This window comes from Schistosoma mansoni, chromosome 1, assembly GCF_000237925.1.
Source record: "Schistosoma mansoni strain Puerto Rico chromosome 1, complete genome".
NCBI classification, from domain to species: Eukaryota; Metazoa; Platyhelminthes; class Trematoda; order Strigeidida; family Schistosomatidae; genus Schistosoma; species Schistosoma mansoni.
The window spans coordinates 23,621,407-23,693,495 of NC_031495.1; the positions used below are offsets into that span (position 1 = coordinate 23,621,407).

General features: G+C 35.8%; 4 protein-coding genes across 4 annotated transcripts in view; 3 read left to right on the forward strand and 1 right to left on the reverse strand.

Annotated features, from left to right (window-relative positions):
- Window positions 1-10,004: 10,004 nt before the first annotated feature.
- Smp_034000 (ubiquitously transcribed sex (X/Y) chromosome tetratricopeptide repeat protein-related) lies at window positions 10,005-41,381 on the forward strand (the record flags this gene model as incomplete). Its single annotated transcript, XM_018793731.1, has 18 exons — window positions 10,005-10,075; window positions 12,683-12,749; window positions 12,784-13,133; window positions 13,175-13,350; window positions 13,387-13,521; window positions 15,423-15,642; window positions 17,818-18,013; window positions 19,268-19,640; window positions 24,665-24,798; window positions 31,105-31,413; window positions 32,399-32,657; window positions 33,309-33,375; window positions 33,997-34,255; window positions 36,318-36,461; window positions 37,279-37,601; window positions 38,398-38,524; window positions 40,085-40,252; window positions 40,873-41,381. 18 exons carry the CDS (start codon window positions 10,005-10,007, stop codon window positions 40,906-40,908), a joined length of 3,414 nt encoding a protein of 1,137 aa, XP_018648214.1. The 3' UTR covers window positions 40,909-41,381.
- Window positions 41,382-49,117: 7,736 nt separating this feature from the next.
- On the reverse strand, window positions 49,118-49,615 carry Smp_140540 (hypothetical protein; the record flags this gene model as incomplete). The annotated part of the gene is made up of 1 exon (XM_018793733.1): window positions 49,118-49,615. One exon carries the CDS (start codon window positions 49,613-49,615, stop codon window positions 49,118-49,120), a length of 498 nt encoding a protein of 165 aa, XP_018648215.1.
- A 14,797-nt stretch (window positions 49,616-64,412) lies between these two features.
- Window positions 64,413-69,466, forward strand: Smp_034010 (the record flags this gene model as incomplete). Its single annotated transcript, XM_018793734.1, has 6 exons — window positions 64,413-64,434; window positions 67,534-67,791; window positions 67,834-68,130; window positions 68,172-68,216; window positions 68,254-68,388; window positions 69,332-69,466. The coding sequence occupies exons 2-6, from the start codon at window positions 67,579-67,581 to the stop codon at window positions 69,464-69,466; spliced, it is 825 nt and encodes a 274-aa protein (XP_018648216.1). The 5' UTR covers window positions 64,413-64,434; window positions 67,534-67,578.
- Window positions 69,467-71,808: 2,342 nt separating this feature from the next.
- The window catches only part of Smp_034020 (putative lipoxygenase), a gene marked incomplete at both ends in the record, with an annotated part of 13,100 nt that continues 12,819 nt past the window's right edge, over window positions 71,809-72,089 (forward strand). Inside the window, one exon of the mRNA XM_018793735.1 lies at window positions 71,809-72,030. Coding sequence (XP_018648217.1) covers window positions 71,809-72,030 — 222 coding nt within the window. The remainder of the gene's footprint in view (window positions 72,031-72,089) is intronic.

A 72,089-nucleotide genomic window follows, 5' to 3' on the forward strand; every position in this document is an offset into this window, starting at 1 on the left:
TGTAAAATACTAATCGGATGTATATATCGAGCTCCGAATACCCCCAGTCTGACTGACACCATTATAAGTGAGTCATTTGCTAAGGCTGCCTCGCTTGACTTCGCCTACAAAATTGTCTGTGGTGATTTCAACCTTCGAACCATCAACTGGAAGACACATTCTGGCCCACCGTGCTACGAAGGAATACTAAGGTCCTTAGACATACACGGTTGGCAGCAACATGTTAACTTGCCTACCCGAAATCACAACATTCTTGACTTAATATTCTGTCACAATGTCACACCAGCATCAATGGTGGTTGGCGAGAAGTTCCATAATAGCGATCATAAAATAGTCTTCTGCACCCTTCCGATTCTTGCCAAGCGCAAAAAATTAAAGACATTAAATGCATGTTTCCAATATAGAGACTATGCAAACGCCGACTGGAGTAACTTTCGGTTTCTTATGAAGCATTCTGACTGGAACACTTTCTTCACCAGTGATAACCTTTTAGAAACACTGGAAATATTCAATACTACCACCAAATCTGCACTAGACACTACCATCCCTTCTAAAATTGCTTTCAAAACAAATGCTCCCTACATCAACCAAAAGGCTAAGTCTAAGCTACGAAAACTAAGAAAGACGTACTTTACATCAAAAGACTTTAGTGCCCTGCACCAGGTATACTCTGTACTTGAAGGAGTGCAAAGTCATCACAACAAAAACAAACAGACAGAAGAACGTACTGCGCTCACAGCTGCATCTAAAGTCCAAAACTTATGTCGGCTCCTTGCAAAACGGATGAGAAAGAACGAAAATCACAACATTCACTCTTTACTGCACGATGGCGTGACGTACTATGACCAAACCGTCATATGCGAACTGCTAAGTGAATGGTTTTCACAAAACGGGAATACATCTAATGCCCCAGATTTTAACATAAAATGCATAAGCAAAAGCCATATTAGCACCATAAACTTTGACATTAGGAGTATACATACCGCCATCAAAACCCTTAAGCCGAATGCGAGCTCTGGTGTCGATGATATACCATCAATTCTCTATAAAATGTCGGGGCCGGATATACATACGTTATTGCTCAAAATATACACATTATCATTAGAGGCGGGTACATATCCTGAAGCCTGGAAGGTAACGTATGTTCTTCCCAAACACAAATCAGGACCGAGAAACCTTGTCGGAAACTACAGACCTATAAATATCACTCCAGTTATTTCGCGCATAATGGAAAAAGTGATACAAAGTCAACTATCAGATCACCTACTTAAGGAAGGACTAATAGACCCAACACAACATGGTTTCATTAGAACAAGATCATGTAGTACATGTCTGATAGACTTCTTTAACGAGGTTACTCGCATACGTGACCAGAAAAAGCTAGTGATTATACTTTATTTCGATATAAAGAAAGCCTTTGACAAAGTACCCCATAATCTTCTAATCAACAGACTCCAGTCAGTTGGAATTATAAACCCCCTATTGCAATGGATTAAGTCTTTCCTCACAAACAGATACCAAATAACCAAGCTTAACTCTACAACATCTACACCTCGACCAATAACCAGTGGTGTTGTGCAGGGTAGTGTCTTGGGCCCATTGCTCTTTATAATTTATATCAACAATATATGCAAGTGCTTTACCACAGGTAAGACCTACCTTTACGCTGATGACTTAAAAGTCATCTATAAAACTGACATTGGTGATGTACGAAGTACTATGCAAACGATCCAACATGAACTCAACAAAGTAGACGACTGGTGCAAACGCTGGGGGCTAGAGCTCAACACAGAGAAATGCGGTTGGCTATGTATTGGTAACACGTCACTTAAACTAAAACTAACACTTAACAAAAACCCACTGCTCAGACTGACATCAGTAACTGACCTTGGGGTACATTACTCCGACAGTCTTAACTTCTCTGAACATATTTCAACTAAAGCATCTCAAATGCGGAGATTGCTCGGCTTCATCCTTCGTAATTTCTTTCAAAAGGAAACTAAAATCATCCTGTATAAAACCTGCGTAAGACCCATCGTCGAATACTGCTCGTTCTTATTTTCCAACCTACGCCTATCTGATATACTTAAGGTGGAAGGAATACAGCGAGACTTCACTCGCAAAATACTTAAGAATGACCAACTCACTGACTACAAATCCAGATGCCATATCTTAGGACTAGAACCCCTCTGGAAAAGAAGGCTTAGGTCTAACTTAATTCTTTATTTCAAACTCCTTAAAAACCTTACTTATTCCACATGTAATATAGCTCTCTACCAAGACTCACATGGATACAGCCTTCGAGACAAAGTATCCACTGTCAAAATTGAAAAACACAGATCAAAAACACGTGAAAACTTCTTCCTTATCAAGTACGCATTGATATGGAACAGTCTGCCTTCTGAAGTACGCATGGCAGACAAATTACATACGTTTACAAGACTCATTAATCAACCCCTCACCTGCATAGATCTGGTGCAAACGAACACATCCACGTCCCACACAGACATCATAGGCTCTCTACATATATAGACTGAATCGCCTTATTTCCCTACCTTGTAGTTGTATTAGATACTTTCCCCTCACTAATTCTTTTCAATTGAAGTAGACAGGCAACTCACTGGATCTATCAATACTCGGTCGCTAAACGACGCTTATAAATACCCTGAAACACCAGAAGAAACGCACAATCGACTGACTACTGCCAGTGGTCGTACAACCACAGAACCTGTCACCCATCAACCGGTTAGCATAGAACAAAACAACCTCAGCGCGAATTTAGTGTGAGTTAATTCTTGTCTATTCTTTATCAGTTTTTACTCATCTGTACACTATGTTGCCTTGCCATTATTATTATTTCACCACTCGTTATCTTACCTTATCTGTAACTAATATAAATCTCCACTTTTCCGCCTACTATGGTAAACAAATATCCTACACTATACCCTTCCTAATGCCTATACTCTGATTTGTAACCTACACTTCACTATATAGTCAATAAAAACATTGCATCGAAGCCTTACCCACAGTCCATAATTTGTAACTGTCTGATAAGCTTGTAACATGGTACTTATAGAAATAGTGTTTTCCAACAGGATGTGAAACACAGAGCATTGTGTGAGGTATGATATGTATCCAAAAAATAAGCGTAAATGAGCCTAACATCACAAAAGGAGGGAGGGTGGAGTTACTGACCAGCAAGCACTGATGGTGTGGGCGATGATTTCAATCCACCCGTGTTTGTGGGGCAGAACATTTTGTTTGTATCAGGCTCTTTATGGATGAGAACGAGTCAATAGATCTGTGATATTGAGATTGTTCACCTACACTCACCATTACGACTCATGTTTCTAATTTTTGTGCTGGATTGACTATTCTACTAAGACAACCTTTAACATGCTAACTCGGACTTTTACATGAACACTGTGTGGTAGGCATCGGATGAGAAAAAAAAAACTGACTGTAAAGGATATGGTTGCTATTTTACTCAACACTCTACTCTCTATATGCAGTCTCTGTTCTTCCTCATTCCAACCTTGACTTCCCTCCTTCATTGGAACCTACTCCACCTTGATAAATATCACAACTCATTGTTCTTTATTACTGCCTTCTCTCTTCTGGAGCCCCTAATCGCAGTTCACTCTTGCAACATGAGCTAGTATCAATTTAATCTAATAATTTATCATACATCCATCTGTTCCACTAATAAATGTTAAGCATTGATTATCGCTCATATCCAAATGCCTTGCTGCTCCTCGGTTTCTCTTTTGTTTTTTCTCTTCAGAATCTTGCTCTGAGGGTGAAGCTATGTAACTTCGGACATCTGGAACAAGCTCGACGAACGCGCCTTCCCAAGGTCATAGCTCGAACCAGGCGCTCCACAAGCCTACTTTATAACAACTATAAACTTAAAAAGCTGCATTACATAAATACTTAGCACTACCGAAACCCTATTACACTTTTTGTCGAGATTGGATCTGGTATATAACGTGGACTCTATGCCCCTTTGGAAACTATTCTTATGAAAACACATTATATCTGAACGAATGAACTGCTATCAACTTTTATAGATTATAATTACTAAACAAGCTTGCTTGGGATGCATACTGTGAACCAGTATATGTTGTAAATTGTAGATCATGCCTGTAAAAATGGCGTGTACCTGCTATTGCAGAAATATATTATTATTATTATTATTATTATTCACTTAGCAGTTCGCATATGACGGTTTGGTCATAGTACGTCACGCCATCGTGCAGTAAAGAGTGAATGTTGTGATTTTCGTTCTTTCTCATCCGTTTTGCAAGGAGCCGACATAAGTTTTGGACTTTAGATGCAGCTGTGAGCGCAGTACGTTCTTCTGTCTGTTTGTTTTTGTTGTGATGACTTTGCACTCCTTCAAGTACAGAGTATACCTGGTGCAGGGCACTAAAGTCTTTTGATGTAAAGTACGTCTTTCTTAGTTTTCGTAGCTTAGACTTAGCCTTTTGGTTGATGTAGGGAGCATTTGTTTTGAAAGCAATTTTAGAAGGGATGGTAGTGTCTAGTGCAGATTTGGTGGTAGTATTGAATATTTCCAGTGTTTCTAAAAGGTTATCACTGGTGAAGAAAGTGTTCCAGTCAGAATGCTTCATAAGAAACCGAAAGTTACTCCAGTCGGCGTTTGCATAGTCTCTATATTGGAAACATGCATTTAATGTCTTTAATTTTTTGCGCTTGGCAAGAATCGGAAGGGTGCAGAAGACTATTTTATGATCGCTATTATGGAACTTCTCGCCAACCACCATTGATGCTGGTGTGACATTGTGACAGAATATTAAGTCAAGAATGTTGTGATTTCGGGTAGGCAAGTTAACATGTTGCTGCCAACCGTGTATGTCTAAGGACCTTAGTATTCCTTCGTAGCACGGTGGGCCAGAATGTGTCTTCCAGTTGATGGTTCGAAGGTTGAAATCACCACAGACAATTTTGTAGGCGAAGTCAAGCGAGGCAGCCTTAGCAAATGACTCACTTATAATGGTGTCAGTCAGACTGGGGGTATTCGGAGCTCGATATATACATCCGATTAGTATTTTACATTCAAGGGTGTGTACAGTAAGCCACATCGAATCTGGTACTTTACTGAGGGTATGATCACTAAAGATTTCCGCCCTCATGTTTTTTGATGCATATATGAGACAACCGCCACCCTTCTTGGTGACTCGGTCACAGCGGAAGAGCTCATACGTGTCTATTTGGAGGTACGTGTCTGTGATATCGGAGGACAACCAACTTTCCGTTATCAAAACAAGTGAGGGGTTGTGTAAAAGTAATAGGGCGCGTAGTTGAGTCATCTTATTCTGAATAGATCGGGCATTAATTAACATTAGTGTCAGGAAGGATGAGTGTTTGTCTAATAAAATGGTGTGCTGTAAACCCTGTGGTTTGTCGCTTCTACTATGAGAAGAGGAAAAAGTGGGAGTATTGGCTCTACGTTCTTGTTTGTTTAGTTTAATACCAGCATAGTTAACGGGAGAAAGGTGGTCGGAGGTTAGTTTGGCGAAAGAAGTATGTTCACGAGTGTTGGGTAGAATCGGGTGAGTTAAATGGATAGGCGGTGTATTCGGGGGGTGATCATGTTCCATCAAGGGGCTTTTAAGACTAGAGACAGTTATCGACGGTGAGAAAGATGTGTCACTCCCCATCAGGTCGGAGTATATAGAAGGTGGTCTCAGAATAGTGGAATTGTCGCCCTCAACATTTGGAGACCCCATAGCAATACTGTTGAGGGGGAGAGAGATAAAAAAGGATGAGGTGGTGTGTGTGCCAAATTAGGGGAGATCAGAGAGTTATAAAGGGCGGTTTGGTTCTGGTAGTATTTAGAATCGATAGGTGGGTCACCAAGCAGGCCAACATTATGGTTGCCTTGTGTGCAGTGGGGTGTTCTACTCCTATTACGGGTAGTTAGGGGAGTTGTATGTTTCAAATAATTATTGCATGATTGTCTGACATTGTTGCCGGGGATGGTGTTCCTGTTGTGTGGGCTGTGCTGATTCCTGTAACCTGCATGTTTCAAGCTATATGGCTTATTGGCATCATGTGTAAGTGTGGTTTTTGTCGGGCGTAACCTTATGCTTGTTGTAATGCATTCGACTACTATGAGTAGGTGCATGTTGTGTATTGAGAGATCTGGAGTACTTATGGGTGTTTAGAGAGAATTTGGTATTATTTCGCATTACAGTGTTTGGGCGGTTATAGCTATTAGAGCGATTGATGTGAGGCTTGGGTTTTGGCTTTTCATTGGAGACACAAGAAGAGTGCTTTGAAACTGTAGATGCATAGGTGGGTGGGCATTTTGTTGTAGTTGAGTGTTTGGGTTTAGGGTGAATGGTTACAGCTGCCTGGTGTTTAGTCTTGTTCTTAGGACTGGTAGCAGTATGCGGCGTGCCTCCGTTTTTGGGAGGGGTGGGGTATGGTGTTTTAGGGATAGCGATATGGCCAACGTTGTAACTGCCGCTACCACGTAGGCTGGGTTGATTGTTTTGCACTTCATTGGAGTTTCGACGTTGGATGGCAGTCTTGTCATGGATGATTCTAACTTTCTTAAAGGTTGGAATGCGCCTCAGTAAAGACTGGCTTTTAAGGAGGTGATTGGCTTCTATGATACTACCAAACTGAAATAGAATGGGACAAGAGGCTTTAGTCTGTGTTTTACGTAATCTTCTTGCTACACACCAAGATTGCGACAGTCCACATTCTTGTAGTAGAGTATTTTTAGCAAGCTTCAGATTCGTACTATCAGGTATATTATACGCAATGACATTGTGCATACACTGAAGTCTTTTCAGCACTTCAGCTGATATGTGGTCAATTATTTTTTCAGTGTTTTTTATAATTTCGAGATCAGGATTTTCCGGAACACTGATTAGGTATTTATACGGTAATAGGTTTTGAATAGTTTGGGTGAGGCTAGATTTTATTTGACTACTTTTAGAACTATCACTGGTGAGATTATTAGAGTTTATATCAACATTATTATGGTCTATTTGGTTGCATAGACATTTGTTGCAACTGTCTACCGGGTGGTCATCTTGTGCGTACTTAGTTGGGGGATAAGGTATATGTTTGGGTGAGTAGTCGAGATCTACATTATTAGGCTGGCTACTGTAGGTGGGCTTATGTGCACTCTGTTGGCCATTACACAGGATGACCGATTGTGGATTTATTGTGTGTATGGGGTCAACCGCACTGTCTAAATACCGCTCACAACGTGTGATGTGTGGGCTGTCAAATGATGTCGGGGTAGGCGGTATGTGATTACTCTTATTTATATCTACAAGCGAGATGCAAGGTAGTGACAGGTCATGTCCAAGTACATGGTGCACGTCTAGTGTAGCTGTAGGAAGATCAGAGTATGATGCAGACTGATCAGTGTGTTTAGAAAGCTTCACATTATCCGCGTGAGTGGTGGATTTAGATCTTTTGCACGTGCTATGAGCATCAGGAGAGATTATGTGTTTTTTAGATGACCTGGACATTATTAGAAGTAATGTAAAAATAAATTTTGTATTGGGTGGGCAGCGACTGCTGTATCTTTACTTACTAGATGTGTAAAGTTTTATGGTAGAGTCAGATCAATATTTGCTAATAGCTAATATATTAACGTTAGTGAAAGAGGAAAGGTGGACAGCGTGTGAGATAGTGAGCTTAATGTACTATGTTGAATCACAGGATGGGGTGTCAAATTAATAGAGCCCTATCAGAAATGAAGCATTTTTTCACTAACAAATGTTGTTAAATTAGAAGGAAACACTAATAATAATAAAAAGTATAACCACGTGAAAAAAAGTTACAACCTTCAAAAGAAGCGCCTTTATGATATTTAGTTTTATCGACATTAGGCAGGGGGAACCAAGTAAACTTGTGCAGCTTGTAACCATCAAGAGGAATATGACAATGTTGCATTGTATTGTTTACAATCCAGCAACCACCAACAGACGATTTTTATCAGACTTGTTAGGTAATATCCAATAAGAAATCTAGTTGAGATCAAACACGAATTGACCAGACGTTAATTTTTACAAATATTTTGTAGTCAGAATAAAATATTTATCGGATACCTCTTCCAAAAAGCATTACTAATTTTTCCGTCCAGTAAATTCTGCAAAAACGTTGAAAATTTTACCTTAATTATGCAGGTATTTAAAGGTGTCACAAATACACAATGTACCCCAATGCTCTTGTACAAATCGCGTTTTTATTTGGGGATCCAAGGACCACTTAAACCATAAGTCGGAAGTGAAGGCATACAAAGAGAGATTTGAAGTGTGGTTGATGCGTTGAGGTATATGTCTTCTAAGATCGTTGTGATTTGAAGAACATGAAATTTACTGAGCCACAGAAAACACTTCTGGGACTCGTTCCTGTCAACAGGCCACGAATCATTGAAGTGTCAATACCTGAAAATCCGTAATATATGTAAAACGACCATAGCCAGAAGCGGCTTCCCTTACAACAGACAGGTGGTACATGATAGCCGTAATTGTTCAAAACCATTTTTTTCGTACGATAGGCCAAAAAATAAACGTAGTGATGGAATTCCTACTTCATTGTATCACAAAAACTTAGATATGCTGGCTGATTCGGACACAGTCAAATCTGGGATTTTATCAGACTATTTGAGGGACGTGTACTCTGCAGGTATGGGTAATGACACTTCTCATAACCACTCCACTGAGATACCGGCTATAATGCCCCTACATATGACTGAGGATGCTGTTCTTCAATTTTCCATCAACCCCAGTCCTAGTAAGACACCGGCTCCTCATAGGTTACATCCACAATTTCTATCATCTCTCGCATTCACTGTTTCAGGGCTACTCACGATGCTGTTCAACATGTCTCTTTCGCACACTCAACTCCCCAGGGATTTCGGCCATCACCGCATAGGCCAGTCCTATATGTACGAATAAATTGCGCGTGCTCGTTGTCCTTGACCTTGAGGGAGATCGATGAATTGTTTGATATTCAGTGACTCAGCTGTCGGATGACTTAGCTAGGGCTCAGTGACATTTCACTGGCCCTTCTGTCAGTTTTACTGAGCATTCAAATGTATTGACGAGGAAATGTTTCGAACTTTATTTTCGAACTATGTAGGACTAAATCCACAGTACTGTATCAAGACAGCCTGTCCATGTCTTAGTAAGAATAATAAATTAGTCAAAAGTATTCAGCTTGTGGGAGCAAAGTTAGAGACGGGTTTTTCCCAACTTATTTATGATGAATGCTCAAAACGCATGAACTTTGTTCTCATTTTGTATTGTATTTCGCGAGCTGATCTTGTGTTAGTACTCTGTATCTTTAACAACAATTCAGGTGTCTATACGTCTTAACTTTTTGCCTCTTTCATAAATAATCATAAATGAGGCTCTAGAAAGAAGGCGAAAAACCTGAGATCTGATAAAGTCAAAATGGGGATCCGTTTTTCTAACGGATTAGTTAGTGACTGGAATACCCTGCCCGAACAAGTGGTATCAGTACCACCAGCAGACATTTTCAAGGAAGAGCTTGGTCTTCTCCAGAAAACAAGCCGCAAGGCTTAACACAGTCACATCGACCTACTACAAGTACTACTAAAGAGTGAAAACTGAGTGAGTGGCACGACGCACTCAATCTTGATCATAAGCGGATGCTTGACTAAAAGCCCTAGGCTAGTGGTGTATCAAGTAAATATAATCGGGTAACGTGAACTTCAGGTACTTATGGAACTATTAACATCTGGGATTTATTGTCCTTTACGTACATGGCGAGTTTACTCTAGGAGTCATTACCTGATCAATACTCCTATTCCTAACGAATTTTCTATACTGCATTTTCAGAAAAAATAAAATAAAAACTATTCAATGAAATGAACAGGAATGCTCTCCTACTATCTAGGGCACATCCGATTGAATAACGTTTTCGGTTTGAAGTTCAAAGTGGATTGAAGGTTGTCTGTGCTTTTGAGCCAAGTTTAAAATCTTTTAATGTCTACGGAATTATGCGACCCTGGTATATTTAGCAATGAGGATTGTGCTTTACTATCTCAATTAGATAGGTATGTGGAACAACTTGTAAAAAAGCTGTTTTAAAATTATACCTATCATAAAACTTTTACGTTGAAGCTGGATATTTACCTGAACATATCAGAAATCTGCTCGAAATACATCTGTCTTTTACGATGCGAAACTGTTCAAAATTTCCCGTTTTCAGTCTGAATCTTTAACTCTAGCTTGGATGTATGTTGCTCGTCCTATTTTTTCACATTTTGTTGGTTAAAAATTATAGTTAAGTACCGATTGGTAGTATAAACCTACATAAATGTTGGAATGTGTTGAGAGTAGTGAATAACTATACTATTACAAGTTTTCACTTGACATGGAAAATGAGTTTAGAGTTCTGGTCTGTTGGTACCTTGGTCCTTTTTCTTCCGTGTAACGGCATGGTCTGGAGAGTACAATGGGGCTAACAAAGTCAACAAAACTACCCATGTTAATCCCTAATAATAGCCTTGCGATTTGTTGCTTTCACCACACAGTGCTGGTGTAAATTAAATGTTCTTCCCACTGAGAAAGCCCGATCGCACAATTCTGGTAGCTAAGTAACGTCAGTGACCTCATGAACTGATGTGTTGCTCAACCCTTAACCCTGTTAGAACCCATCGCTGTACTAACCAACATAGGGCTTTAAAATATTGTGTAGCTAAAAGTATGTGGCGACCGTCCGAAACTTCGGTTGATAAGTCTTCAATTTCATATCCATCTCTACCCAGTACGATACGCTCATTAGTATACTGGCGTATACAGACAATTTTTCAAAGATATCTACGACCAAATGGTCAAATTTTCCCTACTTCTAAATTGTTTTTGATACATAAGTAAATTAAGTCCGATTGTCGTGCCATATAACCGTACAAATATGGTTAAGTCAGCTTAACAGCCACTGTGCAATAAAAGCTCTCTTGGATAGAACAACTGAATATCCAGTCATGAAAGTAAATTCAAGACAGCAGAAAATAGCATTGCTATCAGAGGTACAGCTTGCTAGTCCTTGGAATTAAGGAAATGATCGTTCTGTTCCTTATTTTTCACTGCAGTTTGGAGTTTCTATGAAGTTAATAGACTGTTAACAGACGGTTAGGGTTCTAAATGGTTAGTAGTATAAAGTCAAGCAGTGCAGCTGAATATTAACATCGAATCGCATGTATTTGTATAGTATGTACTCAGCAAATTTGGAATGGAGAGTACTGTGAGACTAGCAGGAGTCTCCAGTAGCACTCGAGTTCATCACGTTCACAACTGAACTTCGTCATTATCCGATATTTATTCTGACAAAAGGAGTATGTACCTGTACCCATACTATGTGACAAACTTTTGAAAGTTATTGAACATTCAATTTTTGGATAGTGTGAGTGTTGGTGGATTGGCAGATTAGTTAATCTAGATGTAGTGGTATTCATAGAGATGTATGCTAATATTTGGCGCCATCGTTATGTGGATGTGATTATTAAATGTTGTGTTCACTGTCAGTGAGAGCAGTTATTTTATATCCTTATGAAACCTGGTTTCTGTGTGACAGCAATGTGCGGTGACTGTGTTCGGTCTTCATGATTTCCAGAGAATTGGCTACATCCAGTGGCATCACCGTGTTACTGATTCCAAGACTTGGAAATGCGTGTTTGTGCTCAGTGACGATTATTTGATTGGTGCCACAATCTTGTGATACTAGCTTTGATGGGTTGAATTCTTCATAATGTCTTTATTTTACGAATCTATTTTTCTGGAATCGTATGTTCGATGTCTTATTTTTTTTATCACCACTTATACTGTTATTACCTCTACTACTCTTGATTCGCCCCTACACTCATCTCGCTGCGTTAACGAGGGGTAATGTAAATTGATCCTGTCCATCAGTCTCCATCAGGGTTTCTCGATTTACTTATTTTTTACTTTTTATCACAAAAGTTTGGAGTATTTCCAAGACAGTGAAACTACTCAATGTTTTAACTTAGACCAATGGGCGTTTTTACCAGGTCCTATGTTGTTCATTAGTATCCCTCAGCAATACGTTATATTACTAGGTCCAATCGATGAAGATTCACCTTGGTTTATTTCCAGATATTTGAGTTAACAGTTCAATTCAAACTATAGTCACAAACTTTGTTTAGAGACGTGTTTAATTAAAATCGTTGCGCTCACTGAAATAACCTTTTAAACATGCGAAATATTCTCGGCCTTGGCCCTCTCTTTCCAGATTTCTTCAACCACCTAAAAATACCGTTTCTAAAATCTAATGGAATACTTGCATGTGGGCCAAGAAAAACATTGATTTTTAGAGCTGAGTACATATTCGAAGAACTTTCATTGCAGTCATACAATCTCATGTTCCTACTCTACACGGTAAACCCGATATTATTCTCAGAGATTTTAATGTCGGATTCCAAACGGAAGAAAATTTCGCTAGGAAATTATATGTTTACAGAAAGGAAACTTGTAATTTCACAAGGTATTCATCAAAAAGGCAAATATTTATTTCAAATACATTTGCTGAATAAAAGAATATCCGCAGCTTCGAAAATTGTTAAAGTTTTGTAGATTTAGGCATGCTAAGATTGACCGTACATGATAGTTTTTTGTCAGCATATTGTTATTATTAATCTTTTCAGCTTGGAATTCGGTGTTTTTAAAGTTGACACTCCCGAGGCACACGAACGTCGCAAACTACTAGAAAAGGTGACTTATGTTATTTAGTTATATTTTTCAATAGGCCGTCGATTACTTTGACAGTATAATCTCCCAGACTGTTCTAGAGATCGAGGAAGAGCGTGCTGTGGAGGAAAGCGAAACTCTTACCAAAGTCGAAGCGGGTATTATAGAGGAAAGTCCGAACTCCGTGCGATACAAAATATATGAAAAATACTCAGGACAGCTCGATAAACTTATTGAACCACAAGTTTATTTACATCTTGGTCATTTTCAGCTTCTTCTCAATCGTTTTGACGATGCCCTGTCTGCGTATCTTAAGTTTGAATCACTTTGTCCCAGCGAATCTTCGACCAACTGCTCCTTCCTGTATGGCTTAGGCCTGTGCTGTTTTCGTTTTAACGTATTCAACAGGTACGCTACTCACTGTTATTTTAGGTGTTTCTTTGTTTTAGGACTATCAGGCTTTTTCAGCAAGTTTTATATTTACAACCGTGGTTTCCAAAGTGTAAGGAAATACATATTCGTCTTGGCTATATATACAAGATACAAAATAACTTCGAAAGAAGTTTGAGACATTTTCGACAAGCCTTGAACGATTCAACACCTGCCACATTTAACCGAATTGAATGTTAGTTTGTCTTTTAATTAGCTAAAATAACTGTAGTACGGTTTCATATCGCTCATCTGTTCGAGGTGTGTGGCAAACCTAAACAGGCGAAGACTGAATACTTTCAATTATTGGATGTCGAGAAAAGCGGTGCTCCATCACACATCCGACATCTTTGTCTTCGACAATTAGGTATGTCATATTTTACTTATTCTTTCTTAACTTTTCCATTTTTAACTACATTGATCACCTAAGTTATATATTATTCATGCTAAATTATTTAAGCTTACATACTTACTAATTACTGGTTTTGCAAAATGGCTTACAGCGTTCGAAGTATGTAAAGCGAATCGACTATATTTTTGTTATGAATGCAAAGTTTAATCAGTGGTAATAAGTCACATTCTGGCTTCTACGAGTTCTTTCAAACGCACGATATGTGTGTGACTCATCGGTTGTAGTCACTTCCTGGTTGTTCGCGGTAAGGGTGCTGCTTGCGAAATTGAGGGAGCGAAAAGCTAATGTCCGGCTCTTAAACTGTGTTGGCGGGTTCGGAAGGTCCACTTAGAAGAGTTGGAAAACCTTGATTGCAAACCAGTAGTGCATATGGGTCCCAAGGTCCTGAGGAGACAGATGGCGTATGAACTTTTTCCTGGTCATTGGCTACCATGGGGTCTCATGTCCCCTAACGTTGTTCCACTGCCTTATGGATTAGACCTCTAGGTTCAATTCTCTGAAGTGACCCCCTAGGAAAAACACCTGCTTCGGTCTGGTCACCCGGGCAGTACCATAGCCCATACAGAAATCAAATGATATCGTACCAAGCACTAGATCTGAGGCATCACTAATCGATTCGATCTCCACTAACAGTCGGTTATGCTCTGTTAGATTAGGAAGCTCTATGAGAATGAGAAATCAGTATGAGAATTGTGGTCTTTTCGTTATCTCTCCCCACACCCCGACAGATTGCGGCCCGGATGCAATTGAGTGTGAGTTTTAGCACCAGTTAAGTGATCTCCAGAAAGTTCGTTCGATAGATATTGTAGTACTACTAGCCATAGATTTGAATAATCAGGTCGGGAGTCTAGAAAGAGCGCCGTTGACCGGATGGCCGACGGGGACTAGTTAGTCTCAGGTCAGATAACGATGACCCTCTGCTACAACTGTATCCAGACTGCAGCCTCTTTCTGACTAGCACTAACTGTCGGCATAGTCATCAATGTGCTACTTGACGTCCTCCTTAAGGATCTTAGGTCAGAACTCAGACTCGTCACATTTCAATCAGCTACTTTTGTCATAATTGTGTACAAGACTGCCGCTCCCTGTGGAGTACTTATCTCGACTCTGACTATGCCTTTTCTTTGCTCTAAACTTACGTTTCAGTGGTCAATAAATTCATCAGTGGATCGATGTCAGCTAATTGGTTGCAGCTTTTGTTACAACTAAATATCGTATCGAGCTAGGTTCAAGACTAACTACCAACCCACCTACAAACATAATTGGACACTGGCTACATTTGCATGACGCCATGAAAATGGCAAGTAAAGCTGCTTGTAGCTTTGCGAAACAATTTTGATAGTTGTAGGTATTAATTTAACGGTTGTAAATAACGGTGGTTCATGTTACTAGAACACAGTGCCCCATTGTTCGTCAGAATTTACCGCTTTTCTTGAACCGTTAAACATATTGTTTACAGTACTTATCAAGAATCGATTTCGTTCAGTATCTTGATGAGTTGAACCTTTGGAACAGACTGTTTCATTAAGAAATATCTGGAAATAAACAGTACAGAGTTTACTCAGTATGTTCGCTACATTCATTTATATTCAACTCTTTTCTTGACTTTTGTGTGTTGGTACTACTACGGGTTGAGTAGTTCTAAGGTTAGACGAAAGGTTTAGTTTATTAAAATAAACCATTTTCTAGATCTAGAAATTTAGTTGGTTGGATTTAAACAGTATTAGTTGTTAGCAATGAATTCCGAGTAGCACCTGACAGACTTAGGAAAAGCAAGTAGTGCATTATTAGGCGTGAGCTTCGCAAAATGAAAGACTAATTTCAAGTAAAAAGTGTGTTCATTTTTTGAATTTTAGCTTGGCTTCATCATACGGGAGCTTTTGGATCAAAACCTGAATCGCCAAACGAAAAAGGCCTAGATGTTCAATGGCTTCAAAGTGCTTTAGAGTTAGATAACACCAATGGCAAAACCTGGTACTTACTAGGTCGTTGTCAAGCTGCTTTAAATCATGTTCAAGAGGCTTTCGCAGCATATAGAAGTTCTATAGACAAAACGGAGGCTAGTGCTGATACCTGGTTTGTTCTTAAAATTTCTTCATAGTTTAGAACTGTACTATTTAAAAAAAGTTCACTCTTTCGAAAATACCATGGCAAATTGTTACTGAAGTAGTAATTTTAAGTAATTATCAGTTAATGTTGCTGTTTTTTAAGTGGTTAGAAAAATATCAGACTGACTAGCATAATTGTATATTATTTCTTCCGATTCAGTCAAACCGTATTCATGCAAAAAAATTCACGAATGTGTAGTACTACTCGGTTCATTTTTAGTTTGGCAACATAAGAGAGGGACCGCAGTATTTATGAAGTATTTTAACGGTTTGGTAGGTCGAACAATATGCTTTGCAGACCTTTAATTCTTTTTTGTCAATTGATCTTTCCTACGTCATCATATTTCAGTAAATACACTTGAGAAAATAAGGGATTTCTTAGTTTTCGGTGTTGAGTCCTCTGAACCAGAGGGTTTAACTGAGGAGCTTTTTTTGTCTTACTAAACGACATCATCGGTGGTCACTTCATGTAATAATGAGTCTTTTAGTCATTTCGTTTTGGCGACATTGCGACTGTTTATTTTCATAAGTATCATTGTCTTCATTTATCATTCTATTCATATTGACTGTCTTGTTCTATTGATTTCTGATCATGTGATTAAATGACCCTTTTTTCGTTTGGATTTATAAATCGGGTACATGCCGATGTATCAATCATTTGCCAATTAATCTGAGCGCTGCACTTCTAGACAATTACTGTGATCCTTAGAATCTCCTTGATCCAGAATGTTAAATTTTTTTCAGTAGAATTCATGTCCATGACTCTGTGTATATTGATGGGAGTGATAACACAAAATGTCGCTTCATTCCTAGTCTATGTGCGTGTGTTAGTAATTAAGGGGAGGAGTCCATTTTGTCCGATGTAATGTTTGTTTTATTTGGTATGATTTGTTTTGTAAATGATAGTACATTTGTCTTCTTCAACTGTTTTGTTATTCTATCTTTATAAGATGGAGTCGAGTTTTTAAACCATACTGATTCTAAAGAGTTTCAAAATCCTCATGTTCATTACTTAGATATTTTTCACGTATCACAGAATTATTCATTTCTCATTCTCTGTGGCTGATTTTATTACGGTGGTTTGATTCTCGTAGGGCTTTTCGATGAAGTTTCTGGGATAACCATTTCTACGAAAAACAGGCAGAGGATGAATTTCCCTAACTTTTCACGTGATGAGAGTGCTTCAGTGGGTTCAGGCTTTCTCCTTGTTTGGCTGTGCTAAGAAAAATGGTCACTGAAAAGTTCTAGTTAATTACATGAAATATAATATTCATCATCAATACGTTCAGTATTGATAAATAAAATCATGTAATCTTGGTTTCCTCTCTCTTAAGGTTTATCGTAGTATGCCAATTTATACTATGCTTATCACTTGAGACTCGTTATTCGGCTCTTATTTCACGAACTACTGTATATGCACGACGACCAGTGTGTAAACCCCGCTGGCGTATTTGTTTTCTCTAGTCTTGTCTTCGTAATCTTATTATGCATTTACAATCATTGAATTTATGTATTGTGAAATTCTTTTTGAAGTATTCAGTTATTCTTAATGCTAATATTTAAGTGTTTTACCTACCCTCAGGAATGCAATTTTTTACCATTCACTTCAAATAGTTTGTGGAGAATATGTAATCCGTTATCTCCTATTTACTAATTTGAAACACTCCAGTAAATTGTCGGAAAAACCACTCAACATAATTCCAGCCCTTAAAAGCATATTTCTGTGGTAGATCGCTTATATTTTTGTGGAGTAATTATGTTTTAGTGATGGGTTTCAGACGTGGAAGTTTCCTAAAAAATGATCCATGAGTTGAATGACATTTAGATATATAGTTTTAAGTCAATGTTAATATAATTATTTTTGACCAATACGCTGATGTAAAGTGTACTGTTAGCATTTCATTTGATCGTCCCTCAAAATTTTACATTTTTTCCGTACAATATTGTGTCTCATTCAGAGGATTGGTAACAAAGATTTTATGGTAAGAATGTAGGATAAGAACCATCCTTTTATTTGTGTTATTTTTTTGTAGGCAGCAATTTTTTGTAAGTAATTCACTATTTTTCTGTGAGTTTACATTCTTGGTTGTCCATTGACATTTATTATCAAGTGTGTTTATGATTTTTCTGTAACTGTTTTTAGGTGCTCCATCGGTGTGCTCTATCAAGAGCAAAGTCAACCGATGGATGCTCTTCAAGCATACTTTTGTGCTGTACAACTGGATAAATGTCATGTTGCAGCTTGGGCCAATCTGGGTACTTTATATGAAAGTATGCAACAATATAAAGAAGCCTTAAAATGTTATAAAAATGCAGTAAACGCTGATAAACACAATGAGGTTAGCGCATGTTCTATTATCTAGTATTTTTAAATCTTATAGTTTCTTTTAAAGATCGAACATACTTTTTCCAGCTTATTTCATCAACATGATTGATTGAGGGCGTACATTTATTAATAATTGATTGACATTTACAGAGTGTCAGCGAAGTTTTCATGTGTGTTGAATTGTAGCTTAATGCTTTTTTTCGTTAATTAACTAAGGGTTAATGTGTATTTTAACGACACCCCAGAATAGCATTTGCAATACGACTTTCAAAATACATAATGAGTGCTTTACTGTTAGATAATTTATTAGAATGGGTTTCGCATCAAGTATCATTTGTTGAGTTTCTTCTCTCCAACTCTTAACAGATTTATTATCGATCTATCTTTAAGGACTATCTTTCCGTTTGGTAAAGTTGCAGAAATAAGTCTTCCTAATTAACAATGATTGTCTTAGAATTTTAACAGTGTATGATTTTTCGTGATGAAGGCTCTCAAAAAATATAATGTTTATTAGGTGCTGCTAATGAGTCTTTCAATTTGCATTTCATACTTTCGAAATACAACGTAGCACTATCATGTAGTTGTGTATTTACAGCAGTTCGAACAACAAATAATGCAACTACTGTCTTTACTTCTTCAATTGTATTCATAAACTGATGTACTAAGATGTGTCAATTATGAGTAAAATTGTTGTACAAATCAAATGTTCTGATCTTTGCCGATTTTTAGTGGTTCGTATGCTACTGTCATACTATCGTAATATGAAGCAGAATTTGTCTATAACCAAAAGTGTTTATTTGATCCATTTAAATCGGATATATTTTATGTTGATTACAGATTATAGCTGTAAGAACCCTATAGATCTTGAATTCAGAAGTCCCTGAGTTATTTTAGTCACATATTCACAGATTTTTTCCACAATATAATGGGATGAATTATATATATTATGACTTGTTAATTTAACTCAGTCGTCAGGTAGAGGTTTATGCGATTGACCTTTAGCCACACGTTTTGTGCTAGATTTAACGATACTATTTTGTCGCCTAAAACCGAAGTAGGTGTAACAGGGTTCAAACCCATATGTCTCTAGTGCAAAAGTACAGGTTTATCATAAATAACTTCTCTTGAATTTTGTCCCTCGTAGAGGCTTAAACTAAATTAAAGGTGAATTTACCACCAGTTACATGATGTTTTTAAAAAACAGCATTTGATAATGCAGTAATTCATTTGTATTGAATCGGCTGATACTCCTCTTTCATTTTTTTAGGTTCGTCCAGAGATTCGTTCTCGTTTAGCTGTGTTACAACAGTTAGTTCCAAAACTATTAGATAAAACAACAGGAAACACATTTAATGGTCCGAACAGCAATAGTGTAACATCAAACCAGGTCGGCAATGGTCCTGGTCCTGGTTGTGGTGGAATAACAAAATTACCCACAGTAGATGAGGCGTGGAGCCTGCCTATACCTGCTGAACTAACCCAGCGTCAACTTCAGTTAATGTTACAAGAGGCAGCTGCCAATGATACCGGGAGCGGTTCGTCTAAGCGTTCCGAAAGACACTTAGCTGGTCTTTTGTTAATTCCAACTCCTCAGTCAGTCCTTAGAAAACGTAGTAGTTGGCGCCAGTCTGGTTTCAACGGTATGATATACTTTATTTTCGATACAATGTTTGATTATAGTCCTCTATCCCATTATAGCTGTAGAAAATGATAGCTTTCCAACTGCACTCTAATAGGTTGCTTTAAACATAGGAATAGAGAAATTAAATATTATTACCTATATGCATGGTTATTGAACTGTTCAATAATATAAGCACTTTTCTGATTCGGTTAATAACTAAGTTATTATATATTTAAGAACAACTAAATGAATATATAGTTTGACTGTATTATGATTACATTTCTGTTAGGATCAAATATTTTTTATCTGGTTTATGAGTTATAAGATTACGTAAATTCCTGTGACGTTTCTATTTAGTTTTTCCCGACCGTTGCTGCTACCTTGACGTGGTGGTTGGGCTCGCCTATCGTGATGAACCAATCGAACTATACTGGCTGGGACAATCGTTCCTCAAGGTCTTACCATGCTAGACAGGTCGGTTGAAGAGAGGTAAGACTAAAAGCAGCAAACCCAAGGTCCGAAGGCGAAGTCGTACTGCTGACTGTACAGAGGTGTGACAGCAGTAAGGTGTTTCCTTCAGACAACCAGCATGACAGCGATGCTGCCTTCCCACAAGGAGGGGTGGGATTAGGAAAGGTCGACCCTAAAAATGCACACCTCGCCTTATCCCACGGATATCCGTCTCCGGTGGTAAGGTCCCAACAAGTACAGAGCTAACACAAAAAGGTCGTGTGTGACCGACCTCCAGCAGTTGTCCCGTGGGCACTGCAGTCACGCTCTCAGGCCACTAAGATCACTTCTAATACAATTTCTTTTTCAGGTATCTCTAGAAGAACCCTTCCACTGTGTGGGCGACCAGGAAGTGATAACTGCCCTCATACCTCTAACAGCGCTCAACATCACTGTATTTATAATCAATCTCCTTCTTCAATTCCTATTATTCCTTCTACCTTGACTTTCAACACTAAACTTCCTCTCTCGGCTTCCTCTTCAAGTATCACCATAACCAACGATTCTAGTGCGCAAAACACTGTCCCAGGTCTACTGAAACCACGGTCCAAACTACGCATTGGGGCCTTCAACGTACGCACCCTATATCGAATCGGCCAACAGGCCACCTTGGATGCAGAAAAACCACATTAAGAAGACCCATTAGAATTGAAATGAGGGACGACAAAGCCAAAAGTGAGTTCCAGGAACAACTGAGTTCACATCCAGGCAGTTCTCTAAACGAGGTTGACCCAGATGTTTCTTGGAAAGATATACGAGCAGCTGTGGAAACAGCAGTAACATCTATTAGTAATTTAAACCAAAGAGTTATAAAAAACCAATGGATTTCTTCCAAGTCTATTGCATTGATGGATTCTCGTAAACTCATCCCATCAGGCTCTGAACATGATGAAGAGCAAAAGCAAATCAAATCTAGGTCAACCAAAAGTCTGCGGGATGATAGTGAGCAGTTTTGGGCAACGAAAGCAAACGAAATGGAAAAGGCAGCGACTGCAGGCACCACCAGAGAGCTCCTCAGAATAACTAAAGAAAGAGGAATTAAGAAGCGAGACAATCTCGGAAAAAGACGGAACCCTTATCTGCTCTCAGCCCAGACGTTTAGAACGATGGGCGGAACACTTTAGGGAACAGTTTAGCTGGCTTTCAGCTACTCTACAATTACCCACCATTCCCGGACAGTCTGAATGGAACATTGAAGTAGGTCCCCCGACTCTAGCCGACATTCGAAGGGCTATAACTAATTTGAAACGAGGAAGAGCAGCTGGTCCAAATAGATTGGGTCCATATGTCTGAGTATGCACTGAGTAATATTCTAGTTAAAATCTGGGAGTTGTACGTAATCCCATCTGACTGGTTACAATCTCTGATTGTCCCAATATATAAGAAAGGGTCAAGATCACCCTGTGATAACCGTAGAGGGATTAGTTTGACTAATGTAGCATCTAAAATACTAGCCTCAATAATTATCAGGCGCCTAATTAAGACTTGTGAACTGCAAACACGAGAAAATCAGGCTGGTTTCAGACCTGGTCGTGGCTGTATCGACCACATATTCACTATTCGTCAGGTTTTAGAACACAGACATGTTTATCGGCGTTCGACAATGATAGTTTTTCTTGACTTGAAAGCAGCATTTGACTCTGTAGACCGAGAGGTTCTGTGGCAGTGTTTGTCATTGAAGGGTGTACCTCAGAAGTACATAAACCTTGTGGAGATTCTTTACTCGAACACTACCAGTCGAGTGAGAGCTTATGGCGAACTGTCATCTGATTTTACAACCTCAAGTGGTGTCAGACAAGGCTGTCCACTACGTCCATTTTTGTTTAACTTCATCATAGACCTACTGTTGGAAATAATGTTCTCGTCGACTGAATTTTCAGGAATTGATCTTCTACCAGGAGGTCCACTTATCGACTTAGAATACGCGGATGACATAGTCTTGTTCGGTGAAGACGCTGACGAAATTCGGAGTCTTCTGTTAGAACTGAGTAACAATGCCAGGATGTTTGGAATGCATTTTCACCCTCTAAATGTAAATTGTTACTTCAGGACTGGCCTGCGTCAACACCTGAACTAAGGATAGGGAGTGAAGTAGTCGAACGCGTCGAGAACTCCACTTATCCCGGAAGTCTGATCGGCCCTAATGGATTGGAATCTAATAAAATCTCAGCACGGATTCAAAAAGCTCGTTCGGCTTTTGCCAACTTACGTCACCTATGACGAAGGCGAGATATCCGTCTATCAATTAAGGGACGAGTATACTGCGCGGTAGTCTGTTCTGTTCTCTTTTGTGGCTGAGAAATGTGGCCATTAAGAGTAGAAGATACTCGTAAGTTACTAGTATTTGACCACAGATGCCTTAGAAATATTGCTCGCATCTGTTTGGATCACCAGTTAAGTATTAGTGAGGTTAGACGTAGGGTATTAGGGAATGATGGTAAAGCGGTTGATGAGGTTGTGAATCTTCATCGACTGAGATGGTTAGACCACGTGTTACGTATGCCTGAACACCGATTACGACGACGCTCAATGCTGGCTAGTATTGGGGTTGGTTGGAAAAGAGTTAGGTGCGGCGAAACCAAAGCGTGGCATCAATGCTTGAAGTCACTATCTTTTAGTCTGAGCCATGTTGATAGATGCAGACTACTTGGTTGGGTTCCGCGTGACTATCGTAACCAGTGGTTGATGATTCTATGTGACATGGCTGAGAATCGATCACAATGGCGTGGGTGTATACACTGTTTGTCTTCATTTAAACCGTAAGATTAAAATTGCTTCATATCTGCCTTTCTTCCTGTTCTATATCATTACATAAAATTTTTCTTTTATATATTACCACCATTAAATTAACTACTCTGAATTTGGTGTTCATCTTGTTGTGCTAATGAGATATGGGAACGTGGATCGATGCATATATGTGCCTGGTCCTACGTTTTAGCTGACTAACTGACTGACTTCTATTTATTTGTTCGTTTTCAAAGAAAGTTTACCTATATTTTGTCATGGTAACAAATCCCGATTACTCGAGGGTACAATAATGACTGAAATTATCATACATTAGTCTATTCAACTAAATTCATTTGACTAAGAAGACATAGGGTGATAAAATAAAACAGTATATGAAGATTAGTGTTCAGAATAACCAAAATTGAGGTTAGTTTTTTTTTAGAAAATTCGGGAGTTATTTGATATATTAACAACGCTCTTATGTAGTTATAAATGTAATTGTCAACTTGTGCTGTATGCTACTTAAGTCGACAGACATAAGTAGTATGTAACACTAATTGGAAGTGGAATGCCTGGTAGCAAAAGGTTGAGAAAATCGAATTGAAGAGAGAAGGGATGTAAACAGAGAGTAATTGTAATAAAAAACAGGAATGAAGGAACGGTGAAGTTTGTGAGAGACACTTGATGGAAGATGTGCAGATGAAGTATTTAATGTATGGTTTTCGTATTTTACGAAGACATTCTGTACTTTGTAGTAACTAATAAATTGGTATCCTCCATTTGACTTCTTAGTCCACTACAAAATTTCTGTTATTACGATAAAATTATAGAAGGGGTTTTGTGGAGATTTAGTATTTATTATAGTTGAAAGCGTGAGTCAATTGAAGCTAGGCCACCATGGAAAACCTGGACGGCCGTTTCATCCTATTATGGGACTCCTCAGCAGTGCGCATCCACGAACCCACTCTCGCGGGCGAGATTCGAACCCAGGACCTACCAGTCTCGAGCCGAAGCCCTTAACCGATAGACCACTGAGCTGGCATCCAACGGTGTTAATGTCTAACTTCAACTAGTGAGAAGCAGTGACCAGTGGAGTTCAAAACCACGTCTGTTGTGAGATAGGAACTCACTGAAGACAATTGGTGAATGGTTGCTCAACTTCGTGGATCAGTTGAAGTTAGACATTAACACGGTTGGATGCCAGCTCAGTGGTCTATCGGTTAAGGGCTTCGGCTCGAGACTGGTAGGTCCTGGGTTCGAATCTCGCTCGCGAGAGTGGGTTCGTGGATGCGCACTGCTGAGGAGTCCCATAATAGGACGAAACGGCCGTCCAGTGTTTCCAGGTTTTCCATGGTGGTCTAGATTCAATTGACTCACGCTTTCAACTATATTACGACAAAAGTTGGAAAATACCCATTTGCTCATCATTTTTCATAGGATGCTGTAATTAGTTTTGAGTTTATCTTTAAATTTGCTGTAATTTTCACTGGAGATATACAAAAAATACAAACTAAACATCAAGTTTTTGGCGCGCTAATGGGGTGGTTTTTTTGTGTCACGTGGTTAACTGATATTCATTGCCTTTTTGGGTAACTAATTCACTTTGTAAACGTTTTTTAAGATATTTATTTTGCCAAATCCATTTAGTATTTCGTTGTATTTGCTTAAAATGCTATCTTAGCGTCCTAAATATACTTATTTCGGTTATAACTTTGATACGTTTTGTTGTGGAATGTATTCCATGGACCATTAATTCATTTTGTTTCCACTTTTCATCCTACATCACCACATTGTTCCATATTTTAGGCCCAAATGAAACTGAAGGAAGTGATGAGTGTGGAGGGTCTATACCCAAAAGATCTCGTCATAGTGATTCATCCTCTTCAACACCTGTGCAACCGTTAAGCAACCAGCAACTTCAACTGTTACATTCCCTGCAGGTAAATTCATATATTGATTTTGAAGTATTTTGGTTTGTCACAAATTTTTTCTCACTACAGTTGTCGTTGGAATATATGCAGAACATTTTCAATCCCTTATTTTAGATGTGTTTTTAGAAAAGCCCATTGATTCAGGGTATTTATGGATATTTATTCCATCGAATAACAATTTACCTTTTTCAGAAATGTTTGGACAGTTCGCATTTCAAAGCTCTAAAAAATAAACATTTATAATTAGTTGGTTTTGTTCTGTATGTGTTATATTTCTCATCTAAACCATAGTTAGCATGTTTAACAATCCCTTGATTGTTCTGCATGCTATTCTGGGTACTTAATACTAGTTTTGGATGGTATAATAGCAAATCGGAATTTATAATTTTTGCAAATGATTAAGCATTCTTCTGAATTCTGGCTGATGTACCACAAAATGAATTTCAGAAAAAAATTGTATTTGTTTTATTTGTGTAACTCAGTAACCAAGTATAGTTTCATGCTTTGATGTAAAGTGGTTTGAAGTAGTCGGTAGGAAGCAATGAACTCAGGTTTCATGCCAGTTGGGACTTGTCAGCAAGACGTACCGTTGCTCATAGGTTCGGCTCTGGATTTAGTTATTTTTAAGTTGGTGCGAAATCGCTCGCAGTGAAATATTTAGATCTGTTCTTAATCTTTTTCCATATCCGAATTTATTATCATTCCATCGTTTTCTTTGTTCGATCTGATTCTTTCGTCTTAAGACATATCTCTTGTGTTTAGCTTCCCACTCCAGTGGATATCGCTGTTTCTTCTCTATTGCTTCGCATAATTTTATTTATACTGATATATAGAGTTGTAACATAGACCGGTATATATATTGGTGTCATGTCTAACCTAATCTGTCTTGAAATTCCTAGTTAAAGACATCAGTATGGCCCAATAATTTTTGTTGTAGTTTTCATTTTCGATGGATTTCCGACAGTTTTTCTAAAAATCTGTTTCTGTCTCACATCTAAACTACACTAACACAGCTTATTATTAAGAAAATTTGTTTTGTGTGTATTATACATATCTTTAACTCATGTTTAAGTCCTATTTTTTCCTAACACTCTGTACAGCTTAAGAACGTGACATTCCAAGAGTTTTAAAACGCGTGTAGAATTATAGTTCATGAAGTGTACACAAATCTTTTAAAAATATCTAATGGTACTTCGTGTTATAGTTTATTTGTGCATAGCTGTTTTATGCTATCATGAAGACAGAAGCATTAACAGTTCTTTTGTATGAACGTTCACATGGGACTAAATTTTTGTTTATCATTGGTGATCATAACTCTGTACGAAAAGATTTCACTTTGTACTGTTAATTAGATTTTTTTCTAATTTTAAGGCTCAGGGTAGTTGTCTAACTGCCTCACAACGTCAAACTCTTAGTAATTTGCAAAATCAAGCATTGAGATATCATCATTACAAACTTATACAAAATCAGAAACAATTGAAAACATGTAAATCGGGCAGTGATTTTACCGATGAGACAGTTTCAACTTCCGCTTCGACTGGACCATTTCACGGAGATACTTCTGTTACGACAGGTATTTCTAGTGCTGGCCGTAATCCATCCAGTGTAACTGGTGCAGATACAGTCGATTTGTTTCCCACTGAGGATGATGATTTAACCGCTGTTGTTGATAGTCCTGGATCGGGTAATTTGCCTGAAGAAGATTTAGGATTCTTGACGGATGACCTACTCGCTCAGTTAAATGGATCTGAAGCAGCTACTGGATTGGATCTTGTTGAGTTAGCTCTGTTTACTACTGGCTCTAGTGCTGGTGATCAGCGGCCTACAAGTAATAATGATAATAACCAAGGTTTAATAAATGAAAAATCTTGTCAGTCGAAATGTGGTGATTCTTCTACATCTGGTCCGACTTCTACAACTCCAACTAATCCACCAAAGACGAATTCTTTAAATACAGCCAAAAAGGATGAAATCGACATGAAAAGTTGCTTAACTCAAGAACTTGGTATTGACCCCCTTGTCAATTCTTCAAATAATTTATCTTCAGATCCTGTAGATTTGCATGCTTACTTAACCAAACCACTAAACCCACCAACTAGTATCACTGCAGCTTTGCATGTCAGTATGTCTTCTTCTCAAGTGAGCTATAGCCATCATATTTATTAATCTAATCATTAACGTTTTTTGTTCATACATGAAATATTAAACCGATATCAGTATTTTATACTAGTACAGATTGTTCATCAGTGTTGTATTTGTTGTCAATTTTCTATCTACATATTTTATTAGAGAACTCAACTGTAGGTATTACTTACTGCTTGTTTTAATATCTTTCATTGGTATTTGCTATACGCATTGTTATTTTAAACAATTATTTGAATAGCACTTGTACCGTTAGTTGATAAATAACTCAATTATTACAAATTCAGGTATGATATATGTGGCTGTTTTTGGGAATCAAGGTCTTCATCTGTGAATTTAGCCCGAAATGTAAAATTTTTCTCGGTTGCAGATGTGCTGTTTGAGCTTTATGTTTCGTACTGATGAATCAGCACCTCGGAAATTTCGAATACTTTATCGGTGAAACTATAAATCTATGGACGGGTCAGTCAGAAGCAAGCTAGCGATTTCTAGGTCACGGGGCCTATTTCAATACACTGTGCCCACATACGATAGATTTACAGTGGATTTCAAGTAGGACGTTATAGTTGAGTGGCTACAACGGGTGGGATTACTGAGTAGTTCGTTTATTTGCGACTGGTGTTTAAATGACCTTGACATTGTGCAAGCTATCGTGACGATGTTTTATTTTGATGTAATATATGTTGGAGGAAAAATTCTGCTAACACGGGATCTTTCCCACTCGGTTCCGGTTGACACTATGACAGATTACGATAATTGTTGTAAACTGGATAATAAAAGCACCAGTAACATTGACTGCAACCTTTTCAGATGTTACTAAAGCTTCGGCAATTCAGTGATAGAGATATACGTGATATGAAAATAACAAGCTTGAATCAGTCGTTTGGAGGAATCGGGAGGTCGTAGAAACAGTCACTAGAAAGCACAAATTCAATAGAGAAAAAAGTGTTAAAGAAGACTGCGTAAGTAACATTCCTTAATTATACTGAGCACATCTTTGGTATATATGATAAACCATCTCACAAGGGACACTTCTAGGACACGAGAAACAGATAGGCTACTATGATGATACCAGTTTTACGCGAGTATGTGCAACCGGGTACCACAACATACACTGACGACTGGAGAGCATCTCTATACCTATCTAAACTTGGTTCCGTATATCGTATCATCGTTCACAATTGACATTTCGTAGATCCCACCGCGAGAGTACACACCATTATTATAGAAGCAATGTGGTCGAGGCCTTATCATGGCTCCAGAGGTCGAGTGTTATGGAGTCGCATGGATGAGCTCCCGTACTGTATGATTTCAGGACTGTAGAGCCTCTTTCTAACTTTGAAAAGATTTTAAACCATGTTAAAGAAGTGTATCCACTCTAATATTTTAGTTTTATATTATATAAAATAAAGAATATATTATATTATTATTATTATTATATTATAAATAAAGAATATATATTATATATTCTTCTATGCCGACTGTTTCCTGATTGACTGAAATTTCTCAAGTTCACTTAAAGTCATTCCTAGATTATAGTATCGCCTATGTTTTGATGAAACTAGATTCTTAAACCGTACATAAGTGGCATAACTTCATTCTTGTTACCTAATATCTGATCATTATTCTCAGTATATTGAATTCCACTCTCTCTAGTCTAAAACGTTAGTTATTTGCCTTTGCCCTTCTCTACACAATAGCATTTTCAACTACATTTCAGAGTTACAAATATCTTGCAGTTCATACTTATAAACTAAAGTAGCTCACACTGATATGGCGTTCGATTTTCCTTGTGTACGTTACATTACAGAAAAGTAGCTAATTAATCCTATTTGATTACGTCAGATCACTTTTATGGAAGTGTATTAATGAACGAATAATATCATTCGTAACTTTATTTATTTATTTGAACACATAAATATTGGTACAAGGTGGTACCAGATATATATGTGCCACACAATAACAATAAGAATAGGAAGAGAAAAGTGGTTCAGTGCATATAAGAAAGAAGAAAAAAGAGAAAAAAAGAAGGGACAACAAGAACCACAGAGTGTATGTTAGTATAATGATAAGAGTGATAATGGGGGAAACAGAAATGTACAACCAGAAGATCTCTTTCAGTTAAGGAATTTATGACCACTCTTTATGAAGAAAGTAAAAGGTTACAGCAGGATCGTCACTGGCTTCTATTTTTAACCATATCTGATAACGTCTCTAGCCACTGTGTTGCACCACCTCTTGGACCCCAACCAGGGAGTCGTGAAGGACCAACAGAAGCCAGCCCTTTGCATATTTCTTTCATACCACGACATCATGTCATACACTGACCACCTCTCCGCTTTCTCCAACCAGTCCCAGCGTCGGCATATAACGCACGACATGGAATTCTCTGGGACGACATTCGTAGAACATGTCCAAGCCACTGAAGTCGATGTTTCAAGATGGTGACACCTATTGAATTATCGTCAACGAGCCCGAACACACGGTGCCAAACTTCTGCATTACTAACATGGTATTGCCACTGGATGTCAGCAATCCTTCGCAGACAACAATGATCAAACACAGAGAGACGTCTAACATCCTCAACTCGAAGAGGCCAGGTTTCACAAGCATAGAGCAAAACTGCTCTCACCGATGCGTTGTAGATCCGACCTTTTACAGCCAGACTAACATCACGAAGGCGCCAAAGATGGCGCAGAATGCCATAAGCCACTCTGGCTTTCACTATACGTGCATCGATCTCATCACTCACACCACCACCAGCACTTATGCAGCTACCTAGATATACGAACTTCTTGACTACTTCAATCTGCTCAACATCCAGGGTGAGTACAGGATTAGAATCCTGTCAGTCTTGTAGGAGTACTTTGCACTTGGAGGGTGCAAAGTACATACCGTAACTGGGGACACTGATTGCCAACTGATTAAGTGCGGATTGCATGCCTTGGGCATTATCGCACAGTAAAACAATATCATCCACATACTCAAGGTCGAGAAGTCTTTCTCCAGGCAGCAGAATCACACTGCCATTACTTACATCCATCAGAGCTGTTTCCAGAATGTCATCGATGGCAACGTTGAGGAGGATTGGTGAGATTGGGCAACCCTGCCTAACCCCACTGCTTGAATGGAACAATGGAGAGAGGTGGTTGTATGCCCTCACTCTGTCTGAGGTGTTTGTATATAGAGCTTTCAAGATGTTAATTAACTTCTCAGACACACCCTTCTTCAATAGACAATCCTAGAGGACAGTCCTGTCCAACGAATCGAAGGCAGCCCTGATATCAAGAAACACTACGATTGTTGGCCTGTGATAAGTATGACGGTGTTCTAACATTTGGCGGAGGGTGAAGATATGGTCAACACATCCTTGACCAGAACGAAAATCAGCCTGCTCCTCGCAAGTCAATCTTTCTCGGGTTTTAAACAACTTACGAAGAATGACAGAAGCCAACAGTTTGGATGCAATCGGAAGTAAACTTATCCCCCGATAGTTGTTACAGGAACGACATGAACCCTTTCTAAAGATAGGGATGACTATCGACTCATTCCATGATGTCGGAACACTCTCTGGTTCCCGAACCTTTGTAAACAACGTGGTCAATCCCTTAACTAGAAAGTCACCATCATCTTTAAAAGGAGCCCGGGGGTAAGTCATCTGGGCCCGGTGATTTGTGGTGTATCAAGAGTTGGAGTTCCTTAAAGACTTCCGCCTTATTTAGTGAGTCAGTCGTCACAGGCCATGGAGAGCAGGACAGTCTGATCGATGTTGCCGGAGCAGTAGGCCAGTTGAACTGCCCTTCGAAGAACTCTGTACATCGTCCAAGACGTTGATGGATGTTAATTATTGGCATCCCGTCATCCTCACAGATTGTTTCGCTCACACCAGACTTCTTGCTGCCAGCGGCTGCAAGAAGTAACTTTGCGAATAGGAATGCCTTAACTTCTGCGAAACCTACGGTAGTTGTTATATAGCACCAGCGCTTGAGAATAGAAAAATGTCCACCTACCTAAGTGAATTTATTCTACTGAAGTATAAGTAAACCTGGTGATCATATAAAAAGCATATACAACTTAATGGGAACCTGTATAGAACTTACATAATAATTTGTTGTGCTCCAAATAATTTCATTGTTTATCCTCATTCTCTAATTAAGATGATGTTTATTTTAGATCCTATCTTCACTTCGTGGCCTTGGTCATTCAGGTGGACCTTGGTGGCCTGGCTTACTACCAGAAGGTAGTCCTATCCCGAAACCTCCTGCAAAGCCGTATCCACCGCCTCCTAAAGATAAGCTGCTGCCTCCCACACCTAGTGTTTATTTGGAAAATCGCAATGATGCTCATTCACCTGAATTAATGCGCTACTGTTTTACACAACCAGTAGTTGTAATACGTGGTTTGGCTGCTGCTTTGCGCCTGGATTTAGGTTTATTTTCTACTAAATCATTGGTTGAATCCAACCCAGAACATCGAGTTGAAGTAAGTTGGTGGCATTTATGTTAGTGCTTATTGTAATTCAGCCGGTTAGTTTTGATTAATTAACTATGAATGTAGTTACTTTTGTTTAACTTTCTCAGAAAATAACCTCATCTAATTTAGTTCTAAGAAATTAGTTTATTTCTCCTTTTTCATTTGAAAACATTCTTTTCTAACCGATTATTCATCATGTTCCTGTCTATTATGGCAATTTGTGTTGATCAATTTTCGAGATGAATTGTTACGAATATGGGTTTTATTCAGGGTATTCTAATTAATTCCACTAGAAACAATTAACCACTTTTTTATACTTGGGGTAATCAGTTACTCAACATCTTAGCTACGATATGTACGTTGAACATTAGTTCTTCGTTATTATTGGTGCCAATAATTATTTATTGGTTTTTATCCACCTGGTTACACAGCTATAAAATACAAAACTCACTGACTAGTATATTGAATTCTTAAAGTTTATTTAGATTGTTTAAATAAACATTTGATGGTGTTTCCTTAAACTTATTATTTGTTATCAGTATAGGGTTGTGGAGATTGTTGAGTTTTGCTTGAGATCATGAGTGGATTAATGTTAGACCACCATTGAAAACCCGGAAGCACTGGACAATCATTCCTTCCTAGTATGGGACTCCGCAGCCGTGCGAATCCACAATCCCTCACTCTGGATTTTTTGTTGCCTTCAACTGTCAAATAGTTATTATTTTTGTTACATGAAAAAGCTTTTCATAGTGCATTGATTTCAACAAGATAACATCTCTGAAGTCGGTTTATTTAAAAGACTTGATACTATTATGGCCAAGAACTCTACACCATTAGTTTTTAAGCATTTGAAATAGCAAATTACCTTTATTCAAAAAGTGACTTTTAAGTTGACGCTATTTTATTTTGAAAGGATCTTGTTTTCACTTTTGCATGAACAATACTCCCACTTTTTTCAACTGCACTACTTATATATTTATATACATATACCCAGGTACGAACCCAACGTCTTCAATCGCCTGATCAGAACCTTGATTCGCAAGGACGTACTGTATGGCTTTGTGAATCACCGAAAACTACCACAACAATTGCTAAATATGGTGCTTATCAAGCTGCTTCATTTATTGAAGCAATGAAAGAAGAGAAAATTGTGAATTTTTCCGGCAGTGCACCAGTTACTTCGACTCCAACATCTAACACAATATCCGCTATATCAGTGGACACAAAATCGTCTACTGGTAACTTATCAAATGGTATGACAAGTGTAAAATTTCCTAATTGATATAAATTATGTTTTTAAATAGAAACAGAATACCAGTTTTAATTTAAACTCTCTTTGTATCCTCTATGTCAAAGGTTCTATTCATGTCAACTAATTGTTTATGTTGGAAAATCGTACCATGGCGGTGGTACTTTATTAGCTGACAAGATTCAAGATCAAAAAGTTGTGAAATAAAATAATACAATTGATAAAATATTCTTCGTAAGAATTTCACCCGGTTTTATAATTATTTTCTTGATAGAGTCGTTTCATGATAGGTAATAGATCACTTTTGTAAGCATTTGAACATCTGCTAGTTCGGTTTCGTTAGCATAGTGCTGTTACAGATCACTCTTAATAGTGGTAGAGTAAGTATTTATTTGAGTGTGCGGGGAAAATCCTCGTGAAACTATGTCTGTTGTTTGGTTTACTTATGTCTTCGTAGGTAAAGACTGTATGTTATACCTCAGGATGTGGTATAATAAAGTGTCCATATGATTCTGCGAGTTATCATTACTACCGTAATTATTTTCAATATCATGCTTGGGATATTTAACATTCAATATAAGTTTTTTGAAATTTTTTATGGTATATTATTATAGCCAGCCTACTTTATTCATTGTCTCTATTTCCCATCGATTAGCTGTAACGGGAAGTGGACGGAAGAATTCTACTCATTGGTCTAGCGAATCGACAAATTCAGAATTAAAGTAAGCGTTTTAATGATTTAATTTGATACTTTTTCAATTATTTGCGCGAATAATTTTAGATAAGTTTTAACATATTGAACATTACTAACTCAAACTATATGCATTAGAGCGTTATGTAACATGTAGAATGTTTCATGTATTCTTTTTAATATAATTTAATGTGATAAAGTTATTAAATCTTTTAATTCAACTAGCTACTTTCGTATATTCTTTTTATTTTGAATGAAATGTAGGCTATGGAATATCAGGGAACTGTTTTTCCTCGCATTTCTATAAGCGTTGTCATTTTTTTCTAAGTTTAAAATGAATCCTCCAGTAAACTGTTGTCAGTATATTTTCCATTTCACTTGAATATTTAGCGGTTGTATTTCATTGTATTTATTATTTTTTGTTGTTGGTTTATTTGACTGATCCAATTTCAGAAAATTAATTGGTGACATAGAAAAACAGTCACAAAGTTTTATGTAAGGAATAAACGTTAAATAAATAAATGAAAGTATATTTCATTATTGACTTATACTTGATCTGCAAGTTAAGCATTTGAGTACATGATATCTGTTGATTAGTTTTTTTTAAAGATTTACTTTTATCCTGTTTGTTTTTCCTACAAAATCTTACTAGCGTAAATCAACCTCATCCTGTGGGAAGTAAATTATCTGGTGATGAAAATAATTCATTATCAAATCAACAGAATAGTGGACGATTAAAATTAATACGTTTTGGAACAAATTGTGATCTTTCAGATCAGAAAAAATGGTTACCTCAACTTCATGAACTTACTAAATTGCCTATATTTGTTCGAGTTGTAAGTGCTTTCAACATGCTTAGTCATGTGGGCTATCCACTTTTAGGATTGAATACTGTTCAACTTTATTTGAAAGTAAGAAAAATCTTTTTATTGATTCATTAGTAAATATGTAAAGGCTTAGTTCTATATAAAAATAAAAAGTATGTTTTCGTGAAAGGTACTTAACATAACACTGGTACATCAACAACAATTACTATCACTAATAATTTAAGTAACAATAATATCAATCACAATTCAGGCGAAAATGAGACTGAATTACATTACATTTCAACGAAACTACTGCATGGAAATAATATGCATAAAATCAGGCTGGGTACGAGAGTATTGGTATTTCAAACAATTGAGTGCCATTATCTGTAGGACCCTATATGTGATTTATTGATGAGATAAACTGGTGTCGACTCAAAAAGCATCTTCTATTCCTCAGCTTTTTCACAAATTGATTGGTAAATATGGTGTCTTTATAACAAATTGGTTAAAACCAGGTTATTTGTCGCTAGTTACTTGGATGCGATGAATTTGTTTTCTGATATTTGCCAGTTACGACTGCTGTTTTCATCTTACCTGGGATATTCATCCACTAGATCTATGTAATCATGATATAATTAGACAGTTATATCTGGGTAAAACGGTGGTACAGAAACATTTTTGTTAAATGTCTCATGAACGTAAATTGTAAGTTAGTTGGATTTCACATACAAAATTCCAAATGATTTTCGATTACAATACTAATGTGCCACAATAATGAAATTACGATCTACTGGCAGTGTCGTCAGCGTTAGTCGTCTGCATTTTGATCAGGAATAGTTGAACCTATCATAATATGTAACGTTGGTTCTGTCTGGACCTGTTAGCCAATACCTTAATTTTAATTTATCGGATTTCGTACGTGAAGATGCTTGTATACAAATGTAAGTTGGTCCGTACAAAGCTCTTAAGATTGTGAAGTATATTATCTATTGATCATACATAAAATTAAAATGATGCTGATTTTAAGTAGAGATGGATGGTAGCTAGCAGTGAATCCACGAGGCGCGTTTCGTCCTATTTGAAACTCGTCGGCTGGATGTACCTGGACCCCAGAGTTAATGTTCACTCTGGGGATTGATTGTTTGAATCTTCTATTCATGGTGTTGTCATTTCTCACGTCTATTAGTTTTTTTGGATAATGATTAACTTTCTAAGTATCAAAAGATTTAAATAAGCAATCAATGTACTTACAGTCCAAATGCTTTTAAATCTTCAAAATCAAATATTATTTTTGATCCTCGTATATTATAACTACACTGCTCATGAGTAAATAGAATTTTTTTTCCTTTTCTTGTACTTTATCCGTTAAACTAGCTGTTCATAAATTGTTTACTTATTCAATTGACACAATTTAATTGAGCAGTAATTTGTGTGACTGACTGCGTTGAGAATTGATTGTTGTTGTTGTTGTTGAGTTTATTATCTTAATTTTGAGTTTTGAATCACGTTAACAATTATTTGTTGTAGAGGCATTCGGTCTTCTGTATATTTCCGTATATATCAGGGAAACCAAGACCCTCTTTTTGACTTTAACCAACCTCGGATGCATTATCCCAGTAAATTCAACGATACTCATAAGCTTCCTGAATTGAGTGGTAACTGTTGAGTTTTCATTTGGAACATGAGGTTATTGTTTTTAAGTTAACTATCTCGGCAAACTATATACGGCTGTTCTCCCTCCATATTGACTACCTTATTTAATCGCGGTCATTGATCATCCACATTTTCCAGCCAACCACTAATTAATCCTAAAGTATACTCAGTTCGGTTGTGATCCTGGGTACTACAAGTTTGCTTGCATCACTTGGTGAAACTACGTTGTTCTTACCGTCTTTTCTACAGGTTTCTGGCTTCTGTGTTCCCATGTTTTTCCCATACTTTACAGTCACTAATTTCTTTACTGTTCCTAAATTTTAAGAGCTTGTTTTTCACATTTAAAGTCAACAAACGGTATTTTCATTGTAAAGATTAAAAAATCTCGATTTTAAAGTAAGTGAACTACCTCTTATGCTCAGCTTTACCATCATGATGATGGTGTTGGTGTAAGCGATTTTTATTTTTACAACTGAAAATTAAGCAAACGATTCTTTTTAAATCATTTCAGGTCCCTGGTTCTCGTACTCCTGGTCATCAAGAAAATAATAATTTCTGTGCTGTTAATATTAATATCGGTCCAGGCGATTGTGAATGGTTTTCCGTACCGGAGCAATATTGGGGAGCTATTCATAATTTATGTGAAAAGAATAATGTGAGTTTTAATTTCACTGATTATTTACTAGAATTATCTTTAAACTAAAGACTTAATATTTTGGATAATTTTAGGAAATAATCGTCAAAAACTTTAGGTAATATTATGATATAATGTGGATTAGAATAGTGGAGATACAAAAATTATTTACATTTCTTTTAAATGTATCTTTTCTAATCTTTTTCTCCATATACTGATATCATTAATGGTGGTTTTAATCCCCCTATTTCTCTCGATTAACTATTTCCGTACTTTAATTAAAAAAATTATTGTCGTAGGCTCTGTTGGAAAGTTGTAAATTATACTTTTATTTATTCTGTAAGTGTTGATTCAGTAAAATTTCTGTAAGGTTGAAAATTTGTTCGTATTGGAAGATACTTATTAGACGTTTGTGTAGTTTATGGTTTTCATGATGATGTTTTATAAATCAAAACTTGTAAATCAATTTTATTTTCTTCACAAATAGCAGAATAGGCTATATCATAAAAAATATCCAAGTAATTGTATTAGCCACAAGACATTCAGAAAAATACTGTTTATTGTTTTATGTCTGTCATCTTTTTATATCTCCTTCACTTAGCTGTTTCAAGTAAGTCCATTTAAAGCGATATACTATTGAAGTGAAATCAAAAGAGTCGAAGAAATGTTGACTCACTTTTATTTCTTTGATTAGGTCTGTGTTAACTTGATTATAGGGTATATTTAATAGTGGTATTATTTTTTATCTGATCTGGAAATTGCACTTGTTGAATTATGAAATTGGCCTGTCATATCAATAATAATTTAAACTGATTATTATTTTAAATTATATGTTCAGGTTGATTATCTAACTGGTTCTTGGTGGCCAGATCTAGAAACATTGTACAAGGAAGAGATACCAGTTTACAGGTTCATTCAAAGACCTGGAGATTTGGTATGGATCAATGCAGGTACAGTTCATTGGGTACAAGCTATTGGTTGGTGTAACAATATAGCATGGAATGTTGGCTGTATGACTGCTCGACAATATCAACTAGCCGTTGAACGTTATGAATTCAACCGTTTACGTGGGGTTAAATCTGTTGTACCTATGACACATCTTAGTTGGCAGTTGGCTAAAAATATAAAAATATCAGATCCGGGATTGTTTGAATTAATCAAGTAATTATCTGTACTATTAATCTTTTTGTACGTTTATATTCCATGCTTTATTTAGTTCTAGAGGCTGTAGGTATTTTCTTCATGTTAGTGATGTAGGTTCAGTGCATAACGTCTTTTTTAAATAAGTTATATAAATATTGAAGCTTCAGCTAACGTTAAACTAAATGTATAGAGAGAAAACTTAATCCTTTGAATTACTTTTTTCTCATTTTTGAAGTTTATGCGTCTGTTGTAAGCATCAATGAAAGATTGGTTAAACACAATCTATATTTCTATCTTATTGCCTTTTTTTAATGAGGATCAATGTAGAAATTTCTTCAATTTACCATTATAGTCTCATTGACATAAAGTACTTCTAAAAAATTGTTAAATTGTATTCACTAGGATATAAACGTAGAACTTTATGACTTCCAAGCAGTACAATAAACAGCCAATGACATTAACGTGAAACTAAAGTCAGCCGTGAAAAAAGTATTAGGATCAACAAGAGGCTTACAAAACAATAAAATTCTTATATTTATTACATGTCGTGGGGATAAACCTGTGTTGCTTGAATTGATTATCATCTGTCTTTAATATAGTCTCTACAGTCTTGTAAATAGTAGCTAAGTTTTCTACGTGTTATATTCAGTGGATCACCTCATAGATTTTTAGTGCACCTTAGTTTGGCGGGTTTCCCAATTCATATAGTCATCCATTACTGTTCACTCTAGCCAAGATTGTCTAGTTTTGATTATTATTTACTTCCTTTATCGATAAAACTACATTTTTTAGATATTAATTATCCTACTTTCAGGCATACATTGCTTCGTAGTTTTATTCAATCTCAGTTGACTACTGATTTTTTGGAGAAGATGAATTTAACTATTAAACATCACGGAAAAAGATCTGATGATATTGCTCATTCCTGTCATGATTGTGAGGTTAGCGAAATTGTTTTTGATTTATTATCCCATAATATTTTGCTAAATATAAAGTGTTTAGAAGAGTTGATAGATTAATTTATTTCTTACCAACTTACTAGAGAAGTTAATATAGTAGTCTAATAAAAAAAGATAATACTGTACACTCTGTATTGAAAGCATTAAGTAATAGGTGTTTTCGTTCACAAACAGAATACTTCTATTCATGTAACTATTCAATATGAAAGCTAAATACAACTCAAATTAATGGTTTCTAGTTTGATCGGATTGTTTCAAAGTGTCATTTTTCATCATTCATTTCTGCTGTGTATTTCATTCAATAATTATGGTACACATTGAATTGTAATTGGTAAATAATACGTAATGTAATGGAACACTTGCTATCTAAAGATTATATTGTTTAACAAATTATTATTATTATATTATAATTCGGAATTCAAATTTATTCTTTACATTTTCATAAATTCAGTGGAATTTTGTCCATTTATTTTATTTCATTCCATTCAGTTTATTTATCCCTTGTTTTGTTGTGTTCTACACTTAATACAGAATTGCATAAAATATTCGTTTTTACAAACTAATTACTATTAAGCCTATGGTTTGAGGTTATTAGAAAGACAATATATAACTAACACATTGTAGAGTTAAAGCTAACTCTTCGATCTCTCCAAGAAAACTGTTTATTGACACTTCACTTAATAAGTTTTGTGCATAAAATGTATTAGCTAAACAATAACTGATTATTTTCTCAAAATGAAATTTATTAGCTTAATGGTTTTGTTTTGTTTTTATAATGAAAACCATCAAAGCTTGTTATGTCCTTAGCTTATACGATTGCCAAATTTAGATACACGGACTTATACGACGAACAAAAGATGCATACACGTGAGCGAACGACCTAGAGTCCCGATTAGCCCTTTTCCCTTCCTGTTAAGTCCAGAGCACCAATCGCAGCCTCCACGGTATGAATCATATATTTCAAACATACTGGGTTTATACACAAGCTAATCAGACCACATCATAGCATAAAATAGAAAATAACATTTGTACAAGATCTAGCCAAAAAAAGGCTGTGATTATGGAAGACTGTAATTAATAAACGGATCATAATTTAAGAATGGTAAATCGTATAATAATAGCCTATAGATTAAAATAAAGCTTATAATAAGAGTATGAATCCGAAAATGTTCAGTAATTTAGTATAAATTTCATAATAATTCTACTTGATTATCATACTCTTAATGGTTCACAATTTCTTGTTTAAATGAATTCATTAAAATCATGTAAATAATTAATTTCATTTCAATGGACCCTATTGAATATTCATTAATTTTCTTCTTTTATTTATTCATAAACGTTCAAATGAGAACATAACCAGTGTCGAATTATTTGAGTAAAAAAAAAACAAAAAAAAGATTCGGTTTTTTATATTAATTTCTCTTTTTTTCTTAAGTAACCTTCACAAATTATACTAAACTAATTGATTGTTATGATTACCGTCAAATATATTATATTGACATTAGATTATTGGTATTTGTATTATTATTATTTTCCTTTCAGATTGAAGTATTCAATATTTTATTCGTTTTATCTCAAGATAAAAAATTGGTTGTTAGATGTTTAGATTGTGCACGTCGTATGGATTCTACTTTAAAAACATTCATTATCCTATCCGAGTATCATATTCATGAATTGGCTGAAATTTTTGACAAATTTCAACTTCAAACTGTAAGATTTACTTGCTTCTATTAATTGTTATTATTATTAAATATTAAATAATCTGAAAACGATTTAGTAAAATGTCTGCTCCTTAACCGTGTTATTACTTTTGCCTTGTCAATCATCACGTGACCGAAATTGCCAATCAACATACCAACTTATATAACCTTGTTCCTGTGCTAAACACGTTAAAATAGCACTAACAGCGTTGTGTCAACTCTGAGTCCTTATCTGTTTTTCTTGCCTAGCCCTACTCGTTTGAGTCCAGAACACAATCTCAGCTTCCACTGTATGGATCATATATTTCAGACATGCGTAGTCTATGTACAAGTAAATCAGACCGCATCACACCATCAAATAAAAATTATACAAGATCAAGCCAAAAGAGGCTTTGAGTGTGTAAGACTGTAATTAATAGATTGAGAATAACTTGAGAATAGTAAATTGTATAATAATAGCCGATAGACTGTTTTATATATATATATATATATATATATATATATATATATATATATATATTACAGTCTATGTATAGTTTCCGGAAGTTACCCATGATTTAATCATTTTAGTATACAACAAACCTGTTTTTTGTACTTTTCATCTTTCTTTTCTTTTTTAAATTGTTACAGCAACCTATCACAGCTTATCCAGTGGGAAAAACTTAATCTACTTACATTACTATGAATTGATGTGTACATATTGTTATTACTGAATAGTAAATGGAGCACATTTTCACTTTTGTGTAATATACACCACCAGAATGAGACATTCACATTTACACATTTTTCATTGTTATTCGTTGTTGTGACATTGCATTGAAAATTTTCTGTGGTCATTAATTTGTATAATATAACAAATTTTCAAGTTAGAAATTAACCACTCAAGTAATCAACTTCTTAATGTATTTTCATTTCCTTATGTATGGTTAATTTCTTCAATTCTTTAAATGTTCCCTCGTATTTTGTAAGATTTCAGTACTAATTCCAAAAAACAAACAACACCTCTACTTGTCTAACAAAATATATTGTACGTTAAAGTTTCTTTTTACTGTTTGTTAACTGTATAATCACTATTTCGATATTTCTCTTTTTGCATCATTTCTTTTTAAATAAAAAATAAAAACCCAGTTTTACAGTTCAGAAAAAAATTTCCTTTTTGTTTTAAATTACTGCTATTCATTACTATTCAGAGTTTATTGATACGTTGAATGATAATATAATGCAAAATATTTAAGGAAAAATCAAACCTTCCTTTTGTACAAGAATTAATTTATGGTACAAAAGGTGCATAAATCTTGAATAAAATACTAACTTAATGTGAAACAATCATTTTCAAGTCTATACATATTATATTTATACAAATCCCTGCTGTGCAATTAAAAACCAAATATTCACATATATAGTTACGATCATTGAAATGGCTCATGTCATATTAATACAATTAATTTTCATTGTACAAATTCACATGATCATCTCTACCTTAGTTTGGCTACAAGAAACTATTACAGTGTAACAAAACTAAGCTCTCCAAATAATAGTTATTAAAAACATCTGTTAAGTGGTTACAAAAAATAAACTATTCACTCTCTACTTTATCACTTGTGAGTGATTATATCAAATCTCGTTTCTTACTATATAGCTGTTTCATGCATATCACATAGCACTTCACATTAAAAATATCATTCAATGATACACTACACCCTTCTTGTCTATGTTATGACAATAAGCTTATTTTCACAGAAATGTTGATTAGTTTGTCGAATAACCGTAATGTCATTCAAATGCAAAGGACACATGATTAGTATGTCTTTCCCCATTATGATGATGATGATTTCACTGATACGCGAATTACATGAATTCTTAACACTCATGATTTTCTACATGAAAAGAGAAACAATTATCTGATTAATGTGTGTATACCCTCAAATGCTTGTGATCGATAGAAGGTTTCAGTCGAGTGAATGATTTTTCATAGATGGAAATCAGATGAAGAAATAAAGAAAACAAGGGAATACTATACAATGATTTTATTGAACTTTGGCATTCTTCAACAGTACATACCCACAAAGATTGTGTTTATCCACGAGGATGATATAGTGGAGTCAACTAGTTCACAACTTTCGTTCAATTACAATATAATGCAATTGGTGTCAGGTAGTATTGTCAAACAACTATTTCCTACACAACTCATCTGATTGTACTGTTGAAAGCTCCCAGTCAAAACTTCATGAAATTCACCTTCACTCTAGTCCCTGATCACCTCTCGACTGTTGTCGGTTAGTGTGGAAAGTGAAGAGATTGATTGAGGAGTTGTGGGTACGTAGTCCATTTGTGTGCAGGTTTATCAAAGTGTATCCGTTTGACAGAAATCGTCGAGACTGTTGTGAAGCTCTTAGATAATTAGGAATACTATATTGAGATCCCTCATCACTGAACCAATCAGATAGCACAATGTTTAAATCGTTTGATACGAAACATCCTGAAATGTGAGTGACCAAACCGAACTTATCTGGTATTCGACGATATTTCCAAATCGGTCAATAGATTTCAGTAAGTAGTGCGTGTCATGTAGAATGTCAGTTGCCACGCTTTTGGTTGAGTTACGTTGAGTTGATTTCAACTTGAAAGTTCGGAAAACCATCTTCTATTGTACCGAATTTAAGACAGACGGTCTACACACAAAATGAAATGAGAGGAAATCACGTGAACAACTTGATTGCATTCACACCACCAATTAATTGAATTGTAATCACACATTACGTGGAGAAATGGAGATTACGTGGAGAAATGGAGACAGATCTGAGAAGAATGAACAACAATGAGGTAGAAGAAGAAGAAGAAGAAGAAGAAAGGAAGGCACAGGACAGAGTGTGTTGGAGAATACTGGTCTGCTGTCTATGCTCCATTGGGAGTAACAGGCATAAGGAAGTAATTAAGTAAGTAACCTCACCAATATGAACTGTTACGTGTTTGAGAGTAGTGCAACCCACATCTCACAGTGGTGAGGATCAGGAAGACATTTAGTCATAGAAATGAGATTTCCAATTTTTCACGAGTAAATAAACCTAAACACTAACATTCGTTACACAATATACTATTTTGTCAAGTCTTTTTATCAATTGTTGGATGTAAATCTGTAAACAGTGTGACAAACAATTAGGGCAAAACAAATCACATTTCATCTAATTCTGTTTAGTGTTTTACATGAAACAACACAATTAATTGGCCCTGTGATTGTTTGAATGACACCCTAAATTGATTATTGATTGTATCTTATATGTGGTCATTTAATTGTAAATGGAGTTTTCTTTTTGCTAATCATTTCCGAAAGTTGTTGTAATACGCCTAATTCTAGTTATTGGTGTGTGTTGAGTTTATTCGTTTTAGGTTTCTTTTTATTCACATTTTCGTATAGTATACTGATACTATTATCCACTTGCTGTAAATTAGCTGATAAACATAATGCAATGTTAGGAAAACACGTTTAGCATCTACAGTTTTCGTTTATGTTAGTTAGTGGAATTAATTTTTATAAACACTGCTAATTTCACCATAATTTAGATCAAATTCATATTCCACCGATTTCGCAAACAGTTTTTGGCGTATGTAAGTAAACACCTAATTAATCATGCTTAAGTGATCAGGTTTCGACGTCATTTTAGTCTCATGGGAAGAGAATCAGTAATTCATTTGCCAGTGATGTATAATTATAAAGTTTATCAATCCTTCCTACACTAAAATATAGCTTCCTAACCCACTCTCTCCAGAGTATTCGATTTACTCACACAGGGAAATCAATTAGCTGTTTTAAAATAATTGCAGATTCATCATCCAAAAGAATGAAATCATTAATTCAGATGTAGATTGCTTCCCCTTAATTAATTGATTCGACACTTGATCATATTATGAGCTATAAAAAGTCAGAGATTGTTGTTGGTTTATAATCAGGCTGACAGATTTCAGCCACAATAACTATTTGTAATGTAGTCACAAAATATGGTTTACTTTTATATAGCAATACTAAATAGTTTTTGAATATTTCCCAGTGAAAATGGAATAATTCGATATGTTCATTCTTCTAAACACTCAGTCTGTCAGCTACAACGTAGGACCAGGCACACATATGCATCGGTCCAAGTTGCCATATCTCGTTAGCACAACAAGATGAACACCGGATTCATAGAAGTAGTTAATTTAGTGGTGGTAGTATATAAGGATATAGTATAGGAAGGAAGAAAGTTATGAAGCAATTTTAATCTCAAGGTTTAAGGGAAGATAAAGAGTGTATATACCTACGCCATTGTGATCGATTCTGAGCCATGTCACCTGGAGTCTCCAACCATTGGTTACGATAGTCACGCGGACCCCAACCAGGTAGTCTGCATTTGCCAACACTATCAGTATTGAAGTGCTATTCGTGACCCATGTTTACCAGATTAATTTTATAACCCTTTAAATAATGAATTATTTTGTTAAGAAAGAATTAGGTTACTGGTATTGTGTACGTAACCTTGTTAATCATGCAAACAATAGTTGTCAGTTAAACCATTTAGCTGTTTCTTTTATTGGCTGCTCACTTGAATGGCATATTCATTTCTTATTGAAACGCTCTATATTGTTTTCATAATTTTTTTTCTAAAACTATGGTCTTTTATTTTGTTTTTATAGTGAATTTCCTTGGTTAAATGTGTTAATCAACTTTTTATATAATTTTGAATATGCAAGACCAAACTATAGATCTTATATTTATCCTATTATGAATTGAGGAAATCACACTCAAAATGCTGAAAGATGTCATTGTTTGTGTTTACTTAGGTTCAAATGTCTGATGATGTTTGTAAACGTATTCAAGAATACTTGTCTTCTTTGTAACCAACCTTTAATAAAGTGTACTATCGGTTAGCGCTATCTTAGATGTAGCTCTCAGTTTGACACCAACGCCAGCAAAACCAGACGACCCCACAAGGTTCTCGAACAATCACATGTGATACAAGCTTCCCAAAGCGACTGATGTAAAACAAATTCGTAATAATTCAATGAAGCCATGAATGTAGGCTTGGGATAGATAGCATACATTGAATTTAAACTTTTGAAGACATGGACAAACCCATCTGTTGTTCAATTTGCATCAGTGTTCAGACGTTTAGGAGGCTAATTTGAAAGAATTAAACGGTTTCAGAAAGGCTGATCCAAAATTCTCATCTGGTGCTAGTATTCAAACTCCGACCGATCAGTGACTTGCAAACGTTTAGGTAAGACATGAGTTCTACCGCAGGCGACCTACTGTATGAGTTGAAATATCAGTGATCATACAATGTCGGAAAGAAAAGAAAAAGACAGGTAACGCAGAATAAAATATAAATGAATGCTATCAAGCTATTGCCAATATAATTTGTGAGGGTGAAGATTGAATTGACAGTAACATTTTTCGTTTCTGATCGTCTTTCGATTTGTGTGTGGGTTGGGATACCACCTGGATGCCCAGACCGAGGTAGGCAGTTTTATTAGGAGGGGGGCACTTCAGAGCCTTTAACCTAGATGTCTAATCCATAAGGCAGTGGAGCATCATTAGGTCATCCGTCTGTCCTCTCAGGATCTTGGGACCCATATGCATTACTGCTTTGCAGTCAAGGTTTCCCAACTCTCCTAGGTGGGTCTTCCGAGCCCATCAACCCGGTTTAAGAACCGGATATTCACTTTTCGCCTTCTTAATTTCGTAAATAACAACCGCTTAAGAAACCAGTGAGTACGACGTCCTTGGTAGTTGTTATATATATATATATATATATATATATATATATATATATATATATAGGGCATTCCTTGGCATTTCGGGACCACAGAATTGTTTGTTTACATTTTTCGAATCATAAAAGTACAGCAATCTGTTCTTGGTTAAATATTTGCATCCATTAACATTCACAATGATTGATATTTTCATTATTCGTTATAGATCACTTTTCATCATAACCTACGAGGTATTTCTAGAATGTTCGTAATCAATGTTTTCTTGAAAATATCATCAGTCATGGGAATAATCTCCGTTCGTTTGATTTACGATTACTAAACAGTTAATTTATTGAGATCATTTTAGATGATCTACTTCTTTGTACGGTTTGATGACTTTGTCTTAATATGAAATTACTGGTAAAAAATTTTCAAATAGAAATTTAAATTAAGCATCATACTTCATTAGGACAGAAAAATACCTATAGTCACCGTATTCACTTTTATGTCATACGATATTAGTGACTATTTTTGTCACGGAAAAAACTTAGCATAAGCAATTTTACTTCACACTGCAGCTAAATAAAAAGGAATATCGAAGTTTTTTTATAACATTAGTTGATCAGTAATATAACTTGTTTAATTTTATGGATAACTATTATTAACACAAACACTATTGAAAATAGTAAAATGGTGGAAACCATTTTATTTGCGCTGTATGATTATTTTGAATCGCTACTGCATGTATATAAAATTCTGTTTAGGTAATGAAATAGTTTGAAAATCATCAGAAGCAATCTTATGAAATAAATTAAAGTTGAAGTATTTGACTACAAAACATTTGTATATCTAAAATGTATATTATTCGCATCCGTATTACAGCGAATTTGACATTATTATAGATGCTAAAGGGAGTGTAATGCTCGGGGTTCTACTAAAAAGCATGTTTACTAGAGTTATTTTCATATTTGAACGACACTACTTTATTAAGATAGTTAAGTCTTAGTGGTACCAATAGTAACAACAAGCCAAAACTACAAATTCATTCGCTGAGATTTTACAATTATATATTATTCCTATATAATGTCTTACATCAACTCGGCGCTCAAATACTGTGAAACTATTCGCTCTAATTTAGACGAGAGTTCTTATATAAGCCAAAACACAGTTCATATGACACTAGTTTGGTTATTTCTTTGATCAAATTGTCGAAAATACAAGACGACTGATAGAATTCTACATGAAGTTTTTTTATTATCTTTGTTCAGGTAAACTTGTTTGTTTAGATTTTAAAAATCTTGATTTCAGAATTTCTTTACAATGTTTAACCACAAATTCTGTTTATGTAAATATTAACACCATTCTCCTGTGGTAATACAGGGAATTAATTTCATTAATAAATGATAAAAATAATCGAAAACATATAAACTGTCGAAGCTAATGATTTAGAAGTTGTGAAGAGAGCATAAAATGGCTATAAACAGTAGATATATTCTATTACTTTTTAGGAGCTACACACTAACATAAAGATTACTCATTTTATATAAACACTGGTCATTATTTTGAGATGAATCGATCACCGAGTTTTCATAAATTTCCAACTTCAAAAGAAAAAGTGCATGTACTTTCAGATGCTACTTATCTCCACTAGTTTATCTTAATCTAACCTCAACATTATTGAATTCAACTCGGATACGAGAACATATCCCAGTTTGGTTCTACAAGGGTGAAAGGAAAGCAGTTAGGAGTTCTATACTTGAACACCTAATCGACTGTAATCATTCTACGGATCCACAGTCTGATTTTAAGGTTGTTTATATGATTCATTCAAATCTACCTAGATTTCTTCGTATCCAACTCCTAAGAATAGCCGAAGCTTTTACCATCCATGAGCTCAAACCAGAACTATGCGTACAAAAGAAGTACGTCTCATCATTATCGTTACCATGGCCTTAATATTATTTTTATTATCATTCTATTATTATTATTTTTTTATTCTTATTACTATTACTCTATTTCCCCTTTACTTATGTCTTATATTCTCATTATTTTATTCATGAATACTCATCATATCACCTTATTTGTTTTTACACCTCTATGACCTTTAATTATTGTAACCAAAACATTTTATTCATTTTATTATATTCACTAAATCTATTGTTACTACTCGTATTACGTAATCTAGTATTATATTCTTGCTTATTAGTGTTCATATTTCCTCACGGAATTAGTATTTTAACAAAACATTGTCATATATATACGATTGTACAGCTTGATAATAAATTCGTTGAAAAGACATCCTTTCGTTGAACTTTGTGTTTTTAATTTTTATTGAATTACAACAATACGCTAAATATTCTTCATGTGAGAGTTAGAAAAATCTATTTTAAAAGACAAAGTTAAAAATCTATCATTACTAATAAATCCTGATAAATTTCATAATATAAATGAAGTAATTAAAATAAAATTCAAGTCAGATTATTAACTTTTTGATTGGGGATTGTACTATTACAAATTACTAATTATAAATATGTTTATCCTTGAACTTTAAAGAACTGTTATAGTGCAATAATCCTAGGCTCATAGTTTGGATATGACTTATTCTAATGACTGATTTATACATATTTATCAAGTAAAATCCAATTTAATGACATTAATTTTGACCACGTAACACTGTGACTTATTATATTCAGCAAATAAATGAGAGTAATTTACTTGTTGTATGTTGTCTCTAATCATAACTATAATTTGATAGTTCTAAGGAGGCTAGTAATCGTACAAAAAAGTTTAGGTTACATTATTTAACACCTCAAAAGTATTAATTTATGGTAAATTATTCTGACAAATGATTCAGTATAAAACACTTCCTAAACATTTGAAGTATTAAAATTCATTTTATTCAACCAAACATTACATTAAAGAAACCTATGTAAATCTTACTTTTCATCGTTCAAGCATCCGTACTAAAAATACACAAATGTACTTCTTAATGAATAAGTAGTATTTTTGTTGAAAGAGAGAAACAACTCATATGTATATCTGTTCTGATCATCCAGAGAAAGTTAACTCTTCCTTTATACTGTTTTATTGTTCTGTTTCGTTTTTTAAAATCTCTTTCAATACGTCTCTATTTTCTTTTGGTACTGAGTTATCCTTCACGGTAGAATTGTCGTCGTAATTTTAACAGTTCTCTTGTTACAAAAAATGTATGTACAATACTTATTAATCCAACTAGTATGCAGATCATTGTGATTAGATAATATAAAACAATTAATTTACCACAGTTAATTGTGAAAACAATTGCAATCAGTGGCATAACTATACCAAATAATAAGTCACACATTACACAGAATAACATAAATGATGCTGATGGGACTGATTCATAATGATATAATCCCATAGCAAGAGTACCAATTAATAGAAAACCTGCAGAACACCATAAACCAACACAGTAACATTGTATACGATATGTATAAAGTATATAACCAACTTCAATGATAGAACAAAATAATCCCATAATTAACAATAATAAACCTGTTATCATGGTAAAGAAATCCCAATTATCTCCATTATCACACCAATATTTAATGCATAGTTCTTCATTTTCTGAAAATGGTCCACTTTCCACTATTTTCGTTTTTGGCATTATTTTAATTTCCCTTTTAGAAAATAAGATCTATTTAGATAGAATTTCATAGTTTCTTAACAGTAAATGTTTCTCTTTAGAAGAGAGATTTAATATTCTCTCTATTGATGTAAAAATAATTGTTCATTAATTAAAGGGTACTTTATAATCAGTTTTCATATATAATTGTACAATTTCAATCTTAATACGATGCTACCATTGGTAATATTATATATATAGTGTTTTGCATCAAATAAATGATAGTTTGTGATTGGTTAATTAGTCCTCTTTAGTTTTTGTTTATCATCACTAAAGGTATATAAATTCGAATGACCTTGATAGTTTAAATATAAGATTGTCTTAATGAGTTGCATTTGAATTTTATCAGTAAATTACATCTGAAGTTGTACTTATATCATGTAACTTATTATAAAGTTTAGAATCAAGGTCAAATCAATGCAATTGATAAATTTAGTTAATTATTTATCTATGCATGAATAAACAATTAGAATATCATGGTCATTTCTATAAATGAAAGGCTATTATGTTTGTATCGACTCCTAGATGGATTGTACATACTTACTTGCTTTGTATTTATTAAGTAGTATCCATTTAATTATATCCACTGTCTTCTACTTCCTTCAAACACTGATATATTCATGAATACTATAGTACTTTTCAACGAATCCGGAGATTTCTATTTCTTCACTTATAATACATTAAGGTTGTCTAAAAAAACTTTGATTGTCTAGATCTTTAAAGTGTTCATATTAATTTCTCAGGTTATCTCTTCCATTAAGTGCATCGAATTCATTCAATTTGAGTATACTTTACACATTAAAATATTATATACTTTTCAGCATGAAAATCTACATACCTGTCAATGAAATTTCATTAGACATAGATTTAACTGAAAATAAACAATTTGCTTTATTCCGGCAAAAAATAAATCATCTTAACAAAAATTATTTGATACTCTGTAAAGAGTGTTTATGATGTCTGTTAATTTTCAGATAATCAAGAGACCTATTTGCATTCTATTTGAGTAATGTGTATACTTGAAAGATACCTTATAAAGGTTATGTGTCATCTGATTTTCTTGGTAAAAATATGGGATTTATACCCATTGAATCACTAGTAAGAAACAACGTTACAAAAATACTTATTTATGACACTAAATGAAAATTTGTTCATAGGCTGACTATTTTAAATGGGATTTCATCAAACATGAGGGTTACTAAATGGGTATGAAATTTTTAGCAATGAAAAGTACGCTTTGTCTGATAAATTATTGTGTTTATCTGAAACGACATGTGCACTGATTTAACAGGAGTGAACGGGTAAAATACATAAGACATTTCATAAATCATAATATTATCGAGTGTCAAATCAATCACTTAAAACGATGAAACTAAACACAACAATAACTAGAATTAGGCGTATTACAACAACTTTCGGAAATGATTAGCAAAAAGAAAACTCCATTTACAATTAAATGACCACATATAAGATACAATCAATAATCAATTTAGGGTGTCATTCAAACAATCACAGGGCCAATTAATTGTGTTGTTTCATGTAAAACACTAAACAGAATTAGATGAAATGTGATTTGTTTTGCCCTAATTGTTTGTCACACTGTTTACAGATTTACATCCAACAATTGATAAAAAGACTTGACAAAATAGTATATTGTGTAACGAATGTTAGTGTTTAGGTTTATTTACTCGTGAAAAATTGGAAATCTCATTTCTATGACTAAATGTCTTCCTGATCCTCACCACTGTGAGATGTGGGTTGCACTACTCTCAAACACGTAACAGTTCATATTGGTGAGGTTACTTACTTAATTACTTCCTTATGCCTGTTACTCCCAATGGAGCATAGACAGCAGACCAGTATTCTCCAACACACTCTGTCCTGTGCCTTCCTTTCTTCTTCTTCTTCTTCTTCTTCTTCTTCTTCTTCTTCTACCTCATTGTTGTTCATTCTTCTCAGATCTGTCTCCATTTCTCCACGTAATGTGTGATTACAATTCAATTAATTGGTGGTGTGAATGCAATCAAGTTGTTCACGTGATTTCCTCTCATTTCATTTTGTGTGTAGACCGTCTGTCTTAAATTCGGTACAATAGAAGATGGTTTTCCGAACTTTCAAGTTGAAATCAACTCAACGTAACTCAACCAAAAGCGTGGCAACTGACATTCTACATGACACGCACTACTTACTGAAATCTATTGACCGATTTGGAAATATCGTCGAATACCAGATAAGTTCGGTTTGGTCACTCACATTTCAGGATGTTTCGTATCAAACGATTTAAACATTGCGCCCCGCGAGATTCGAACTCAGAACCTACCGGTTACGCGTGAACGCTTAACCTCTAGACCAGAGCTTCACAACAGTCTCGACGATTTCTGTCAAACGGATACACTTTGATAAACCTGCACACAAATGGACTACGTACCCACAACTCCTCAATCAATCTCTTCACTTTCCACACTAACCGACAACAGTCGAGAGGTGATCAGGGACTAGAGTGAAGGTGAATTTCATGAAGTTTTGACTGGGAGCTTTCAACAGTACAATCAGATGAGTTGTGTAGGAAATAGTTGTTTGACAATACTACCTGACACCAATTGCATTATATTGTAATTGAACGAAAGTTGTGAACTAGTTGACTCCACTATATCATCCTCGTGGATAAACACAATCTTTGTGGGTATGTACTGTTGAAGAATGCCAAAGTTCAATAAAATCATTGTATAGTATTCCCTTGTTTTCTTTATTTCTTCATCTGATTTCCATCTATGAAAAATCATTCACTCGACTGAAACCTTCTATCGATCACAAGTGTTTGAGAACAAATTTCTCTCTTTCAATTTTTTACTGAATTACCACGTTTTAGATATTTTTAAACTATCTTTTTACCTCCTGAAGTACAGCATATCATCTTTAAGTTTGTTTAGAAAATAAGTTTTTTTATAAAGCCTGCATTTGTGTGCTTATGTAATAAGTTTACGAAATAATAATTTATTTGTCTATGATTAATCACTTGATTCTGTAGGGTCGGTGAAATGTCACTGAATATCGAACAGATCATCGATCCCTGTCAAGGTCAAGGATAGTCAACGCGCACCAGTCAATATACGCCATGGACTGGCTCACGCGGCAGTGGTTGTTCTTTCACTTCTGTACTTTCGTGGTTGTACCTTAACTAATATATTCTTGTAATAACGTCCTTTGTGTTGTACAGTCTCCATAGCGTCCATGATCCTTTGATGCGTCGATGGTTCAATCCACGTAAGGGCTGGTTGCGAGGTGTAACTTCAGCGTTAGTTGATTCGTCACCATTCTCGTCTAACTATAGTAGGCCCCCAATCATTTGACATAGATCATCAACGTGGATGATCTTACACTGGTGAGCAAGACTTCGAATAACGCAACCTATCATTATGATCTTTTTTATTGCATTCTATACTTATTATTTTTCATTTTTAACTTCGGCTATCATTATCAGTTTCTGTGAACATTCGTTGCTTCATATCATTGTTGATTAGTATTTCAACCTAAATAATTAGTTCAATCGATAGAACTAACCAATCAACTACGACTATAATCGACTATCATGGTTCTTTAACAAGCATTAGCAGCATGTAAATGCCCCTGTGTAATATGTCTGTTAAAATACCAACCACTCGTAAGTATAGCCTCAAGGCAACACGAACGCATATCTGTTTGCAACTTATCCACTTGTATAACCAATGCAGGATTAACTGTCGATTATAAATTCATCTTTCTGCTTAATCACTATCAACTAACTACTATCAGAAACTATCTACTAGAATATTTTACTTTCTTGACCACTGCCTGCCTAATTTCCAATTGCTGAGTTCCATGGCGAATCGGAGGATACGAATGCTAGAAATTTACGGTGAGTTTGAACTATAAATTCCCCGCAATACTAGATCTTGTTTAGACTGTTCGTCAGGCAATTCTACGTGTTTGGCTTAAATTAAATTTGGACTTATACAAATTCAGTCTACAATGCTTCGTTAATCTACGAATTTCATCAGCAAATTTCAACTACTTGGGAGCAAGAGTAACCCAGGCGAGTTTCATAATTGAGTTAGTTAATTTCGTATAATGTTTATGATGTCTAATAACATTTCGCGGCTACTTTCACTTAGAGTAGTCATACATTCTGTCTCTGCCGTCAAATTTTAGTCGAAACTATGTACATTTATGACTCGTAAGTCAACATACTCCGAAAAAACTTATTTCATGTACACGAGCAATCTTAGTCCATGTATTAATGAGACACTTCGTCGTACTTGATGTCACTTAGCGCTAGATAATATGCTTTTTTACGAAACGATCACGTTATCTAAACCTAAACTTTAGTTACATTGGTGGTTACCATTTAAATTATTGTTTACTATGCGCTTTGTATTTGCTGTTATCTCACACGGTAAATCATGGCTCGATTTCCTTATTGCACGAAAGTCACTTTAATTCCGTCTTCGGCTTATTCACATGCAATACGGGTTTGGAAAATATCTAAACGTCCTCTGAAATTCTCCACGAACCCCACGATAGTCTTCGTATATGTTTGCTACTGCACATCCAATTGCTACATAAACAATGTCCAAACGAACGTTCAGTACAATTGTCAGTATACGAAAGGGTGTTACTTCGATGTGACATTACAACACATCCGAACTATTGTAGTTATTCAAATTCGACGTCGTATTTTTTCATCTTATGAAGTATTGTTTCCGCGTGACTTATCTAATAGATGATTTCGGTACATCAATCAGCTGTTCAACTACACGACGATCTGAAGCCTGTCCAGTTCAATTGGTGGTTTGACGACACTCATTCACACGAACCATCAGTTTACGCAGTCGAGCGAATCTCCTGCAAACTGACAACGATATTGTCGTCCCTACCCCAACACTGACAGCATTTTTCACCGATATCATTGACATGAGTCCAGAGTGACACTCTTGGTTTCTTATGTTCTTTTCGACATTTTTCGGTTCACTCATCAAACACATGTGCAGCACTCACCGTTTATCATCTTTTAGAGATTTCATCGTGCCACCTTTCGCTCTCGCTCTGTATTCTTCGACCCATATTGATTTTCACGGCAGTTATCAGTTTTTCCAAACTGACTGCAAGTTCATCAGAAGCTTCGCACGAGGAAACCACGACTTATCTTCACGGTTATACTACCGTACTTACAGTTAGTCTGTTAAATATAGATATAACTAGAAATCGACGCTTACGAACAGTTGTCAACGACACTTACTGACTTTCTACTTTGTACCGAGGGCAGCACAAACATCAGCATCGATTGATAATACACTTATCGTACTATCACTGTGACATCACTACTCTTGCGGCAAACTTACCTTTTCTCATCTGAGGAACTCAACCACTTGTCAGAGCTATCTTTTTCAACGCGACTTGATAAAACTCTAAAATGTCATGTTTCTTTTTCTATTATTTCTATGGTTGATTGCTCAACATTCAACCAACGTCCTTGTTACGTGTTATTACTCGTAGTTTCCCGATCAGTTTCTGCAGCCTCCTTTCCATTTCTTTTACAGCTCGGCAATACCCAGAGGATTCATATTAATCGTCTGGCAACCTCCGGCGCGCGAATACTCACAACATGTTTGGTATCGATTCAAACGGCCGTTGAATCTGGTGGGGTAGTATTGTAGGGTCGATGAAATGTCACTGAATATCGAACAGATCATCGATCCCTGTCAAGGTCAAGGATAGTCAACGCGCACCAGTCAATATACGCCATGGACTGGCTCACGCGGCAGTGGTTGTTCTTTCACTTCTGTACTTTCGTGGTTGTACCTTAACTAATATATTCTTGTAATAACGTCCTTTGTGTTGTACAGTCTCCATAGCGTCCATGATCCTTTGATGCGTCGATGGTTCAATCCACGTAAGGGCTGGTCGCGAGGTGTAACTTCAGCGTTAGTTGATTCGTCACCATTCTCGTCTAACTATAGTAGGCCCCCAATCATTTGACACAGATCATCAACGTAGATGATTTTACAATTCAATTTCCTTAGAATCTAATATCTTCAAATGTTCTCACGATTTTTTTATTTTGTCACTCGTCTCTACTCGAATATAAATTAAACAGTTGCGTGTATTATAAGTTGTCATACGAAATTCAACCCGTTTTATTTTTCATATTTCTTTCTCTATGTATTAGCCAAAGAGTAATACATTTTGTTATTGGTTTCGTGGATCTCCCCATCGATGTTTAGGCATCCTGTGCAGGTTGACTAGATATGGCCTGAGGTCATAAGTGTTATAATGGGAGATCGATGGTGTGTAGCAATGGAATTCAGGATACGCGTTTTGTCCTTTTTGAGACTAAATAGTTGGTTGCACCTGCACCCTGGAGTTGATATTCACTTCGAGATCGGAACCAAGTATCTTTCTCTTCAAGCACCACCACATCATCCCCCTTGAAAGTTTGATGGCAAAACCATAAGACTGTGTGATGCTCACAAATCAACAATGAATTCTTGTTTGTTAAAGTAAACATTAATGCTGTGGAGGTTAAGGATATTATTAACCGACCTTGGGATCATAAAACTGCACTCGAAATTTTTGATAAATAAAGCACTAACTTCAGCGTGTCAAGAGGTTCCGGGCAGTAAGCAGTACCATCATAATGAATGGACATCCATGGAAGCCCCAGGGAGGATACAAGAAAGTAAAAGCAAGAAGACAGGAATAAACAACACTCGATCAAGAGCATAGAAAGCCTGAGCACACGCAGAACAAACAGAAGCAAACATGAGAGTGGAAAGGATCATTAGAATTGACATGCAGAAATACATGGAACACCTGGTAATGGCAGCAGTAAAAACTACAAGAGAAGGAAACATGAGACACAAAGAAGAAACTGGCAGGGAAATATAGTAAACCATGGAGACCGGTCTAGGAAAAACAAGACAAAACAATCGCCAGTATTCAAGAACAGTATAAGAGGTAGGAAAGACACTTTGAAGAACTCTCGAGTAGACCAGACTCACTGAACCTACCGGATTTCTTAGCAGTACCTACAAACCTTCTTACAGATGTCATTCCATCAACGATCGAAGTGATCAGCATGGTCATCAGACAAATCAAGAGTGGGAAAGCAGCAGGACTACACAACATACTAGCTGAAGCATAGCTGTAACTGCAAATATGCTGAATGTCCTTTTCAGGAATATTTTAGAGGAAGAACAAGTGCGAACAGACTGGAAAGAAGAATACCTCACCAAAGCATCAAGTAATGGAGATACGAGTAAGTGAATGAACTACACAGACATTACACTAAAATCAGTATCAGGAAGGGATTTCAACAGGCTATTGTTGGAACGAACAAAACATATGGTAGATGGCCAACTTCGAGATTCATAGGGTTGATTGCGTGAAGATCGTTTGTACACAGACTAAATTGTGACACTACGGATCATCGTTAGACAATCAGTTAAGTGGAACTCGTCACTATACATCAGCCTCATTGACAGTGAGAAGGCATTTGACAGTGTGAATGGGTGAACATTATGGAAACCTCTTTGACAATATGGAGTACCTGAGAAGATTGTCAACATTATCCGCAACTCATACGACGGACTACAGTGCACAGTCATGCATGGAGGACAGCTGACAAATGAATTTCCAATAAGGACCATTGTCATACAAGGCTGCCTACTCCCCCCCTTCCTCTTTCTTCTGGTGGTTAACTGGATTATGTGGACCTCCACATCTCGGGGTAAGCATCAAATAAAATGGACAGGTTGGGTGCAACTAGACGAGTTGGGCCTCGCAGATGATCTAGCTCTTCTATCCCATACATAGCAACCAATACAGTGGGCCTCAACATGCACAAGAGAAAAGACGAGATCCTGAATTGCAACACAGCGAGCACGAACTTAACCACACTTGATAGAGAAGCTATGGAAAATGTGTGAAGATTTACATATCTGGTCAGCATCATAGATAATCAAGGAGGATCTGACGAAGACGTGAATCAAAGGATTTGCAAAGGAAGGACAGCATTCCTACAGTTGAAGAATATATAAGACTCGAAACGACTTTGAACCAACATCAAAGTCATAATCTTTAATACCTCAAACATCAAGATAGTTTTGTTACAGGGAGTTGAAACGTAAAGAACTACAACAATTATTAACAAAATGTACTGTTATTTATAAGCGTTTGTCTGAAGTGTGCATCATAGTGTTGCAAGAAATTTTTAGGCCACACCACAATAGGAGGGACTACTAGCATGGATTACTGCTCTCTAAGTCTGTTGGATTCATGTTTCATTTCGAACAGTTAGTGCCAACCTTGCAGAAAGATATTTGAGAATCCGATGAACTCTTCTTGTAGTGGCTTCCTGAGAATGAATTTCCGATTGCATTCATTGCATAAGTGTTATTACCTTATTACCATTTAATGCACAATACTGTTTCGAGTGTCAATTTCTACGGCGAAACTAAAGAACATGGACGACCTTTGAACGAATCTTAAATGACCTTGAGAAGAAGACAGTTAGTGTACAGTAAAAATTTATTATACAAAACCAAAGAATTAAAGTGGATACTGTTCTTTTACATGAGTTAAAAACTTATCAAGGTTGGATATAGGTTCGGAGGTTCTAAAATCATATTGCATGCGGTACATGAATTCATCCATATGGCTCCACAGTAGTCTGCCTCTGGAGCCATGATAGGGTGTCAAGAACTCTTTCAATCTTGACCACATATCTTCTATGTTGTTAGTGTGCACCCCAGTAGTAGGGTCAACGAAATGGCGCTTATGTATAACGACTTCATGCACATATCCCAGTCTACCTAGACACCTGTACGCTCTCCAATCATCTGTATAAACAGTAGTGCTCGGCAGCACATATTGCTGTATAATCGGTGTAATTGTTGGTGCCTGCCGGTTCCTGACTCTTTGGAAATGTCCTTTTTGTAATGATCTATCAAATATTCCAAAGACCTGTGAGGTATATTTATGGAAGAGGTACTTACCCAATCTTCTTTAATACAGCGGCCACGGTTGAATTTGCGTTTCCTTACAACCGTTTCGTCTATTTCAACAATATTCCCCACTCCTCCATACAATTGCTGTACGCTTGTCAGTTTTGTTGCACAAATGTCTCGGCAAAACCCGTACCATTGAACTGCCGAAACTTCGCTTACATCGGCAAAGGTGGCAGCTAGTGTTACCGGTGCTTTTATTATCCAATTCGCAACAAGGAGTATAATTTGTCTTAACCTTAATTTTGACCGAGCGAAAAAAGTCCCTGTTCGAGCTGATTTCTTCTTCCAACATGAAGGACATCGAAAGATAATATCATCACGATAGTCTGCACACCGTACAATGGTCATTTGACTACCGCAGTCACAAGTATAGGAGCTCCTTAATAATCCCTTTTCTTGTAGTCGCTCAATTATCACGCCTTCTCGAAAATCCGCTGTAAAGCGATCGTACGTAAGCATCATGTTCCGAAATTACCGCCATGACCTTGAAAACCCGCTAAAGCTTCTGATTGGCTCGTCCATGTTCTTTAGTCTCGCCGAGAAACTCTTCCATATATATGATGAGCATGCTCAGTACTATGCAGAAAGGCTGGAACGCTGTTATAAAATATGAACTTCCTGACTGTTTTAACGAATGGGAAAAATTAACCAATACCCATAATGGCATTTGGTAACTAAACTATCGTGTTTTATTCCTCTTTTAACACGTAAATATATGTTGTCTGTCTCCATAGACAAGATCTGAGTGTGAAAAAAAATAAAATCGTTGGTATTGATCACATACTGGTGGGCGGAGATAAATGCGGATATATGTTAAATAGTAAATAATCGTGAAAAACGTTATAATTTATATAGTCATTCTTTGAACTGGACCACATGACCAATACTGTACTAGGTCTATCAGAGAATTAGTGCAGATCGTTATGGTTTGTATCATGGCGAATACTATGTGTTGGTCTTGGAGGATTCATTTCCTACATTGTTCAAAGCATTTTTCACAACGCCATTAAATGCTGATCGCACAAGCATCCATTCAGAAAAGTGTCTAGCTGGTAATGTCTCCTATGGCATTATCAGGTGATAATCAACTGGTCTTACCTTTAGATACGGTTTATGCCTAGCTGAATGTTGGACACAAATATCTATTCACTTCTCCTAGATACCCTCGTTCCGAACGTCAGACAGAACGTTACATCTCATCGTTTGAAATTGCTATCAATTCCATAGCTGACAAAGCATCCAATAGACTAGGGAGAAGACTGTGCTCATCTCTGATGTTAAAAATTTATGTGCGCTTGCTGAGTCGTTGATTCTTCATTTCTTCTATTCTCCTCGTTTCCAGCTTACCTCACTCACGCTACTGTGTCTTCTATAACAAAGTGCCTTCTAGATGGATGCGAGCCGCTATAAATATCTAGCTTTATGAAATAGTACTGTCAATATAACTGTCAAAGAACGTAGATAAAGGTGTCTTTGTCTTGTATGAACTTACAGCGGTTATACAAACGAAAGTTCGAGAACAAAGAACAAGACTACTTTTCATAATTTATGCGATGGTTTAAACTCTACAGAACACGTGACGTATCAATCGTATTTTAGAAGGAAACCTACGACTTTTACGCCGAGAAATTACGCAGCATGAAGCTAAATTATTAACTGAATCACAAAGACTTGTTAACGGAAACAGATGTCCAGGAAAACCTTAAAATGCTTTGGCCCTGTATCGGAATAACATAATCACAAGACGACGATTATCACGACTGTGTGACATATTAACACAATACACTTCGAACAATCTGATCATGCGTGCAACTGATAGGGACATTTATATTAGTGAAACGATAAGTCAACTGAACATGTGGAAGATAACTAGAACCAAAATGATAAAGTTAGTATTGCGAAAAAGTAAGGCTTGATAAGACGACATTACTAAGGTAAATCTAGAATAATCACAAACTGTTTCTTCATTTATGGAGGTGAGTTTGAGTTTCCGTATACTTAGGGATTCAATAAACCTCAGCATATTTTCTTAAATATCTTCATATAGAACCACAAAGATTAAGTTAGGGTGAAATTGATGACTTATTCCAAGTGATTGTTTAACAATAGAGGAAGTTGAATGTTTATAACCCATACTTGTTAATTCATTGCATCTTACACATTTTTGAAACTGTTTTATATCTCACATAACTTTATTCACGAATCACGGTTACTCCTTTTGTCGGATGTATGGCCGCACCCTTATGTTGCTTGATAAAAATGTAGGGCTGTGACGCAACCGTTTTAGCACTTATTTGTTCTTCTTTTCGTCGTGTTTTGTGCTTGTTTTTCTTCTAAGGCATTGCGAGTTTACATTGGTGTCACCCTCACTGACGTATGCTCTAGGGTGGAGTTATATAGTGAAACGTATGTTCCATTATAAACAAAGATTTTTTTCGTTATTTGGGACTCTTTACATGCAATCACATTTATACCCAAAACCTATTGTTCCCCTTTATCAATTGTAAAAACGAATATAGTATTTCGTTTTTACCAGTACACGCTATTGCTGTTCTTATAAATATAAACACTATTTCTGACATCTTTCATTCGACATTATTGCCTACGGTCAATGACTGAAGGTTATAATGGTGAAGTATTACACTTTCAGGTCATTCTACACTACGGTGGAGTATTGGTCCCGATTATCTCCGACTTGTTCTTTCTCACAGCGCTATTGACGTCACCACGTTCAGAGAAACCTTGGCTGATTAAGTAGTCTCATTTGTGGTTGTTATTTCAGAAGAAGCATAAAAGGAACATTTGTTTCATAAAAGTTACTGTTATTTTGTAATTTAATATATCATTTCGCTGAGTGTTGCTAGTTAACGTTTCGCTTTACTCAGGACCAGACACTTTGGCCTATAGTGTTAATATTTTTTGGTATGTCATTAGTAACCATACTCACCGTTATGTCTTGAATAATCTTTTTTTACTAGGACCCACAACAAGTTTCTTCAACCGTGATGATCCTTGCTGCATGGTTCGTTATATTAACAATTTGTATGAGCCTTCGTTTCGATGCAAGTCCGTCTGACTGACCTCTGAATTGTAGGGTGATGTAGACAGGCCTTTTTAGTTCTGCGAGTGTAGTAGGTTTCGCTACGATTGAGCTCGTCAGTTTCGTGCCTGTAGGTAACCCTCGTCCTATTGCTAGCAGAAATCAGACTAGTAGTGAATAGGTCTTTATTTAGATCGCGAGGCAGTCACACTGGAGCTGAGGGTTGCCTATTCAAACACACAAAGCTTTTCAACATTCAAAATAAGATAATAGGAAAGATAATGTTTACACAGAATGAGGAAGTGAGTGAATATTTGAGCTCTATTGTTTTGACATATACTTGGTTGTTTGAAGTCAACTCTTAACTAACCAACCTAAGTTGTTGCACTTTCGACTTATTGATTTTATAGAACGTTTCATTAACTTACCTCAATTCGTCTGTATGATAACTAATATAGTGACTTGTTCAAATTGATTTTTTGGGAATAGTTCATTTTATTAAGTCATCTCCCATATATATATATATAACAGGAGCCTGGTTGTTCTTTCTTATTCATATACAAAGCCCGTGTGACCTTGACGACTCATAAGTTTCTTCAACGATTCCATTGTAACCTCCTCTCTACCACAGAATGCCATAATGTTATTCCTTTATTTTGTATATGGAGGTATATGCTTGATTTTCAGCATGTGCCATAAATACATCTGCAGATGATAATAAAAATAATTTGTTCTCAATGATTATAAAATATATGAGACATGCCAATTTACAGTCAAGTTCAGATAATAATGTGGTCTTAACAGACTACCTATCGCAATCTCACCAATCTGGAGAGGGCATTTATTTTCAAGTGTGAACAAGACTCAAGAATGGTCAAAGGAATGATTCCAGGACTCAAATAAATTCTACGTACTCTCGGAAACGTTTAGGACGTTAGATGGAGTAATTGAATTAGTACTTTCGAAATGACTCAACGTCCTTCCTCTTAGTCTCGAAGAAAAGCGATCAGTGTATCAACTGAGCCAGACTCTCAGATTTTCATGCATCACCGACACAATATTAATGACATAGAACGTGATACCAATCCAAACCTATGTGAAGTGTTTAAGCTTTCGAACAGATAAACCAATCCTATCTTATTTAGCTAATATTTAGGCATACATTTGAGTTTGCCAGGTTTTCATATGTATAATTGATTGTTTAATTATGAGCATATTTACACGTGTTTTTTAATTACTCACTCTATTTGTGATATGTTTTATGCTTGCTTTTATGCCTAAATATAAATAATGAATCACGCTTTTTAAAAGTGAGTAAGCTTATAAACCTTTCTTCATGTTGCACTTCATACCATCTGTTTCAGTAAACAAATGTTTGAACTAACATTGTGTTTGTCTTTTATCATCACGGTCGAACAAAAAGGTTAACCTAAGTATTATATATGGAATTTAACGATAGGTTTAAATTTCATGTTCCATTCATCGAAGTTAATTTTGGAGTCAGTACAATTCTGACATAGGATTAGATGATATGAATCTTAGACAACTCGATGATTTCCTAACATTCGTCTAAAGAAAACTGTTGGTGAGTCTTATCTTCGTCACAGATTTGTGGCATAGTCTTAAAATAGGACCACAATAATTGTCTGTATTTTGACCAATTATGAACTACAAAAATACAATCTAATATACATGTGGCGACTTGTGTATCTGTTTATGGTCTGTATTTATCTAGAGTAAAAATATCATTAATTAGGTACACCAAGTTACGCAGCAAAGCTCTTAATTCTTAATTTATACTTTACTTATTTAGTTTGCCATTTTCGTGTACTCAGTAACCCTTAACTCATTGTACTTTAATTTCCGTTAGTGAGCCGTTTAGGAACGTTGAGGCAAAGTATGGCGGTCAAGATGTGCAGAATAGTACCTTATTAGGGTCAAATTAACCTACTGAACACAGTAAATTCTTGGAAGTTGTGTAGGTTTACCAGTTAGTATTATTGCTTTAACAGCTGACAAATAACTGGAGAAAGATGGTGTGCTCTAATGGTTAAACATTTACGTATAAGAGAGGGAATTGTGTTTTTGGTTAAGTGACGAGCAAAGTTTTATGCATACTGAGTTTGTTTAGACTGATAAGTCTTCGATGTTTGATGCTGACTACAGTAGTTTTAATGGACTCATCTAGCTGACAGCGCTTGGTCATGCATCCGTACCAGATCATGAGTGGGAACACTGTTCCCAACATCCTCTGCAAACGCTAGCCAGATTAGATCAGTCACTTCTCGGTATATTGACAACTAATCAAATATATCTTCAAACCTCTTCGCTTCTGACTTTTGATTCTACTAGGTGGCAACTTCACTATGAACAAAAGTCTTGCTCACGGGTTACAGATCAGCCAACTTGTTAAAATACGTACAGTGAACGATATCAAAAGCTTAAAAGCATATTTTAAAACAAGGAAGCAATTACAAACAAATCAATCTGTCCATATCAGCTCGCTTCATGGACATTAAATATCGGAAGGTATTATCTCAGTGGTCAAAATCAATACAGATATGATAACCTCTCTGGCATGCTCTTCGTTAAAAACTGGGTTAATTCATGCATAGTAATTACTATGCATTTGACACTCATACTTTAAAGGTCGTCTTTGTTTTGATCGTTCACTTTGTTTAGTATTGAGGTCGTGGGGCTACTTGAATATTCCCGGAGTATGGGGGGCTATTAGTGTCGATCCTTCGTTTGTGCGCATAATCCCAGCTTTTCAATCAGACTTTTAGTTTATTTTAATCAGATTAACAAGTGTAAAGTAAAGACGACAATGTGTATGTCAGTGAATCCAGTTGACGTCAGAAACAAATCTCACGGGAAACACCCAAAAAATTATGTACTGCTACTTTACATCAAGAAGAAAACAACAATGATTTAACAAGTTTATAGACTTTCTGTTATATGTGGAAGCTCGACATAATGACGCAGAGTGTTAAAATATAGTACTGAAACTGTTAATCATAGTATACTATGAAATTATAATCTCATATCGATCATGTAGTGAGGCATCAATTTATGGATGACATTTGAGTCAGGTCAGAGGGATCTAGGAAAAACACCTTACTATAGCTCAAAAGAATTATGAATTAGTTCGAGAAATTAGAATTTAGGTGCAGTTTCAAAGTTAGGGTTAAGGACCGTGGTTAGTGTTATCATCGCGAAATAACATCAACAAATATGCCGAGATGCTATACGGCTATTTAAATGAATTTCTTTTTCGTCAAAATTCGAGAGTCATCGTTGCAAATCTGATTTATTTGTTCAATTATTATAGTCTTGCCCTAAATGGTGGCTTTTTGTCCTCTAGTACTGTCTGAGTCACTCAGTATTGCTTCAGATTGGACTAGTATTTGTTAGGTTTGGTATGCTAGCGTATATATGATGCACAATTTCGATAAAAGACTGCGAAAAATATGGTCAGAAGACTATCACCAGTAGGTGGTATGTTTGTTACAGACAGGTCCATATTTTGTGAGTTTACCCGTTAGCGTAGATAAAATGGTGTATCTTGGTTCTTCATTTTTGAACTATAATTTCTGAAATCAGCTTCTAATAGTCAACTTTGATTTTCTTGAATTTTCTTGCGGTTTAACAAGTTGAACTTACAAATCCATGGTTCTATGTTTTTTATCCAGTAGGAATAGTATATTCCTTCTATAGATTAAGAACCATATTAGTCTCATCTTATTTCGGATGTATTTTTTACGGTCAGTGTAGAAGTAGTGTTATTTTAAGCTGTTCGTAGTAAATCAGTGATCGCAGGATTTGTCTGTAATTCTGTGCGATGAATGTGGTTTGACTTTGTCTTTAGAATACTCTGCATATAAACTTTACTTGATGGAATTTGGGATAAAAATTTTACACTTGAAACCACTTTAATTGTTTACTGGTTATTTCTTACCATCCTAAATTGCAGACTTCTCGCTGAATCGTACATTTATTACGGGTTTTCCCTTTTTTATTAATCACGTCACACAACATGCAGTATTTATGAACCTTTGAATTAGTATGCGTTCAACTTACACATGATTGAATAGTCTTTGTGTTGCGTATAAATGGATAATAATTAATCCGGCTTCTTTCAAGCAATTTATTACGTATTGCATAAAAATGGTTTAAAATTGTCATTAACAAGTCGCTGAGAAGGATATTGCTCACAGCCAGTCTCAGTAGATCTCGGGGATAAAATGTTACCATAGAAGACTTTCAGCTCGAAATTAAATCGCACATATATGAGGCCGAATAGGTCTCAAAACGTTTCGTGAGTAGTGGGAGAAATGTGAAGTTGGGACTGTTAAATCTGATATAAATAAAAATTTGTAAGAGTACGTATGAAGTCAATATTTACGTTGTTGGTCTGTCAAACTCATGTTCTCTCACTTCTGTGTACGGAATATTGATTAAGCCTAATGTTCTATTTTAGGCAATATCGTTAACAAGAGGTTATTTTATAGCTAATAGCAGGTCCCTAAGGTTTAGGTATAGTTTTATTCAGTCAACGTACTGTAAAGTTTCCTTAAAAGTAAACATGACATTGTCGTACTTGAGAAGCTGCATTCTCCTGCTAGCTGCATATAGTTGTGTAGCAGCGACGCTATTTAAGCCCAATATTCCTATGATTTATTTAGTTAGTGTGACTTATATAGTCTTGGCAAATTTTAGTGTCCGTATATTTAACACCAGCTTCTAATAAGCTCGGCTTGTCAGTACCACTTCACTGTATGTAGCTACCCTATTAACCTTTATTTTGATGTTAATGTTACCCTAATGACCACCAATGAAAAAGGTATTCCGTGTCGGTTGCGATAACAAGTTTAAAAGGATAAATTTAGAAGATTTTTATTTATGGCATGTTACATATGGTATTGTATAGAATAACGAGACTCTCATGGGTTCGCTAGAAATCATATTTCTCATATTCATGAATCTTCAGGGTTAACATTGTAAAGTAGTTCTTTGTTTCAGATTGTCATGTGTACTCTTGCTTAATAGGCTTTATCAACCAAACCTAATCTGTAACAGGCTTGGTTTGTTCCTTTGTTAGTTTCGTCTTTCTAATGACTAAACTTTGCACAAATTTTTCAATCATTATCCTAAAACTCCAGCCTCTCGTTGACTGTGCTTTTAGTTGTTTTAGTGTCTGGTACCAAACTATAAATGAAGGATCATCGAGGTTTTTATCCTAAAATGTAAAGTTTTTAGTTAAGTTTTACCAGGTAGATGCGTATGCTCATTAAGTATCATGTTTCCTTATTCAGGATTAACTCTATTAATATCTAGTTTCCAAATAGTGACGCGTACGACAATGATATGGGTGGTTATGCGCCCCATCAGATTTATTTGACATGACTTCGTAAGGCACTTATGGTTTTTTCGAGGAAGAATTCGCGGCTTATCTCAGTCATTGATATTTCATCACTGCTTAGCTACTTTTATTCCGAAACATTTGACTAAACATTCTATCATCCTATTGTAAACTTTAGGATTGGATTAAAATATCCTTCGTTTCATCGGTAGTTATTTACCTTGCTTCAGGGATACTTTGTTAAAATTCACTTGTAAAGTCATTGCTCGCTTGCTTCTTGCAACTACTAAAGTACTTGGAACAAATTTAGGGTTCCATATTATTGTAACGTGTATTAAATTAGACATCAACTCGGTTTATCAATGTTCCTATAGGTGATATTACTGATAACGTTTCGGTCGGTGTGATCAGGTTATTAAAGCGAAATCATATTATTTATGTGTTTTGATTACAGATCAGTCAAAAATATCTTGTAATTTTATGAAGATTGCGCATAAACATGGGAGGAACATCCACCAAAATAGCGTTTGAAGTGTGTGTGGTAACAGGAGACTACAGTGGCGATGAATTGGGTCCCGGAGTTAACATGGTCATGTTTGATCACTGTGGTAATCAGTCACCAACAATTACTTTGGACAATATATTTCAAAATGATGTCGACTATACACAAGCGAAATTCACCATTGATTTACAGGCCTGGAGTCGACTTAAAGTAAATCTTGATTTACACAATATTGATCACTTTGTAATGTAGGTGTTTAAACGACTGCACCATATCGAATTTTGGTGTACTACTCAGTCTTATCCACCACCTGCTTGGTTTTTAGACAGAGTGATTATTAGAGATAGAAGATTTGGGATGACTGCTGAATGGAAATATTTTTTCTTTCCTGTACATCAGTGGATTAGCCAAGATCATCAATATGTTGTTCATGACTGTGAGGCCTGGATTCCTCAATTGGAACCGTTTCCTGAGTTAAGGGAAGAGGAAGTTAGTAGACGTATGCACTTTTTTACTTTATTTCAACGTTCAAAGGGTTTACCAGTCGAAGTGAGTTCGTTTATAATTTAGTCTTATCCGTTACTAATTAGTTACAAGAAATCCCACCTTCGGAGTTGTTCTCATCAGACTCTCGAGTAAGTGATAATCATGGTATTTAAAATAAATATCTAGTGGGATATTGAGCCTTTAGTTCTGGAAGTTATTGAGCGTACTGGTCTGGCTGAAGAGTACACAAGTGAAGAGTCTTGGGATTCTCTCGATACATTGGGAAACTTTTATAAGAAATATAATATTACTGAACCTGTGGTGAGTAAATTTTCTTTGGCCAAATATCGCTTGAATTTTAAAATTTGACCAAAATATAATAAATTCATGGATTTTACTCAACACTAATGATTCAAATCTTCCATGAGTTTTTATTCAGAGATTAAAGGGTCTAATAAAAGTGAAGCTGTAAATAGGGTAAAAGAATAGTTGTTTGATTTTGTAACCATTTGTAATACAAACTATATGGCGGAGAAAAACTTGTTTCAACAGATATCAATCCATCGCAATCTCTGTGTACACATAAATGATAATTTGATCAGCTTAAAAGAAAGCTAAGAGTCGCCAAATTAAGACAAAGCCACTAACTGTTAGTGTGAACTATATCGTTAAGTGCAGAGTACCTGAATGTAGGGGACCTTAGTTAAGAATAGTCTAAATTTATTGAGGTGACTCAGACACATCCATTCTTTACCTTTCTTTGGAGCTTGAGTTTCATTGCTTTTCCTTACGTTTCTTTACATTATTTCGTTTCTTTTCGAACCTTATCATCTATCCCTAGTATTTTTTTCACTATCGTTGATACTCGGATGACTTCGATTCTTTTTTTATCTGTTTTAGTTTTCTTTTCAAACTCTCTGACGTAGTATGGTAACCTGGGGTGATGCACATTTGTGTCAGACATTACGTTGTTTACGGATAAATGGCTTATTAGTGTGTGTGTTAAGTAGTGTAAAAGACGTTTGAATTTAGGTTGAGATTATTCAACTTTGTTTAGGTGTAAAGATGCCTACTTGTTTGTTAGATATAGTGCAGGTTAGGTTATTAATCTCTCGGAGAGTTATTAACCTTTTGTCTCAGTTATTCGCTGAGTCAGATTTTGTAGTTCGTGAGTCGTGTAATTATTTTATCTATTTTATTAGGTACGTAATTATTCAGTTCCTTTTTATTGTTTTCTGAATTATAAAATTCTGATTTTTCACAGAGTTTACAATTTTGGATGATGAATGATATTTGCTTTGGTGCACAACGTATTCGGGGATGTAATCCATTTACTATTCAAATCTGTCGTACATTACCGAAAAGGCGAGCAAGTTTTTTTCTCAACTCTTTATTATGAATCATCAGTTTACTGCCATTTAGTTGAGTATCAATAGTTTTGGTTAAATTCCTCAGATTAATGGTGTACAAAATGAGTCGGCTAGCCCGTCTATATCATACAAAGAGTTTAAGTGAAAGAACTTGTGATTGATCACTTGATTTCCAGGTTGCGTTTTATGTTGTGTATTCTTGAAAGACGTTACATCCGTGTTAGAAAAACTACTGTCTCAACCTAATTTATTTCTATTCTACTCTTTGACGTTGTTGATTGGTGCGATTTCTATAAAACTACTGATATCGACCAGTAGTATTTGTGATTAATTTGTTTTAATAATTGTGTAGTCAAGTGGGAGCAATGAAAATAAGTGTTCAAGACAAATCCGAACGTTGTAAATGTTGAAATAACCAGATGAATACAGTTGCTTCTTAGAAACAATGGATGGTAGTACTCCTGATATATCTATGTTCATTAACAAATATTCGTGAAATACCATGTCATAATTATGAAGCTTAACTTTTGGAAATAGATTATCAGTGATAGAGATTCATCTTCATTATTTTGATCCTTGTCAAAGAGATCTACTATTACCCTCCTTCGTTTACTAACATCCTTCAGTTTCTGTAGTTGTTTGTTGTTTGCACTACCGCTAGTTTTTTATTTTTCAGTACGTTTAAAAAACATGGTTTAGTTCGATAAGTTATGGAATCGAATAAAAACATGGTATTCAAAAGAAATAGGTTGTTGTGAGTTTCGCCTACTCCCGTTGTCACTTTGTTGTGAATTTCGCCTACCCACATAACCCTCAGCCGTCTAACGCAGATATTGTGTATGCTGAAATTTGATTACTAATCCCAAATACATACGTTCCTAAACTACTCAAGAACCTTTTATTTTTGTACCATTCAAGCTCAGAACGTCATGTGACTGCATACATGAAATACGAGTCCACAATGCGCCACAAATAATGAATCTGCATTGATACACGCCCATGAGATGTCTGGTAACAGGTTGAGTACTGGTATCATAGTTAATTCACCAATTTGTAAACGAAAAGAGATATCAACCACAGCCTACCTCGTCAGGTGATGTTTTATGGTGTAGAAGTAGGCTTTAAGAAAGCTAGGGGCGACCAAATCGAAACATGGCACTAGTTCATGAAGTCATTGACACTTGGATTGAGCCATGGTAATAAGTGTGGACTACCTGGTTGGAGTCCACGTAATTATCGTGACCAGTAGTTAGAGACTACGAGTTACATTTCTTGAAATCGTTTTCAATCGCGCAGGCGTATCCATTCTGTCTCTCTCTAATTTCTAAGTTTCTGAATTCATAATTTTTTTTGAATCGCATCTTTGATGTCTAATCCTTTCTATCACCACTCATACTGTCACTGCCTCTACCATTGTGGGATTTGCCTTGATAATTTCATCTCGCTGTGCTAATGGAGTACGGGAACTTGGACTGATGTGCATACGTACCAGGTTCTGTAACGTGACGACTGACTGATCGCAACGGTCAATCAGTCAAATGAAGTTTTACAACTAGAAAAATATGAAAACATCACAAACCAATTGCTTAAAAAATATTTACAAAATAACAAAACAGCTCCCCGAAAATAAGTTTCCAAGGCCTTGCGTTTTTATTCTTCCCCTCATCCCCAACACCGATCACTAATTTAAATTTTGTTTTATTGTTTTTTCATTATGATTATATCGACTGACATTTTTTGAAACAATATCCTATCATGATCAAGCTAATGAGATAGCCGAATTAAGACGGTTGTTTAAAAACACCGTGGATCAGTCCTTTTGAACTGTAACCTCCTGTATTTATTTTGAATAAATTAAAGCATCAATCCATGGAATATTATCTTCACTGAAGGCTTCATTAACTTGTTCTAATACGTGGAATTTAGTCCATTTTAACTTATTATAAAAATGATGGAAACGCCTGTATATAGTTTTAGTCTGAATGTATTCTATTATCTAAACAGTTGATATTTCCGATGAGTATCTTACAAACAATTTCGCAACGAGATTTTTTTGAATTCCGTATTCATTATTGCTTAATTGGATTTTGCTACTCATAAGTAGTACCATGTCAAATAAATAATTTTCCCAGCTATTGGTACATATATATATATATATATATATATATATATATATATATATATATATAATTTAAGTATCTATCGAGTGATTATAGCTTACTCGAGTGTTTTAAACATGAACTTGTTTGTGAGAATAAAAAAATGATTAGGGAATAGAGTGATTAGGACAATTATCCCTTTTTTCTTCAAACTGATTTATTTATATATTTGTGTTACTTCATTTGGCACTTAAATCATTTGTAGTTTTGAAATGGTAGCAAATTCACTGAAACCTTATTTAGAAGGTTGGACACTGCGTCAAATGGTATCAGCTAATCGGTTGTACTTGCTTGATTTTCATATAATGCAAGGACTTAGTTGTAAACGTGGTCGAGAATTGTGTGCACCGTTAGCTATCTTTTTTTATACTGAAAAGAGACAATTAAAGCCAATTGCAATTCAATTGAATCGTAATTCAAATGACGCAAGTGGGGTAAGCACTCTGTTTCAAATTTATAATTCCCACTCTTCTACAAGTTATTAAATCTTGAA